This window comes from Coregonus clupeaformis, chromosome 28 (genome assembly GCF_020615455.1).
Source record: "Coregonus clupeaformis isolate EN_2021a chromosome 28, ASM2061545v1, whole genome shotgun sequence".
NCBI lineage: Eukaryota > Metazoa > Chordata > Actinopteri > Salmoniformes > Salmonidae > Coregonus > Coregonus clupeaformis.
The window spans coordinates 687,810-759,738 of NC_059219.1; the positions used below are offsets into that span (position 1 = coordinate 687,810).

The following is a 71,929-nucleotide window of genomic DNA, read 5'->3' on the forward strand; positions in this document are numbered from 1 at the left end:
CATAATTAGCATCGTTATCTCGACACTACACTACAATACTTGTTACAGTGTAATTACACTGTAATAAGGACCCTTTAAAATGAAGTGTTACCCAGTTATCTGTAGACAATCCCTATCCTCTATTATCTTGAATTATTTAGAATGTGCTGCTTGTCCAAAAATATGTCAATGCCCATTATTTGTTCCCAGCCCAGGGCGACCCACACAGATGTTGTATTGTTGTGTGTAATTCATTGTAAATTCATTACATTGCAGATTAAATGTATGTTGCCTGAAGGGCACATGATGCAGATGACAGATCCATCACATTACCAACAGGGATGAAAACAAGATGTTGTTGGGTATTTTTTACTGAACACAGCTTTATTGATAACAAAAACACTTGCATGTTAGACACTAGACACTGTTTCAGTGGGGAAGCATTTCCATGTAAAACAATGGTTCAGTGAACGGTACAAATACAACTGGACTCTGTGCCATAGATTCCTTCAGCTCTAGGCCATATGCTGCAGGGCCAAGGAAAGCTGTCAGACAGAGCCCCTGTCCCTGGCTGTCATAATGTCCACTATAGGCTCAGTGCTGATGGGTGTGTTATTGCATATCTACAAAGGAATCATGCACCATCAATCATACAGCCAGCTGCCCTATCATCAGCAAACAGCGATCACACACACGCACTTCGCCACAAGCAAATTAAACATATGAACTAGCATGTGGTGAAATAAAGCAATCCTAAAAAAATTGACCCTCTCACACATTGTGGAATACAGTATAGAGTTCAGTGTTACATAGTAAAGACTTATCCCCTGGGGCTGAATAGGCCATTGTTGATAGGTCTCAGAGCTGAAAAATAAAACATCTGTTCTACCACCTAGTCTTAGTTTCTGTATACAAATACTATAATACTAATACTAATAATACTGTATTTCCCTGTGGAGAATGAGTGTTGTGTAAAGCATGGCTGCATACAGAAGCAGTATGTTTCAGCAGGATAATAAACTATGAGCTGTCTGCTTTTATTTGGCTCAAATCAATCTGGATGGTTCTCTCTAAGTGAAGTCTCTCTCCAGTCTCAGTAGTCTGTCCCAGTGTGTAACGTCTCCTGGTATCGTGTCCGTAGGTTCTTCACATATTAGTAATACTTGTTGTCAGGTGTGCAATACCTTACTGTCATAAACATAAATGCACTCAATTAAATACCTCGCTAAAACTAAAGGTTATGCTACTGTTCTCTAGAAACACCTACAATATTTCAGATTTTCTGACTAATGGGTTAGTGTATGTTGTTATGGTAACACAATACCATTTTCTGAATGACTTGCAAGCTTCCTGATGAGTCCTCAATGTAAAGTATATATAGTAGCCTACTGTATATATTTATTCATATATATTTATAGTGAAATTCTGTGTAAAGAGCACCCTGCATTGAGGATGTGGCAGACAGAAATACAATGTCAAATCTCAGTCTTATTGCTGGCTCTTTTCTCTTCTCCTGTCTTCTCTCCTCATCTCCTTTCATCTCTCCTCTTCTGTCCTCTCCTCTTCTCTTCTCTCCTCTCTTCTCTCCTCTCGTCTCCTTTCTTCTCTCCTCTCCTCTTCTGTCCTCTCCTCTCCTCTTCTGTCCTCTCCTCTCCTCTTCTGTCCTCTCCTCTTCTGTCCTCTCCTCTCCTCTTCTGTCCTCTCCTCTTCTCTTCTGTCCTCTCCCCTCCTCTTCTGTCCTCTCCTCTTCTGTCCTCTCCTCTCTCCTCTCGTCTCGTCTCTTCTCCTCTCCTCTTCTCTCGTCTCCTCTCTTCTCCTCTCTCCTCTCCTCTCGTCTCCTCTCGTCCCCTCTCCTCTCCTCTCGTCTCCTCTCTTCTCCTCTCTCCTTCTCTCTTCTCGTCTCCTCTCGTCTCCTCTCTTCTCCTCTCTCCTTCTCTCTTCTCGTCTCCTCCTCTCTCCTTCTCTCTTCTCGTCTCCTCTCGTCCCCTCTCTTATCCTCTCCTCTCGTCTCCTCTCTTCTCCTCTCTTCTCTCCTCTCCTCTCCTCTCATCTCTCATTTTGCCCTCCTGTAGCTCAGTTGGTAGAGCATGGCACTTGCAACGCCAGGGTTGTGGGTTCGTTTCCCACGGGGGGCCAGTATGAAAAATGTATGCACTCACTAACTGTAAGTCGCTCTGGATAAGAGCGTCTGCTAAATGACTAAAAATGTAAAATGTAATTTTCTCTCCTCTTCTCTCCTCTCCTCTCATCTCGTCTCGTCTCCTCTCTTCTCTCCTCCTCTCTCTCAGGGCGTGCCCATCAGCAGATAGAAGGTGAGGGCTACTATGAGCAGCAGACAGAAGGGAGAGGAGAACGTCTGGTAGGCTGTAGACGGCATGAAGATGTCCTCATACTTATAGATGCTGATCATGTGATCGGAGACTGGTGGAGCATCGTTGTCATGACGTGTGATGGAACCTGGAGGAGAGGAGGAAAGGAGAGAAGGAAAGGAGAAGAGTGGGGGAGGAGAGTAAGAGAAAAAGGGAAATAATTTACATGTACATGCTAATAAACACACATCAACTTTCTGCACACACACAACCACATACACACTCATTGACTGACCTTGTATAGCAGGTCCCCAGGCCAACAGGTAGTACCAAGAGAGATGCAGGTCCACCAGTGTCTCCTCTCTGGGGACGTAGAGCGGCCGTTTGAAGCGGCAGGTCACACGGTTGTTGTCAAACGCGCCCTCTTCATCTCTGGCAGGATTCCTCTTGATCTCCTTGGCCCACTGGCCCACGTTGTAAAAGTGATGGATACGAACACGCCCATTATCGTCATGGACACAGCCCATCACGTCATCTCCTCCCTGAGAGGGGTGGGGGTGAGGAGAACCAATCAGCATGAAGGATAGGTTGACCAATCAGCATTGTCTTACTTTTTAATGTGTCTGTCATGACAGACTTCATGTGTACCAGATGTAGTAAAAGCATTAGCTGACTCTGACCCAAAAATGTTTGTAGAGGTGCTATTGACTAACCAAGAGTAAACTGTATCAAAAGAAAGAAAGTCCCACACTCTATATAGGCTCCCAACTATTTAATGGGTAAATGTTATAACCTAAATGCTGAAACGTTGGTTATTAGGTTTACCCACTCAATTGTTGGAAGCATACAGTGCATTCGGAAAGTATTCAGACCCCTTGACTTTTTCCATATTTTGTTATGTTACAGCTTTATTCTAAAATTGATTAAATCAATGTTTTCCCTCATCAATCTACACACAATACCCCATAATGACAAAGCAAAAACAGGTTTTTATACATTTTTGCAAATGTATTAAAAATAAAAAACTGAAATACCTTATTTACATAAGTATTCAGACCCTTTGCTATGAGACTCAAAATTGAGCTCAGGTGCATCCTGTTTTCATTGATCATCCTTGAGATGTTTCTACAACTTGACTGGAGTCCACCTGTGGTAAATTCAGTTGATTAGACATGATTTGGAAAGGCACACACCTGTCTATATAAGGTCCCACATTTGACAGTGCATGTCAGAGCAAAAACCAAGCCATGAGGTCGAAGGAATTGTCCGTAGAGCTCCGAGACAGGATTGTGTTGAGGCAAAGATCTGGGGAAAGGTACCAACACATTTCTGCAGCATTGACGGTCCCCAAGAACACAGTGGCCTCCATTATTCTTAAATGGACAAAGTTTAGAACCACCAAGACTCTTCCCAGAGCTGGCCGCCCGGCCAAACTGAGCAATCGGAGGAGAAGGGCCTTGGTCAGCGAGGTGACCAAGAATCCAATGGTCACTCTGGCAGAGCTCCAGAGTTCCTCTGTGGAGATGGGAGAACCTTCCAGAAGGACAACCATCTCTGCAGCACTCCACTAATCAGGCCTTTATGGTAGAGTGGCCAGACGGAAGCCACTCCTCAATAAAAGGCACATGACAGCCCGCTTGGAGTTTGCCAAAAGGCACCTAATGTCTCTCAGACCATGAGAAACAAGATTCTCTGGTCTGATGAAACCGAGAATGAACTCTTTGGCCTGAATGCCAAGCGTCACATCTGGAGGAAACCTGGCACCATCCCTAAGGTGAAGCATGGTGATGGCAGCACCATGCTGTGGGGATGTTTTTCAGCGGCAGGGACTGGGTGACTAGGAAAGATGGATCGAAGGAAAGATGAAAGGAGCAAAGTACAGAGAGATCCTTGATGTAAACCTGCTCCAGAGTGCTCAGGAACTCAGACTGGGGAGAAGGTTCACCTTCCAACAGGACAACGACCCTAAGCACACAGCCAAGACCATTTACATTTACATTTAACATTTTAGTCATTTAGCAGACGCTCTTATCCAGAGCGACTTACAGTTAGTGCATACATTTAAAAAAAATCATACCCCCTGTGGGAATCGAACCCACAACCCTGGCGTTGCAAATGCCATGCTCTATCAACTGAGCTACATCCCTCACAGGAGTGGCTTTGGGACAAGTCTCTGAATGTCCTTGAGTGGCCCAGCCAGAGCCCGGACTTGAACCCGATCAAACATCTCTGGAGAGACCTGAAAATAGCTGTGCAGCGACGCTCCCCATCCAACCTGACAGAGCTTGAGAGGCTCTGCAGAGAAGAATGGGAGAAACTCCCCAAATGCAGGTGTGCCAAGCTTGTAGCGTCATACCCAAGAAGACTCAAGGCTGTAATCACTGCCAAAGGTGCTTCAACAAAGTACTGAGTAAAGGGTCTGAATACTTACACTACCAGTCAAAAGTTTGGACACACCTACTCATTCAAGGGTTCTTCTTTATTTTTACAATGTTTTACATTGTAGAATAATAGTGAAGACATCAAAACTATGAAATAACACATATGGAATCATGTAGTGACCAAAAAAGTGTTAAACAAATCAAAATATATTTTATATTTGAGATTCTTCAAATAGCCACCCTTTGCCTTGATGACAGCTTTAAACACTCTTGGCATTCTCTCAACCAGCTTCATGAGGTAGTCATTGGAATGCATTTCAATTAACAGGTGTGCCTTCTTAAAAGTTAATTTGTAGAATTTCTTTCCTTCTTAATGTGTTTGAGCCAATCAGTTGTGACAAGGTAGGGGGGTATACAGAAGATAGCCCTATTTGGTAAAATACGAAGTCCATATTATGGCAAGAACAGCTCAAATAAGCAAAGCGAAACGGCAGTCCATCATTACTTTAAAACATGAAGGTCAGTCAATACTGAACATTTCAAGAACTTTGAACATTTCTTCAAGCGCTGTCGCAAAAAACATCAAGCGCTATGATGAAACTGGCTCTCATGAGGACCGCCACAGGAAAGGAAGACCCAGAGTTACCTCTGCTGCAGAGGATAAGTTCATTGGAGTAACCAGCCTCAGAAATTGCAGCCCAAATAAGTTAAAGTAACAGACAAAGCTCAACATCAACTGTTCAGAGGAGACTGTGTGAATCAGGCCTTCATGGTCGAATTGCTGCAAAGAAACCACTACTAAAGGACACCAATAAGAAGAAGAGACCTGCTTGGGCTAAGAAACACGAGCAATGGACATCAGACCGGTGGACATTTGTCGTTTGGTCCAAATTTGAGATTTTTGTTTCAAACCGCCGTGTCTTTGTGAGACGCGGTGTGGGTGAACGGCTGATCTCTGCATGTGTAGTTCCCACCGTAAAGCATGGAGGAGGAGGTGTTATGGTTTGGGGGTGCTTTGCTGGTGACACTGTCTGTGATTTATTTAGAATTCAAGGCACACTTAACCAGCATGGCTACCACAGCATTCTGCAGCGATACGCCATCCCATCTGGTTTGGGCTTAGTGGGACAATCATATGTTTTTCAACCGAACAATGACCCAACACACCTCCAGGCTGTGTAAGGGCTATTTTACCAAGAAGGAGAGTGATGGAGTGCTGCATCATATGATCTGGCCTCCACAATCCCCCGACCTCAACCCAATTGAGATGTTTTGGGATGAGTCGGACGGCAAAGTGAAGGAAAAGCAGCCAACAAGTGCTCAGTATATGTGGGAACTCCTTCAAGACTGTTGGAAAAGCATTCCAGGTGAAGCTGGTTGAGAGAATGCTAAGAGCGTACAAAGCTGTCATCAAGGCAAAGGGTCGCTATTTGAAGAATCTCAAATATAAAATATATTTTGATTTGTTTAACACTTTTTTGGTTACTACATGATTCCAAATGTGTTCTTTCATAGTTTTGATGTCATCACTATTATTCTACAATGTAAAAAATAGTAAAAATTAAGAAAAACCCTTGAATGAGTAGGCGTGTCCAAACTTTTGATTGGTACTGTATGTAAATGTGATATTTCAGTTTTGTATTTCTTATGCATTTGCTAAAATATATAAAAACCTGTTTTTGCTTTGTCATTATGGGGTATTGTGTGTAGATTGATGAGGGGGGAAAAAAACAATTTAATCAATTTTAGAATAAATCTGTAACTTAACAAAATGTGGAAAAAGTAAAGGGGTCAGAATACTTTCCGAATGCACTGTATGTAGAGTGTAAGAACAGATCTCACGCATGCTCACACACACACATCAATGCCCGCACATACACAGATACGGTCACTCACCATCTTCTTGTCAGAGGAGAAGCCTACAGCCACCCAGCCGTCAGTGTCAGCACTCATCTCATACTCCACGTCTGTCCCGATCCGCCGGTAACTCATGAAATAGTCACACGTCTCTGCATCACACCCCGGCTTCCCATACCTACACACACACAAACACACACACACACAAACACACGCACACACACCCACACACACACACACACACACACACACACACACACACACACACACACACACACACACACACACAATTAAGAAATGTAACCTCTTCAGAGTGATGTACTCCCACATCTGCCAGAGTGGGACCACAGTACACAGAGAGAGCCATGGACACACACATGCTTGCAAGCATGCAAAACACACACACACACACACACACACACACACAAACACACACTGACCTTATGCAGCCCTTGGTGACTCCACAGTCTACGACTTTGATCCTGGCAAAAGGATCCACAGGAGGGGCGGTGGGGAAGGGGTAGCCTGGATAACACACACACACACACCACATGAGAAATGATTAGGCTACTGAGCTGCCTCCCCAACAATCATCTTCTATAAGTTCTACTATATGCATCACTTGGTGGGGTTCAGCCTAATGTGCATTCAGAGAAGCACAACTGCTCCTTCACGTTTCATAACAAAATTGAGATAGTTTGAAATATGTTATTTTTGTTCATTTATTACAATCTAATAATATACAACATTAACTGTGGTGAAGAACTGTCCAATGCTCGTCCATCTCCAGGCCGGCCAGTGAGAGCCAGAGCAGGATCTGCGGGGAGCTGGCCAGGGTCCTGATCCATGCATGAGTGGACTCGGGTGGAAGTAAGACACTGTATGGTCGGTCTATCATCCCGCGCATCATCACATAAATAGCCAATCAACCACGAATGACTTATCAACCACAGATATGTAGATGCTCCCTCTGATTTCCATCAAGAGAAGGCCTACACATAAACATAAACACAGCCTTGATTACCATGAAGGCCACAGTAAGCAAAATGCCTCGTTCAGAATTGGCCTATCCTGTATCTCTTTCTCACCATCATCCGATAGATGTCTAGACTCCAGGAACTCCGAGGCGAAGGTGCTGTATGAGTCCTTATGGGGCTCCTTGTGGCCCGGCTCTCCATGGTCTCCGTGGCTGGCCCGCAGTGCGCCTTCATCAGTGGGGCTCGGCGCGACCCCCCGCCAACTGCCCTGGACCAGGAGCACTGTCAGCTGCAGCAGGCTGGGCAGGAAAATCATGGCCAAAAAGGGAGTATAAAAACGTTCTAAACGAGACAGAACTGAGACGGAATCCTCATTGTTGATTGTATTTGAGCATTTCTTTACGGAGCCTATTCACTGGATCTCAATCGCATCACTACAGAATATTTTCAACGCGGTTGTTTGATGTGTCGTAGGCTATTTCTCGTATTGTGAACGGGCGCGAGGGGAGCGATCCAGGGCTGTCAACGAATGAGTCTCGGTTAAACCAATCTGGAATTAGCGGGATTTGTAATTGAACCGATCTGTTTTGCCAATGCGCTTAAGCCTTGTGGGAAACGGAGACATCCATAATAATCCAAGTGATCGGATTTAATCTTGAAATAATGTAATGATATCCCAGTTTAAGAATGAATGTGTCTGTTGTTAGTTTCGCCCGTCTCCTCTCCTCTCTCCTAATGGTCCATCACATCCATCGATAGAGCCAATCACTGCAGCGTCCAATAGGAAACCGCGACGTACACTCAGCGTTATCAATCTACAGTTTAAAATTCCATTCAGCACTGTTTATGCAAATACAGATGACAATTGAATAACAATATGGGGTAATGTATGGGATTTATACATTTATTATGCTGAATTTTCTGCTATGGAAGGTTGGATTCTTATTCCTTTCTGTGATGTGAAAATATTATAGAATCTACATTGCATTTTATTGTTGAGAGCATTGATAACTCCCAAGACCTAAGGCCTAACTGCTGAAAAAAGCATGACACACAATTTACCAGTGGTTACAACTGGCTTTACAAGGATTATGATTCTCAATTAATTGTCAATAATACAAAGATTAACATTTTAATTGTTTGTCTATAATGCTTGTTTATTTATTGGTTAGAGAGGAACATTGGAACCCAGAGCAGCTCACATCAGACATCTGAATTCATTACAGAATGCATGGTGCTCTCCTCACAAAGGGAAGAGCAAGAAGCCCTGGAAAGTGTTAGGGTTATCAGTATCATCGAAGAGCCCACTGCCTGAGGGGAGACTCATGTAGACCACATCTCCCTCCTCCAGCTCTAGAGACAATGCATTAGATATGTACAGTGCATTCGGAAAGAATTCAGACCCCTTCCCTTTTTCCACATTTTGTTATGTTACAATTCGCATCAATCTACACACAATACCCCATAATGACAAAGCGAAAACAAAATTTTCGATTTTTATGCAAATGTGAAGAAAAAAAAAAAAACGTATTTACATAAGTATTCAGACCCTTTGCTATGAGACTTGAAATTGGGCTCAGGTGCATCTTGTTTCCATCGATCATCCTTGAGATGTTTCTACAACTTAATTGGAGTCCACCTGTGGTAAATTGAATTGATTGGACATGATTTGGAAAGGCACACACCTGTTTATATAAGGTCCCACAGTTGACTGTGCATGTCGTTAGCACACTCCGCCAACCCTGATGTTCTAGCAGTGTCTGAATCCTGGCTTAGGAAGGCCACCAAAAATTCTGAAATTTCCATCCCCAACTATAACATTTTCCGTCTAGATAGAACTGCCAAAGGGGGTGGAGTTGCAATCTACTGTAGAGATAGCCTGCAGAGCTCCATCATACTATCCAGGTCTGTGCCCAAACAGTTTGAGCTTTTAGTTCTAAAAATCCACCTTTCCAGAAATAAATCTCTCACTGTTGCCGCTTGCTACAGACCCCCTCAGCCCCCAGCTGTGCCCTGGACACCATATGTGAACTGATTGCCCCCCATCTATCCTCAGAGTTCGTACTGCTTGGTGACCTAAATTGGGATATGCTTAATACCCCAGCCATCCTACAATCCAAGCTAGATGCCCTCAACCTCACGCAAATTATCAACGAACCTACCAGGTACAACCCTAAATCCGTAAACATGGGTACCCTCATAGATATCATCCTGACTAACTTACCCTCTAAATACACCTCCGCTGTCTTCAACCAGGATCTCAGCGATCACTGCCTTATTGCCTGCGTCCGTAATCGGGTCCGCGGTCAAACGACCACCCTCATCACTGTCAAACGCTCCCAAAACACTTCAGCGAGCAGGCCTTCCTAATTGACCTGGCCCAGGTATCCTGGATGGATATAGATCTCATTCCGTCAGTAGAGGATGCCTGGTTGTTCTTTAAAAGTAATTTCCTCTCAATCTTAAATAGACATGCCCCATTCAAAAATACAGAACTAAGAACAGATATAGCCCCTGGTTCTCCTCAGACTTGACTGCCCTTGACCAGCACAAAAACATCCTGTGGCGTACTGCATTAGCATCAAATAGCCCCCGTGATATGCAACTTTTCAGGGAAGTTAGGAACCAATATACACAAGCAGTTAGAAAAGCAAAGGCTAACTTTTTCAAACAGAAATTTGCATCCTGTAGCACTAACTCCAAAAAGTTTTGGGACACTGTAAAGTCCATGGAAAATAAGAGCACTTCCTCCCAGCTGCCCACTGCACTGAGGCTAGGAAACACTATCACCACCGATAAATCTACAATAATCGAGAATTTCAACAAGCATTTTGCTACGGCTGGCCATGCTTTCCACCTGGCTACCACTACCCCGGCCACCAGCTCTGCACCCTCCGCTGCAACTTGCCCATGCCCCCCCCGCTTCTCCTTCACACAAATCCAGACAGCTGATGTTCTAAAAGAGCTGCAAAATCTGGACCCCTACAAATCATCTGGACTAGACAATCTGGACCCTTTCTTTCTAAAACTAGCCGCCGAAATTGTCGCAACCCCTATTACTAGCCTGTTCAACCTCTCTTTCGTAACGTCTGAGATCCCCAGAGATTGGAAAGCTGCCGCGGTCATCCCCCTCTTCAAAGGGGGTGACACTCTAGATCCAAACTGTTACAGACCCATATCCATCCTGCCCTGCCTTTCAAAAGTTTTTGAAAGCCAAGTCAACAAACAGATCACCAACCATTTCGAATCCCACTGTACCTTCTCTGCTATGCAATCCGGTTTCCGAGCTGGTCATGGGTGCACTTCAGCCACGCTCAAGGTCCTAAATGATATTATAACCGCGATCGATAATAGACAGTACTGTGCAGCCGTTTTCATTGACCTGGCCAAGGCTTTCGACTCTGTCAACCACCGCATTCTTATTGGCAGACTAAATAGCCTTGGTTTCTCTAATGACTGCCTCGCCTGGTTCACCAACTACTTCTCAGATAGAGTTCAATGTGTCAAATCGGAGGGCCTGTTGTCTGGACCTATGGCAGTCTCTATGGGGTGCCACAGGGTTCAATTCTTGGGCCAACTCTTTTCTCTGTGTATATCAATGACGTCGCTCTTGCTGCTGGTGACTCTCAGATCCACCTCTACGCAGACGACACCATTTTGTATACATCTGGCCCTTCATTGGACACTGTGTTAACAAACCTCCAAACGAGCTTCAATTCCATACAACACTCCTTCAGTAGCCTCCAACTGCTCTTAAACACTAGTAAAACAAAATGCATGCTCTTCAACCGAACGCTGCTTGCACCCGCCCACCCGACTAGAATCACTACTCTAGACGGGTCTGACCTAGAGTACGTGGACAACTACAAATATCTAGGTGTCTGGTTAGACTGTAAACTCTCCTTCCAGACTCACATTAAGAATCTCCAATCCAAAGTTAAATCTAGAATCGGTTTCCTATTTCGCAACAAAGCCTCCTTCACTCATGCTGCCAAACATGCCCTTGTAAAACTGACTATCCTACCGATCCTTGACTTCGGCGATGTCATTTACAAAATAGCCTCCAACACTCTACTCAGCAAATTGGATGTTGTCTATCACAGTGCCATCCGTTTTGTCTCCAAAGCCCCATATAATACCCACCACTGTGACCTGTACGCTCTTGTTGGCTGGTCCTCACTACATATTCGTCGCCAAACCCACTGGCTCCAGGCCATCTATAAATCACTGCTAGGCAAATCCCGCCTTATCTTAGCTCATTGGTCACCATAGCAACACCCACCCGTAGTCTGCGCTCCAGCGGGTATATCTCACTGGTCATCCCCAAAGCCAACACCTCCTTTGGCCGCAATTCCTTCCAGTTCTCTGCTGCCAATGACTGGAACAAACTGCAAAAATCTCTGAAGCTGGAGACGCTTATCTCCCTCACTAACTTTAGGCATCAGTTGTCAGAGCACCTTACCGATCACTGCACCTGTACACAGCCCATCTGAAATTAGCCCGCCCAACTACCTCATCCCTATATTGTTATTTATTTTGCTCATCTGTACCCCAGTATCTCTATTTGCACATCATCTCTTGCACATCATTCCAGTGTTAATACTAAATTGTAATTATTTTGCACTATAGCCTATTTTATTGCCTTACCTCCATAACTTGCTAAATTTGCACACTGTATATTAATTGTATTTCTGTTGTATTTTTTTGATTTTTGTTTTTGTTTTACCCCATATGTAACTCTGTGTTGTTGTTTTTATCGCACTGCTATGCTTTATCTTGGCCAGGTCGCAGTTGTAAATGAGAACTTGTTCTCAACTGGTTTACCTGGTTAAATAAAGGTGAAATAAAAATAAATAAATAAAAAAAACTGTGCATGTCAGAGCAAAAACCAAGCCATGAGGTCGAAGGAAAAATAACACCAAAGGAACATCAGATTAAATAATCATGATCATGTTAATATAACATTAACTTAAATAAACTATCTATAGCCAAATAATTTTAAAAGCAACTTAATTCAGCATATTTCTTCCTCTGGACTTGGTCAACCACTTACATATTCATATACTGAAATTGTTGACCAAATCCAAATGACATTACCTGCATTGATATGGACCAAATTAACAAAATCATAGTTTTTAGTTATTCTTGTGATAAATTACCTGCATTCTCTCTTTTCAGTTCCTCCACCTGTCTGTCACTCTGGCCCCCATCACTGACAGGTCAGTGGTTTGAGCTGGAATTCAGATAGCAAATCAAACCTCAAAAGCCATTGATTCTCCACTTTACAGACCTTATCCAAATTAACTTACGTATTCATATGTACTCATCTACCATGGTGATTCTCAAGAAACCAGTTTTAAAATGTCTGTAGTAGATTGAGTTACAAAACCATGATTCATGTCCAAAAATCAACTATCATTCTGAGGACTAAGATGTCTAGTTTTTGGGAAAGTGTCTTATTTTAAATAAATTGTTCATTTTCGCCTGAATATTTTACGTTTTCACCCCAAATTGTCATTACGGAAATGCGTCCGGATTAAATTCTCGGGTCATTTTATAAAAAAATCTTTAGAAAACCTTAATTATTTGAATAAAATACAGAATATGTTTCTGTAGTTTGTCCATAAATCATAAAAATAGTATATTAGTTGAAGTTTATGTTAAACTATAATATTTATTACGTACAAGCACAGTGTCTGTGGACATGTGTCTCATTACCTAACACTTTTTCAAGTTCCTGTAAAAAATCAAATCAAATCAAATCAAATGTTATTTGTCACGTGCCGAATACAACAGGTGTAGACCTTACAGTGAAATGCTTACAAGCCCTTAACCAACAATGCAGTTTTGAGAAAAATAAGTGTTAAGTAAAAAATTTATAAGTAAAAAATAAAAAATAAAAAATAATTAAAGGGCAGCAGTAAAATAAAATAACAGTAGGGAGGCTATATACAGGGGGTACCGGTACAGAGTCAATGTACGGGGGCACAGGTTAGTCGAGGTAATTGAGGTAATTTGTACATGTAGGTAGAGTTAAAGTGACTATGCATAGATAATAAACAGAGAGTAGCAGCAGCATAAAAGAGGGGGTTGGGGGGGACAATGCAAATAGTCCGGGTAGCCATTTGATTAGCTGTTCAGGAGTCTTATGGCTTGGGGGTAGAAGCTGTTAAGAAGCCTTTTGGACCTAGACTTGGTGCTCCGGTATCGCTTGCCGTGCGGTAGCAGAGAGAACAGTCTATGACTAGGGTGTCTGGAGTCTTTGACAATTTTTAGGGCCTTCCTCTGCCTGGTATAGAGGTCCTGGATGGCAGGAAGCTTGGCCCCAGTGATGTACTGGGCCGTACGCACTACACTCTGTAGTGCCTTGCGGTTGGAGGCCGAGCAGTTGCCATACCAGGCAGTGATGCAACCAGTCAGGATGCTCTCGATGGTGCAGCTGTAGAACTTCTTGAAGATCTGAGGACATATGGCAAATCTATTCAGTCTCCTGAGGGGGAATAGGCTTTGTCGTGCCCTCTTCACGACTGTCTTGGTGTGTTTGGACCATGATAGTTTGTTGGTGATGTGGGCACCAAGGAACTTGAAGCTCTCAACCTGCTCCACTACAGGCCCGTCGATGAGAATGGGGGCGTGCTCGGTCCTCTTCTTTTTCTTGTAGTCCACAATCTCCTTTGTCCTGATCACCTTGAGGGAGAGGTTGTTATCCTGGCACCACACGGCCAAGTCTCTGACCTCCTCCCTATAGGCTGTCTCATCGTTGTCGGTGATCAGGCCTACCACTGTTGTGTCGTCGGCAAACTTAATGATGGTGTTGGAGTCGTGCCTGGCCATGCAGTCATGGGTGAACAGGGAGTACAGGAGGGAACTGAGCACACACCCCTGAGGGGCCCCCGTGTTGAGGATCAGCATGGCAGATGTGTTGTTACCTACCCTTACCACCTGGGGGGCGGCCCGTCAGGAAGTCCAGGATCCAATTGCAGAGGGAGGTGTTTAGTCCCAGGGTCCTTAGCTTAGTGATGAGCTTTGAGGGCACTATGGTGTTGAATCAGTTTTTAAATAAAGTTTTATTCACCCATGATGCATCATATAGAGGAGTAGTCCTTAGATGAGCACAAGTTAAGTTAATTTATTTGCTTATATGCCTTCAGAATGAGGTTCTTATTCTCAACCCCCCCCCCCTCTCTCTGACCCCTGCTCTCTCCCTTCGCTGTGACCCTGTTGAGTGTTATTCTCTCTGACCCCTGCTCTCTCCCCCTTCGCTGTGACCCTGTTGAGTGTTATTCTCTCTGACCCCTGCTCAGACAACACAAAAATTCCTTGATGCCCTTCCAGACTCCTTCTGCCTACCCAAGGACGTCAGAGGACAAAAATCAGTTAACCACTTAACTGAGGAACTCAATTTAACCTTGCGCAATACCCTAGATGCAGTTGCACCCCTAAAAACGAAAAACATTTGTCATAAGAAACTAGCTCCCTGGTATACAGAAAATACCCGAGCTTTGAAGCAAGCTTCCAGGAAATTGGAACGGAAATGGCGCCACACCAAACTGGAAGTCTTCCGACTAGCTTGGAAAGACAGTACCGTGCAGTACCGAAGAGCCCTCACTGCTGCTCGATCATCCTACTTTTCCAACTTAATCGAGGAAAATAAGAACAATCCAAAATTTCTTTTTGATACTGTTGCAAAGCTAACTAAAAAGCAGCATTCCCCAAGAGAGGATGGCTTTCACTTCAGCAGTAATAAATTCATGAACTTCTTTGAGGAAAAGATCATGACCATTAGAAAGCAAATTACGGACTCCTCTTTGAATCTGCGTATTCCTCCAGGGCTTAGCTGTCCTGGATCTGCACAGCTCTGCGAGGGCCTGGGATCGGGAGAGACACTTAAGTGTTTTAGTACTATATCTCTTGACACAATGATGAAAATAATCATGGCCTCTAAACCTTCAAGCTGCATACTGGATCCTATTCCTACTAAACTGCTGAAGGAGCTGCTTCCTGTGCTTGGCCCTCCTATGTTGAACATAATAAACAGCTCTCTATCCACCGGATGTGTACCAAACTCACTAAAAGTGGCAGTGATAAAGCCTCTCTTGAAAAAGCCAAACCTTGACCCGGAAAATATAAAAACTATCGGCCTATATCGAATCTTCCATTCCTCTCAAAAATTTTAGAAAAAGCTGTTGCGCAGCAACTCACTGCCTTTCTGAAGACAAACAATGTATACGAAATGCTTCAGTCTGGTTTTAGACCCCATCATAGCACTGAGACTGCACTTGTGAAGGTGGTAAATGACCTTTTAATGGCGTCAGACCGAGGCTCTGCATCTGTCCTCGTGCTACTAGACCTTAGTGCTGCCTTTGACACTATCGATCACCACATTCTTTTGGGAGAGACTGGAAACCCAAATTGGTCTACACGGACAAGTTCTGGCCTGGTTTAGATCTTACCTGTCGGAAAGATATCAGTTTGTCTCTGTGAATGGTCTGTCCTCCGACAAATCAACTGTACATTTCGGTGTTCCTCAAGGTTCCGTTTTAGGACCACTATTGTTTTCACTATATATTTTACCTCTTGGGGATGTTATTCGAAAACATAATGTTAACTTTCACTGCTATGCGGATGACACACAGCTGTACATTTCAATGAAACATGGTGAAGCCCCAAAATTGCCCTCGCTAGAAGCCTGTGTTTCAGACATAAGGAAGTGGATGGCTGAAAACTTTCTACTTTTAAACTTGGACAAAACAGAGATGCTTGTTCTAGGTCCCAAGAAACAAAGAGATCTTCTGTTAAATCTGACAATTCATCTTGATGGTTGTAAAGTCGTCTCAAATAAAACTGTGAAGGACCTCGGCGTTACTCTTGACCCTGATCTCTCTTTTGACGAACATATCAAGACTGTTTCAAGGACAGCTTTTTTCCATCTACGTAACATTGCAAAAATCAGAAATTTTCTGTCCAAAAATGATGCAGAAAAATTAATCCATGCATTTGTTACTTCTAGGTTAGACTACTGCAATGCTCTACTTTCCGGCTACCCGGATAAAGCACTAAATAAACTTCAGTTAGTGCTAAATACGGCTGCTAGAATCCTGACTAGAACCAAGAAATTTGATCATATTACTCCAGTGCTAGCTTCCCTACACTGGCTTCCTGTTAAGGCAAGGGCTGATTTCAAGGTTTTACTGTTAACCTATAAAGCGTTACATAGGCTTGCTCCTACCTATCTTTCCGAGTTGGTCCTGCCGTACATACCAATACGTACGCTACGGTCACAAGACGCAGGCCTCCTAATTGTCCCTAGAATTTCTAAGCAAACAGCGGGAGGCAGGGGCTTTCTCCTATAGATCTCCATTTTTATGGAACAGTTTGCCTACCCATGTGAGAGACGCAGACTCGGTCTCAACCTTTAAGTCTTTACTGAAGACTTATCTCTTCAGTAGGTCATATGATTGAGTGTAGTCTGGCCCAGGAGTGTGAAGGTGAACGGAAAGGCTCTGGAGCAACGAACAGCCCTTGCTGTCTCTGCCAGGCCGGTTCCCCTCTCTCCACTGGGGTTCTCTGCCTCTAACCCTGTTACAGGGGCTGAGTCACTGGCTTGCTGGTGCTCTTTCATGCCGTCCCTAGGAGGGGTGCGTCACTTGAGTGGGTTGAGTTACTGACGTGATCTTCCTGTCTGGGTTGGCGCCCCCCTTGGTTTGTGCTGTGGTGGAGACCTCTGTGGGCTATACTCGGCCTTGTCTCAGGATTGTAAGTTGGTGGTTGAGGATATCCCTCTGGTGGTGTGGGGGCTGTGCTTTGGCAGAGTGGGTGGGGTTATATCCTTCCTGTTTGGCCCTGTCCGGGGTTTCTTCGGATGGGGCCACAGTGTCTCCGGACCGCTCCTGTCTCAGCCTCCCAGTATTTATGCTGCAGTAGTTTATGTGTCGGGGGCTGGGGTTAGTTGGTTATACCTGGAGTACTTCTCCTGTCTTATCCAGTGTCCTGTGTGAATTTAAGTATGCTCTCTCTAATTCTCTCGTTCTCTCTTTCTCTCTGAGAACCTGAGCCCCTAGGACCATATGTCAGGACTACCGGGCATGCTGACACCTTGCTGTCCCCAGTCCGCCTGGCCTTGCTGCTATTCCAGTTTCAACTGTTCTGCCTGCGGTTACGAAACCCCCTACCTGTCCCAGACCTGCTGTTTTCAACTCTTAATGATCGGCTATGAAAAGCCAACTGAGAGACCTGAGCCCTAGGACCATACGTCGGGACTACCGGCCGTGGTGACTCCTTGCTGTCCCCAGTCCGCCTGGCCTTGCTGCTATTCCAGTTTCAACTGTTCTGCCTGCGGTTATGGAACCCCTACCTGTCCCAGACCTGCTGTTTTCAACTCTTAATGATCGGCTATGAAAAGCCAACTGAGATTTATTCCTGATTATTATTTGACCATGCTTGTCACTTATGAACATTTTTGAACATCTTGGCATGGTTCTGTTATAATCTCCACCCGGCACAGCCAGAAGAGGACTGGCCACCCCTCATAGCCTGGTTCCTCTCTAGGTTTCTTCCTAGGTTTTGGCCTTTCTAGGGAGTTTTTCCTAGCCACCGTGCTTCTACACCTGCATTACTAGCTGTTTGGGGTTTTAGGCTGGGTTTCTGTAAAGCACTTCGAGATATTAGCTGATGTAAGAAGGGCTATATAAAATAAAATTGATTGATTGATTGATTGCTCTCTCCCTTCGCTGTGACCCTGTTGAGTGTTATTCTCTCTGACCCCTGCTCTCTCCCCCTTCGCTGTGACCCTGTTGAGTGTTATTCTCTCTGACCCCTGCTCTCTCCCTCTTCGCTGTGACCCTGTTGAGTGTTATTCTCTCGGACCCCTGCTCTCTCCCTTCGCTGTGACCCTGTTGAGTGTTATTCTCTCTGACCCCTGCTCTCTCCCTTCGCTGTGACCCTGTTGAGTGTTATTCTCTCTGACCCCTGCTCTCTCCCCCTTCGCTGTGACCCTGTTGAGTGTTATTCTCTCTGACCCCTGCTCTCTCCCTTCGCTGTGACCCTGTTGAGTGTTATTCTCTCTGACCCCTGCTCTCTCCCTTCGCTGTGACCCTGTTGAGTGATGTCATTCTCCCTAACCCCTCTACTCTCTCCCTGAGCCCATGTCCTAGACAGACAGAACAGCAGAGCTACAGCACCCCTCATTATGAATGTCTCTTCAGAACTAATGTAGTCTACTGGGCTCAGTCCCCTTCTTTATATACACTGGTCTTGGTAAAGGAATAATGAGAATTGAACATATGTCTCTGATGGTGAACTGGCCTCATTGAAATGTGACTCTGTATGAGGCGGTTGGAGAACTGAACCTGTAATTGGGTTGAAGATCTCTCTCTATCTCTACGGTCTGTACATTTTCTATGTCCACTGATGTTACTGGAACTACACCAAGAACTCTACTAAGAGCCAGTCCCGTGGAGGTTTAAGGAGGTCTGTATAACATAGAACATGTACAGAACATGTACAGACTGTAGGGATAAAGAGAGATCTTCCACCTAATTACAGGTTCAGTTCTCCCAACCGCCTCATACAGAGTGACATTTCAATGTCAGCTCACCCAGTCTTTCACTTGATCAGAGTCCTTGGTGTTCTTTTCTTTTTTTTACATTTTCCGTCAGAGACAAATGTTCAATTCTCATTATTCCTTTACCAAGACCAGTCTTTGTGTGAACGAGTCTTGCTATGTGTGTGTGTGTTACCTGAGTTTGCGACAACAGCTGTCTGCACGGTGGCACACACCCAGAATACTCACTTTCTTCACTGGTTGTACTTATTCCTGCCTCTAGATGGCAGTATAGGTCCACTATTCTAATATCTGGCATACAGTCTCAGTACCGTGAAATTGGTTTAGCCATAGTTATCACAATGATTGTGTGCTAAAGTACAAAACTGTTATGTTAATGAAATAACCAACAGAAAACATAGACGTGAAAACAATTTAGTCTCATCCTGTTTTTATCAACTTTATGATAACATACTTTTTCTCGTTCCATACATCTCTAGCTGGGCCAAGAGTGACTCCACTGAGTGAGACTGGGGAAGACTGGGGTAAAATCATAACCCACCTGAAGGTGGTGCTAGTGTAACACGTGAACAGGTTCAAATTGTCTGTCTCTGCAGCTGCTAAACCCACCATGTGTGTGAGTGTGTGAGTGTGTGTTAGTGAGTGCGTGTGTGTGCGTGTGTCCTTGCTGCACTGTTGACCTTTCACCCCGCTTCTCTCTGTCTGCGCTCTGTAATGACCCTGATCAATCGCTCCACTCACTCCCGATCCTCCCAATTATCTTCTGTTTATCCACCTATTATTCCCTTCCCTTCTCTCTCTCTCTCTCTCTCTCTCTCTCTCTCTCTCTCTCTCTCTCTCTCTCTCTCTCTCTCTCTCTCTGCTTCTCTTCTTCCCCCCTCTCTCTCTCTCCTTCCCCCTCTCTTTCCTTCCCTCTCTTTCTCTCCCTCTGTTTCTCTCCTTCCCTCTCTCTCTCTCGCTTTCCCTCTCTCCCTCTCAATTATCACTCTACGTGGGGGAGCAGTGCATGGTGGGTAATGAGGGACTCCTGACTTATCTTAGTAACCTTAAAGGCCCGTTCATTACCACATAGACACCCTAGACACACACACACACACACATTCACACACAGGGAGAGAGAGAGAGGATGGATAGAGGGAGGGAATCTGCTAAATGTCAGCGGTGTGTCTCCTGGGTCTGAGAGACGAGTGAGTGACAGGAGAACAACGGCCGCCGGCCCCATTCAGAAACACTGCCACTGTGTGTGTGTGTCTGTGTGTGTGTGTGTCTGCGTCTATGTGTGTATATCTGTGTGTGTCTGTATCTGCGACTATGAGTGTATGTCTGTGTGTGGACTGTGTGTCTGCATCTGTGTCAGTGTACCTGTGTCTGTGTCTGCGTGTGTATATCTGTGTGTGTCCTGTGTGTATGTCTGTGTCTATCCCCCCCCACACACACGGTAAGATGTGGATGTTGAGAGGGATCAGCAGTGATGTGGATGGCTTAGTCAGAGCTGTCAATCAATACTGGTCTCCAGAGAATACTGGCCTATTGAACACAGACAGACTACTCACATCTACTCTCTCTCCATCTCTCTCTCTCTCTCTCTCTCTCTCTCTCTCTCTCTCTCTCTCTCTCTCTTTCTCTCTCTCTCTCTCTTCTCCTCTCCTATCCTCTTACCGTCTGGTCTTTCTTGCTTCACACACACACACACACACACATCCACGCACACACACACACACCTACACACACACAAACACATACACACACACACAAAGCGATTTAATTTTCTGTGGTCAGTGCTCTAACTGTATGGCTCTTCACCTGTGAGATGTCCTTTAGCAGCCGTCAAGAATCACTCCACTCAGAGAGGAGGGTAAGCACAGCTGGCACGGCTATTACACACACACACATTCCTTTAGTTAGGGATCAATAGGCTGTTGCTGTTAGCAGCTGTAGTATCTCTGTAGTCTCTATCTCTCGAGTATTGATGTGATGTGGCCGCAATGTGGTCACTCTGCACCCCAGATCCACCTGACCTCAAATGATCTGTGTTTCCCTGGGGACCCATTACCAAGACGCACACAGTGGCAGAAGTACAGAGGACTGAGCCCAGACACACACAGTGGCAGAAGTACAGAGGACTGAGCCCAGACACACACAGTGGCAGAAGTACAGAGGACTGAGCCCAGACACACACAGTGGCAGAAGTACAGAGGACTGAGCCCAGACACACACAGTGGCAGAAGTACAGAGGACTGAGCCCAGACACACACAGTGGCAGAAGTACAGAGGACTGAGCCCAGACACACACAGTGGCAGAAGTACAGAGGACTGAGCCCAGACACACACAGTGGCAGAAGTACAGAGGGCTGAACCCAGATGCACAACAAAACAAACGGTTAGATTTGATATCACAGAGTGAGGTGGAGCAGAGTCTAACACCATTTGGTTGGATTAAATTAATGGTAGAGTTAAGGTACTGTTGTATTGAATTAATTAAAGTTGCACTATGCAGAAATCGCTCTGCCATTTCCTGGTTGCTAAAACTCTAATAGTTCACCTAACTTCAGTTTATGTGAAAAATAAGCAAGTAGAGAATCATTGTACCATCTAAACCACTGTGAAATATATTTCCCATAACCAACAATATTGTTGTTTCAGCTGTTTGAAGCTGGTGTACAAAAATGAAAGTAAAAGAAGCTAAAAGAAAACTTAAGAATGGGAAGCATAGAAATACAGCACATAGAACAGATCTACCGCTTCTTAAACTTGCTTTCAAGTAGAATGATAGATCTGTAACTCACATTTCTATGTGAATTTGGTCGGGTCACCCAAAAAGTCACATATTGCCTCTTTAAGGTAATGTTGTATTGAATTAATTGTTGAGATAAAGTTCTGTTGTATTGAATTAATGGAAGAGTTAAGGTACTGTTGTATTGAATTAATGGAGGAGTTAGAGGAATGTTGTATTGCACATGTGCTCACTATGACAACGTTACTACTAGCATGAGCCATGCAAGAACCATCTATGATTGGTCTTGCTGTGTGTGGATGTGGCTGAGAGGGTAAACCATCTAGGATTGGTGTTGCTGTGTGTGGATGTGGCTGAGAGGGTAAACCATCTAGGATTGGTGTTGCTGTGTGTGGATGTGGCTGAGAGGGTAAACCATCTAGGATTGGTGTTGCTGTGTGTGGATGTGGCTGAGAGGGTAAACCATCTAGGATTGGTGTTGCTGTGTGTGGATGTGGCTGAGAGGGTAAACTGTTAACCACTGACCTTAACCCTTATTGACCAGGCCCTCACCTCTGACCATGTTTAATGACCAACCCCAGAGTGCAGTGTAGAGATTAATGACCGTGGGGAGCTGAAGGACCATGGAGGGTTGAAAGAGGAACCCTCTACCTGTGACCAACCCTCCCTCCCCCTGGACCGAGAGCAGACCTCATCCATACCGTCTTTCCCTATGCCTGGGACACATTCATACACATTCACACCAGTGGAGGCTGCTGAAGGGAGGACGGCTCATAATAATGGGTAGAACGGAGCAAATGGAATGGCATCAAACACATAGAAACCATACGTTTGATACCATTCCACTACTTCCGCTCCAGTCATTACCACGAGCCCATGCTTCCCAATTAAGGTGTCACCAACCTCTTGTGATTGACACATTTGGGACGTGAGGCGCCCCCGGGAATGAGAGGTGTGTGACTCCCAGTGTTGGGGAAGCTACTCTGAAAGTAGCGTTTACCTAGATACCAATTACTTTACACTGCAAGAAGTGAAGCTACACTAGAGGTACCCTTCAGAAAAATAAAGTTTACTGAACTAAAGTTACTCTGAAAAAGTAGTTCACTACATCCAAACTACTTTGTGAGAAATTATCATATGTAAATCTGGAATGTCATAGACTACAAATTGCAAGAACATATCACTTTGGGGTCATATGTTAACAGAATGTGTAATTTAGCCTATTAAACACAAAAACAATGTTTCAAGTGAGAATTAGGCAGGTCTGATGCCGATAAATAAAGGAAATGATTGCCTACTTCACCCATATTTTTGTTTCTTTTTGCAAAGTTCCAGTAGTTAGCTACATCGCTACATGACAAAAACGTAATTAACTGAATTTAGTTCAACTAGCACCAAGCTACTGCAAAATGTAGTTAAATTACTAGTTGAATTACATGTAGTTCACTACTCCCCAACACTGACACACTTAGTGAACAATTGGCTGGTCCTCCTCTATCCCACAGTCCCCTGTGAGCTCATTAGCCCCAATCAGCAACCCCTGCCCCCCACCCCACCCTACACACAAAATACACTCTCCATCAACAGTTTATGTGTGTGCGTGCGTGTGTGTGTTTGTGTTAGAGGACAATGAAGGTCAGAGAGACCCATGGGTACCTCCAGTCTCCCCCTGGAACTCCCCACAACCCTCTACAGTAGAGAGAGAGAGAGAAGAGGGGAGGGAAAAGAGCTGAAAAGGAGGAGAAAGGTGGGTGGAGAAATAATGTGTAAATTAGTATAGGCCTAATGACTCTGTGTATCTAAGAGTGACTTGGGACCAGAGAGACCAGAGAGACACCAGAGAGAGAGACCAAAGAGAGTCCAGAGAGAGACCAGAGAGAGACCAGAGAGACACCAGAGAGACCAGAGAGAGACCAGAGAGACCAGAGAGACCAGAGAGACCAGAGAGACCAGAGACCAGAGAGAGACCAAAGAGAGACCAGAAAGAGACCAGAGAGAGATCAGAGAGACCAGAGAGACACCAGAGAGACCAGAAAGAGACCAGAGAGAGACCAGAGACCAGAGAGAGACCAAAGAGAGACCAGAAAGAGACCAGAGAGAGATCAGAGAGACCAGAGAGACCAGAGAGAGCCCAGAGAGAGACCAGAGAGAGACCAAAGAGAGACCAGAGAGACCAGAGACAGACCAGAGAGAGACCAAAGAGAGACCAGAGAGAGAGGAGACAGACCAGTCAGTGAGAGTCTTTGTAAGAAGTCGTCAGGTGAGTCTTACTGGACTAAGAACAGCCTGAGACATAATAACCTGTGGCCCACAACATCATTATCTCTGTCTCTCCCTCTCTCTATATTCTTTCTTTTCTAGTCTGTCTGTCTGTCCGTCTGTCCTCCCTCCTGGTCCTTTTCCCTCCCTCCATTCTTCCCTCTCTCTGCATCTCTCTGCCATGTAGCAGTGATCATAGCTGAATGAACCTGTAGAGTCTTAATCAGAGCCTTGGCAGAAACATCCCTTACACCACCCCAATCATCTCCTACATACACACACACACACACACACACACTCACACACGCACATGCACACGCACAGCAAACACACACGCACACACTAAACAAACACGCATCCTTAATGTGACACCAATCATCTCCTCCTCATCTCAATGAGCGCCCCACCCTAAAATAACACACGAGACACCCTCCTCTCCACTCAATCAGCTTCAACAGTGTGTGTTTGTGTTGAGGAGGGGGTTGGGGGGGGGGATTAATTTCTCTATTTATCTCAGTGACCTGAATTAAAGCGTAACCTCCCTGGCCCCCCAGCCCCCCCCCACCCCCTCCTGTTATCTTTTCATCTCCCCCGCCCCCTCCCGTCAGGGCAGTGTGTGTATTGATAATGGCCATTAGCATATTTATGATCATTGCCAGCCTCTTATTGTTTGTGTGGAACATTAATCTTCATCTGATGCCTAGCGACTGACAGCTCAATCTAACAGGCCATCACCGGGCACACACACACCCTCATGTTGAGGAGGGGACATTGTCTACTGGAAAACACACGCACACACAGACCTCAACGCAGAGACATTGACAAACCAGACTAGAAGACGGGCATTGTCTTTCTGCAGCAAACACACACATGTGTACAAATACACACACACAGGAAGACAAGCATCTTTGTGCTACACACACACACACACAGTGATTGACGTTCACCCCAGTGTGTGTAATCAGGTGAGGTTGTTCTCTCCAGCTGAGACGAGGGCATGCTGGCATCACGGTTGGCGTGCTGATGGTTCCTCTGTACCAGGCTGGGCCCACTGCTCCCCCAATCAGCCTCAAACCAAGCCCACTCTGGGAGACAGCCTGTGAGTGGAGACCACCAGTATGACACCCAGAACACGTCAAGATTCAAGACTAGATAAATATGACCAGTTCTATTCACAGTAAAGATGACAACTCCTATTCTACAATACAGTATTAGATCTGTGTCTCACTGTCTCTCGAAGTCTAAGAGGGCTCAGCAGCAGTCCCTGTAGCCTACAGTAGACTGGGTAGAATTAGTCCTATAAATGTCTCTCCTTGCAGAGCCATAAACATAGAGTTTTATTAAGGCTATCTATAACACGCCACTATCAGACATTGTTGATAGCTTTATTAAAACCTCCCAGAGATGGTTATTTTATGTCACTGAACTAAATCACTTTTACACAAAGTTTGTGTGTGTGTGTGCTTGTCTGTGTGCATGCAGGTGCATATGCATGTGTGTGCGTGTATCTATCACTCCGAAGGCTCTGCAGAGTTAACAGTTACGAGGTACAGTATATGCTAATATATTTCAATACTTTATAGAAGCAGTAAAATCTGAAATCCATAATTTGTTAACGTGTTCCATGTAAAACAGTGCTAAAAGATGTCCCATGAATATCAATGCAGATTTGCTTTGATTAAACAATCTATCATTGCCACACTATAGGCCTACAGTGTGTTCTCTTCTCTGCATTAACCCTTTACACTGAAGATGACATTACTCATCCCATCAAGGGACATTTGGAGGACAGAATTACCAGAACTACCTACATCCTAGACCAGTGGTTCCCAACCTCTTTAGGTTACTGTACCACCAACTGAATGTTGCTCTGCCTGGAGTACCCCTGAAGTATCCCCTAATGTGCATTTTACCAGTAAGCATATGGTCTCATGAGTCTTCTCAAGTACCCCCTGTGGATAGGCCAAATACCCCCAGGGGTCCTAGTACCCCTGGTTGGGAACCACTGTCCTAGACAATAGACAAACTTAGTTGACTTTTCATAAGTGCACATTCCCTCTCTGAGTTGGAGCAATCCTTGTTACTTCTCTCCACTCTGGGTTGGAGGTGAGATGGTGGCGAGATGTATAGGTGTATGTGTTCTCTCGGGGCTCTAGCCCAGCGGTCTGTGACCAGGTGAAGGCTTGTAGTGATTCACATGTTTGTGATTCGCTCATCATCTCCATTTAGCCCATGATTAACACCCAATCAGAACACATGATTAACACCCAATCAGAACGCATGATTAACATCCAATCAGAGAGCGGGGTTAAAAATACAGAGTTCATCTTTAATGTTATAATAACGAGGGTACATGCTCTCAAACTGCCAACAAAACAGATTTACACAAATAAACACACACACACCTATACATCTCACCTCTGCTTCCCCCTCCCCCCAGCCACACATATGCATCTATAAAAACCCAGCACACATACGCACACAGACACCTATACATCTTTCAACCTCCGCCCCGATCTCTCCTGGTGTCTGTGTGTGTGGAATTAGAGCCTATTTAAAACCAACCCTGCGGTCTCATTAATTAATTAAGCCTGGGTGCAGGTAGCTCCTGGGCGGTGGTTATCACTGGAGCTCAGGACACACCGTGTCTCAATAACAGAATTACACTACCCCACCACAGGGCTCAGTGGAGGAGGGAGGGAGGTGGGAAGGGATGAGGGGGGACTGACTGACTTGACGGCTTTGAGGGGCAGACAGACAGTCAGAGAGACAGACAGATGGGGAGACAGAAGAACACAGTCCTCCTGTGTGTCCAGAAGCCCGATAGTCTCCTGCTTTAAATCACTGTGTTTATGAGCTGCTGATAGCCCAGGTGGAGGATGGGGGATCCGTTCACCACACTTCGTCTCCCACCCCCTCATCCCACCCTCTCCTCTCCCCGTGGCTCCAGTGTGTGTGTTCTCTCCCTGTGGCTCCAGTGTGTGTGTTCTCTCCCTGGTGGTTCCAGAGGGCCTCTTTATCCTCCCCTCCTAGCAGGGTCTCTAAATCACCGTGGTAACAGCCCTCCTCATCTCCTGCTAATTCCTCTGCTCACTGAAACATTGACTGAACACACACACTCGCGTTCACAAACACACCCCTCTCTGTGGCATTGCATTTGCAGTGGGTAGATGACAGTTGGATTTGGAGTGTGTTGGATACCTGGCCTGATACACAACAGTCTGGGACAAAAGAGAAAAAGAAAGAACTTGACAACAAAACAAGAAGAGTTGGTAAACTAGCTATGTGTCCTCTGACTGTTTTATTGAGACTTGAGGAATGTCAATAAGAGCTCTTCTAGAGGCCAGTAACAACACAGACTGGCCAGCAGACAGCATGACCTTCTATACAGCACACACACTCCTAATAACCAACACACAGCAACATCTCCTAATAACCAACACACAGCAACATCTCCTAATAACCCAGAGACAGACAGCAACAGCAATGTACAGGCCAAACATTCCCTCATTGTGAAAAGTAACTAAGGTCTGAGAGGACAGAGGAAGTGGCAAACATCCTGCTTATCGATCTGTGGCTGCCAACTGGCTAATGGCGCTCGGTGGCATGCGCAAACACACACAGTAGCATGAGTATAACACTACAGATCCATCCTAGTGGTTGTGTAGCTCTTGTTCATTAAGCCCTTGGTCACCCCCACACACACACACACACACACTTCTGGAACTGAGGGCCGGTGCTGGTATTGTTCCGACAAACCCCGGGGCAGAATGGGTAAACTCGTTACTCTTTCGTTAATTGGAGCTGAGATTCCATCCCTCCATTCCCTCAGCAACCTCTCCTGGGGGAACAATGACTAATTGTCTACAGTCCTCGCACCTCTACATTACCCCCCCTCCCCGTCTCTGTCCTCCAGTAACCCTATTTTATCCCTACATACCTAGCCCATCCACCTCTGCCTGGCTGGAGCTGCAGTAGGATGAAGTTGCACCAATGAGATGCTGATCTCAGGTCAGTTTTCCATTCTTTGGTTCGGATTTAGGCTAGGATTGAGAGAAGGTAAACTGATCCTAGATGTGTTTAAGGGCGACTTCTACAGAAAGCTGCTCCGCTACCACACTCCACCCCTAGCCCAACACGCTACAACCCCAGCCCAGCCTCGGTCTCTGCCTCAACAGAGGTGTCACTGGGTCAGCCTGAGGATGTACCCATGCAGCTGGTCTGAGAAGGCCTCCAGGGAGAACTTCTCCTGAACCCGCCTCCTGCCAGCATGGCCCATGTCTCTGCGGAGCTGGGGGTCTCTGAACAGCTTCTCCATGGCCAGGGAGAAGGCCTCGGCCGTGGGCTCACACAGGAAGCCCGTCTCCCCGTCACCTACACTCTCCAGAGGCCCTCCAGACCTCACAGCAATGACGGGACAGCAGCAGTACATGGCCTCCACTGGCACTATCCCAAAGTGCTCTCTGCTGGGCGTGTAGAGAACGCCTGCACTGCCCCGCAACAGCACCACCTTCTGGCTGTCTGAAGGAGAGCGCAGGAAGGTGACAGAGTCCTCTACTCCCAGCCGTGCCGCTAGCTCCTTCAGCTCAGCGTAGTGCTGGACATTCTCAGCGACGCGGCCGTCATACCCCCCTGCCACCACCAGGTGGAGTCTTGCCTGGTCCCCCGGGGCGAGGCGGGCCCTCAGGGAAGAGAGGCCCTCCAGGGCCAGACCCAGGCTCTTCTTCCTCTCATAGCGGTTCAGGGACAGGAAAAAGCAGGACACGCCCTCAGGGACCAAGCCCCCCAGACCCTGCTCCAGCTGCTCTTTAGGGGGCTGGTCGAAGCTGTGTGTGTTGAGGGAGGGGTAGAGGACGTCAGTCTGGACCCCATCCAGGGTACAGAAGGTCTCCCTGAAGACCCCTGCGGTGAAACAACTGTTCACCAGAACCTGGGACAAGAAACAAGAAGGATTAGTCAGTGATATCTCATCAACAAGGGCAGAGGAGGGAGATCGATTGAGAAAATCAAAACTAGCGCCCAATGAAATGAATGAAACTGTTGGTATTTTGGACTCTTAAGATCTAATCCTGCTTTCTCTGGTTCTATCCTCTCACCATATCAGCCATGCCAGTGGTGAGTTCCTCCAGTCTGTCTATGGGGGCGCGGTAGAGCTTTTTCAGAGCTGAGCCTCTCTGGGTCAGGAGCTGGTCTGGGAAATGACAGTAGAACAGAACCTTTTTCCTCTGACGAGACAACCTCAGGACTGGGATACACACCGACACCTGTAGGAGGAGAGAGAGTAGAGTTATATCTACTAGAATCACAACTACAGAAAAAGTGAAGGCAAAAAAGAGTAGTCTGAAGGTGAGTCAAAATCAAAAGGTAATGGACTGAGTTATGCTGAAGTGAAAAGAATAGAGAAACAAAATAGATGGTGTGTCACCAACCTGATCACAGAAGACCATGTCGTACTCTACTCCACTGAGGAAGACCAGGTAGAGAGCTACGTAGATCATCCTGAGGTAGGCACACAGGGCATGAAGGTACCCAAACACACTGGTGGGCAACCAGTCACCCACACAAACCTGGAGATGACAAACAGGGTCAGATAGGAAAGTAGTGTTTGTGTTATAACACTGTTATTGGATTACACTGTTACAGACACCCACCACGTTCAGGTCTGGGTCCAGTGTCTCTGAGAAGCAGTGTGTGGGGTCATGGTGGGCCGTCCAGATCTGAACACTGCAGCCGCGAGAGCGTAGAGCTACAGCTGCATCCACCACCAGCCTCTCTGCACCACCTATACCCAGGTCTGGGTGGAGAAACACCACCCCCACCATCCTGGAGGAGACAGATAACATGCTTAAAGAAGCCTGATGACACTGACAGGTTGACAGGTGCGTCATCAACATGGGGCTTCTTCAGAAGGGGCAGACAGTACTAATACATTCAATACAACGTTACAGAATGGAGGACATTATTGACATGGCAGAGAGGTGGATTGTTTAGTCTACAATGCCACAACCCATAGAACGTTGTCCCATTGAATTGGCTAAGCGCCAACATCAGCTGACTGTCATGTTGTTGACACAGATAATAGCTATTTCTAGCCGACAGCTATACTAAACAGAGTGAACATAGAGCTTATATCAACCTGAGAGTAGCTAGTATCACAGAGACCAGCTAGTATGCATTAGTTACTAATTCAGTGTGGACGTTGTCTGTCATAACTGTACCTTTCGCTCCTTGATAATGCAGTCTGTCCAACTTGTGTGTCCAGGAAACAGTGGTCAACTTGCTAACGCTTATATGGCACTGTGCCTGTTAATCGACATGATGGCTCAAATGTTCAATTTATTTCCAACGGCAAATCCCCTTGTGTTGAACCAAAATGGCGTCAGATGCCACCCTCTGCAGCACGTCGCTTCCTGTGAGACACGTCACCTCTCTCGGCACACACACTTTTTATTTGCCTTTCGTTCAAACTCTAAAATTACATTAAACAAATTATGAATTACAGTTTATTATTTTAAATAAATACTTTTGACCTTGATATTATATATTAATCTATAATTTGTAATAAATTGAATCCGTTAGATGTAAATTATGAACTATCTTGGTTCAGGCTTGACATAGGGCACCTAAAATGGTCCTTTATTCTGTAGTCGTGTCCTTTTTAGACAAGCGTCATCTTTCGGTGATCCCTTCTGAAGTTGTGGCGATTTGTGTACAGAACTGCTGCCCATTTGACGTGGACTTCAGTTAGAAGAAGATTTTAAGTTTTCTTCTCCAGCTGAAATCGCAAATACAACTTAAAATGGTAAGAATTCTGTTATTTTTGTCAAATAATGTATACTGTTGCACACCTCTAACTTGGCTTTAGCCAACTAGATAGCTAGGCAGCTAACGTTAGTTAGCTAGCTAGCTCTCATTCAATTTAGCTAGGCATAAGAGACATTCAATTAGCCTCTCTTAGCTAACTAACCTAGTACAATTGCAGGCATGATATTATAGTTAAGTCTTATATTAGTCTTATTTTACATTGCTATTTTATATTGTAATCATTCTTTACCGGCGAGGTGACTGTCAGGTTTAGAAACCATTTAAGGTAGCCAGCTAGCTAAAGTCAGGTTAGTTAGCATGATGATCCATTATCTATTTGTAGACTTGACTATTTTTCGAATCAGCGAATCTTTATTCTGTTATGTGTAAGACAAACAGTCATTGCAATGATATGATCATTTAGAAATGTCATTTCTGACTCGCTATTCCTGGCGCTTTAGGGTAGTCAGTCATCGCTGGTAAAGAGGGCCTCTAGTAGTAGCTAGAGTGATCTCCAATATATTTTGAGGAAGTTAGTTGATTGAGTGATTATCATTTCAGAGAACACCACATCCAATGTGGGTCAGATGATCCAATGGTTAGTTTTCTGTTTTCTAATGTAATCTTAGTATTTTGTGTGTGTTTAACTGTGTCCTCTCTTACTCAGCCTGGACCAGCATCAAGTGCAACTAATGTCGGTGCAGGGAGCCGATCCCCCAGCAAGACAGTGGCCCCCCGCGCAGCAGGATCCACAGTCCGACAGAGGTAATCATTTAATAATAGAGTGTTTCATAACAATCTCAAATCGCTTCAAAAGCAAAAAACACACAAACAATACATCATGGTACACACACGCACTTTGTTCCCTGGCAGCAAGAGCTACAGTCTAACAAAGGGAGACGCACACAAAACCCCACCCAACACAGCAGGATTTACAACAAACAAACACAAATAAGACTCCGGTCAGACTCAAGACATTACATACTGGTACCCTTAACCACCCTCAAGCATCAACATTACCGCTTAGCTCCAACCTATAACACATGAGTGCATTACTAAAATAAACTACAGATTAGCTAGACTAGAGGATGTGAAATGATGATTTGGGACCCTCCTCCCCTTCCCTGTCTCTCTGATTACATAATACTATAGGGAGAGTAATGGTGTTTAGATATCACTCTGTGAGTAGATACCACTAGATAGATGTTGGCGCTTTAGGCTTAATCAGTATGTAATCAGCCTCGCTGTCATCAACATCATTACATCAACATAACCCATTACTACCTTCTCCCTCATTCACTCATTACCTCATTTAGCCCCGTTAAATCTCAGCTGATGAGTACAGCAGTTATGAATCACTACATCAGGACGTTAACTACTGGAGCTAGTCTGAACGAAAACTGCCGTGGTAGAGAGAGATAGGTACTGTAGTGTGTTCTACCTCCAACAGCAGTGTTTCCCCTATATTCATTTAGCAGTGGTGGCCCACTGCTGTTAAATTGTTCCGATTGCTGAAAAAAATTGTAATATTTTTAAATGTGTATATCCAGGGGTCTTATTAGCTTTTAGAAATCTGCATTTTTCAAAACGCAGACCATCAAAAAATCTGCATTTTTAAACCATTTCACCTGTTTCATATTGAAAGTCAAGTTTCTTTTTTCTTCAATATTGTGATAAGGGGCATGCAACTATAGTTTTTCTTCACACAAAATACATTAGTGCAACACATCTGGCAGAAAATTGTTTTAATCAGATGTCAACAGAAGTGCAACGCTATTAGGCTGGAAGCAACACAAGTAAATTAGCTTACAATGAAAAAGCAAGGTATTTTTTGCAAAAACGATGCATGGCCATCATATTTTTTATGTTTATCATAGAAAGAATGTAGCCAGCTACATTTCCTAATGTTTTGCGTGAAGTTTAACTTGCTACTGGAGGAAAACTACAGAGAAAAGTATCCTACACATCAGTCAGAGTGCTGTCTTGTGATCCAACGACGAGAGCAAATATATTGTGTCAGAGTGGAGAAGTGCAACTGAAGCACGAAATTGGTCTTTTTACATTCATGATTAGGAGCGAACCCTGACTGAAGCGTAGCAGAATTAACAATAAGCATTTAAGATCTGCGTTTACAAAATGCAGCAAGATATTTTTTTTCCTGTGTTTTTATATTTTATTTTCTGCATGAAAAAACACTGGACAGTGTCTGCGTGATTTATGTCATTTCACACAGTGACGTTATCTTTGAAGTTATGGGTTCAGATATGGCATAGAACCGCACAGTCACTGCAGAGGCAGAATTTCCCAGAGCCTCAGTGTTATGAAATCTAACCATCTGAGACTCAGGCAAAAAACAGGAGTAAAAGCAGGTTAATTTTTTCAGTGTGCAGGCAACTCTGTAAAGGTGTGACAATTTCTATAGGGGGCCTACAGGTCATATTAATGTATCTTGTAACTAGCTTGTTGTCTCTTGTATATGATGTTATAGCTCACGTGTTGTCTCGTATGTGTGATGTCACAGGAAAGCAACGAGCAGCGGAACGCGCAGTGCAGGCAGGAGCACAGCGTCAGCGGGCGGCACAGGGGGCATGTGGCGCTTCTACACTGAGGACTCACCAGGACTCAAAGTGTGAGTGTATACGCACGCATACCCACACGACCATACCCACTCACTAGCATTCCTTCAAATGCACACACATACATCCATATAACGTTATATATATATATACACACACACACACACACAGAGTAGGTATTGTCAGTGTTTATGAGGAAGAGCATGAATGTTTAATGGCAGTAAATGAGACTTGGGGGACTGAGGCTAAATGCTGATCAGACCCCAGGGTGTGTATGTTCCTGGAACCCGCCCACTCCCCCCTGTCCCCCTCCTACCAGACACCCAGTCAGTTCAGCTCCATACTGTTCCTAAACACTGGTGAGCACTCCAGCTTTCTGACAATCTGACCGCTTTCTGACCACTGTTCTATGACTCCTGGTCACGGTTATAGACTGACCACTACTGACCAAGGTTAGAGGTCTTCTCTACTCCACACTGTTCATTGGCCAGCTGTAGTTACTGAGGGTGTTGCTCCTGTAGTCAAGGACAGACGGTTGTATGGTACGGTGGTGTGTATCGAGCGTGTGTATATCGAGTATGTGTATTCCTGTGTTGAACGCTGGTCTCAGAGCTTCATTAAGATCCGCTCAGAAAGGTCAAGTCAATTACAGCCTTCAGAGAGGAGGAGTGGGGTTGGTATGGTAACGCTCTCTTCCCCCCCCACCCTTCCACTTCAGGGACGGAGCCTCTCTTCTCATCAAATCCTCATCAATGAATGCAGAAACACCACTCATAGGACCACAGATCTACTGGCTCCCAGGCAGTGTTTCCCCTAGAATTGATCTTAGGCGGGGTGCAGAGGCACCCACATCTGCCAGAATGGAGATTTTCAATGAAGGCAACAGTTGAGGGCATGGGGTATCAGTGCTAGACAGTTAGGGGAGGCCTGCCCCACCTCAGTAATGCTAGGAGAAACACTGGTCCCAGTTCAATGGTAATAAGGCTGGTTAGAGCTCAAAGGAGCTCCATATAAACCACCTGTCTGACAGACCGACCACAGTCAAACTACTACAACACCAGGGTTTCTGTTAGCCGGTAATAGACGACTTTTGGCTTCTTTTTTTTGTTAAGCTGATAAATAAAATTGGCACCGGCCAATTGTCCAGGAGAAGAGAAAGTCCCATTGCAAATAATGCTTTTTAGCATATTAATTGATGGAAATACACTTGACTCGTCATACTTATCGGTCTATAGGTTAATTTGCATAATTTAGTGGAAATAAATTGGCGTGTGTGTACATTTATATTAATTATGTATCTTTATCACATGCATAGGCTTACAGTATACAGACAGCCTTTGAGCAGAAAATCTGTCGTAGTAAATGCATCCGCAACGGAAGACAGGCTTCATCAGCATGTCACACACCGCTTTACAATGAGCTGGAGGCAGTATGCATTTTGAAAAAATGTACTTAATTGTTTGAAACCTGAACGTTTTACAATATGTTATAAGGCATGTTTTACCTTGCTTCAAAGTAGCCTAGCCTAAATCTGACCATATCCGTGGAGGCAATTATTTTATATCAACTTTCTTTCATTGTCCAGTAGCCAAAGGCACAATGCTAGTCATATTAGCAACCCATGCTAGTTGTTGCATTTTAGCTCTCTCCTCTTTCAACATTTCTAACGGATATTTTAATCTCTGTCACATGAAACCTCTCGCATGTGCGGTGTGCTTTTGACAACAGTGTTTTCATGCTAATTGCATTATGGAACGAACATTCGCTTGTAGCCTACTGCCCTGTGTGCATTGCTGCGCTGTAGCCTAGGCCTACTGGTTGTATGAATTTGGGATCTATCGTCCCATAACTGTCCCAGAGTCTGTTGGAATAGGCCATTTCTTTTTCAACAAGCTGACCAATAGAATGGGTAAACTAATAGATTGACACAGGCTGGTGATTTTGCTGTTCGTTACTCATCTTGTTGGCTGAGGAAAAGTAAATGTTGACAGTTATTCTAACATCTTCAAAGTGTGCATAAAAATTCGGTAAGAAGGACCGCACATCGTTGCATCCTGGACTTGCATGTTCTGTTAATATGAATTACCATATTCTAAATGTGATTTCTGTCATCCTGAGCACCGTGAGTGGATGCCCTAATCGGGTTACTCACCCAATGCATATAGGTCCTGTAAATTTAAAATGCTTCAGGTCAAATGTCCGGAACCACATATTCCTAATGGAAACCCTGTACAACAATCAGCCCCAAGCTAATTCTCTCTCGTGCTCTCACTATATATACAAAAGTATGTGGACACCCCTTCAAATTAGTGAATTTTTCAATTTCAGCCACACCCGTTGCTGACAGGTGTATAAAATCGAGCACACAGCCATGCAATCTCCATAGGACAACATTGGCAGTAGAATGGCCTTACCGAAGAGCTCAGTGACTTTCAACGTAGCACTGTCATAGGATGCCACCTTTCCAACAAGTCAGTTCGTCTAATTTCTGTAAGTGCTGTTATTGTGAAGTGAAAATGTCTAGGAGCAACGACGGCTCAGCCGTGAAGTTGGAGGCCACACAAGCTCACAGAACGGGACCACCGAGTGCTGAAGCGCGTAGCGCGTCAAAATGAGGTGGAATAATGGTCTGGGGCTGTTTCTTCATGGTTCGGGCTAGGCCCCTTAGTTGCAGTGAAGGGAAATGTTAATGCTACAGCATACAATGACGTTCTAGAAGATTCTGTGCTTCCAACTTTGTGGCAACAGTTTGGGGAAGGCACCTATACCTGTTTCAGCATGACAATGCCCCCGTGCACAAAGGGAGGTCCATACAGAATTGGTTTGTCGATCGGTGTGGAAGAACTTGACTGGCCTGCACAGAGCCCTGACCTCAACCCAATCGAACACCTTTGGGATGAATTGGAACGCCAACTGCGAGCCAGTCCTAATCGCCCAACATCAGTGCCCAACCTCCCTAATGTCTTTGTGGCTGAATGGAAGCAAGTCCCCGCAGCAATGTTCCAACATCTAGTGGAAAGCCTTCCCAGAAGAGTGGAGGCTGTTATAGCAGCAAAGGGGGGACCAACTCTTAATTTTCATGATATTGGAATGAGATGTTCGACGAACAGGTGTCCACATAGCTTTTGGTCATGTAGTGTATTGCTCCAGAAATGCATACTGTAGGGCCCTCAAACTCAACTATGGACCTCGAAGCCAGTTCCACTGCATTTTTACATTGTTCCCCTCTAATCAGGGACTGATTTAGACCTGGGACACCAGGTGGGTGCAATTATCAGGTAGAACAGAAAACCAGCAGGCTCCGGACCTCATAGGGGAAGAGTTGAGTACCCCTGCTGTAGGGGATTTGGCCAGTTTGGCATTGTGCCACTGTTTTCCGTGTGTATAGTAACCTGTGTGTGTCGTCTCTCCTTAGTGGTCCAGTACCAGTGCTGGTGATGAGTTTGCTGTTCATCGCGTCGGTCTTCATGCTGCACATCTGGGGGAAGTACACCCGCTCCTAAACCCCGCCCCCTGACCCTTCACCATCAACCCCTGACCCTGCGCCGAGGCTTCTTAACACATCGGACCTGGACCAAACAACCAACCAACCTGAAACCCCAACAACACTACTCGCCTGGCCCGGCGGGCGGTAGAGACCCAATCTGTCTGGTGTGCGCATAGAGCAGGGCAACTGTCCAGTGTCCAACTCCAGACCACCAGTGTGTTGACCCTGAGCACAGATCATCTAGGGCTGAATCCTAACATGAGAGACTCGTACTTATCTCAAACTGGCTGGTTTAGGTCCTATTGATGACAATTGGTGATTTATCTCCAGTTAGGATTGGGCACCTAGTCCCCTCACCAGGACTTCAGTAAGAATCTCTTTTTTTCAGCCTGAATTAGAACCTGTAGATTTAGTTTTGTTAACATCATTTGTACAACATTGTATTGTGATACTGTACAATAAAAGGACTCAAACAGAATTAGTTGTGTGTGTGTCCAAATGAGCATTTACACTGTAAAACTGCTTCATGCAAATTCATGATCCTTGAGTGCCTCTCAGGATACCCTGTCTGCTGCCAATCGGGGTCTTTAGTGTTTGTGTGGGTTTCCCATTGCCCTATAATGGAACATGTCCCAGAGCTCATGTAGACTGCCTTTGGCAAAGTATAGCTCATTTAGGGTGGATCAACAAATGTCCATACTAGACAATTACAGAGCACCGTATACCTTTTGTCCAGATACTGTATGTACCAAGGGAAAGGTTTGATAGCCAACTTTCATATTAGGCTTCTATTCAAATGAGCTATTAATTCAAACATTTCCCATGGCACAATATGTGTGTGAGTGTAGGTTTCCTGCCAGGTACAGGCTGTATCCGGTATGGTCAGGGCAGCACCAGCCTTTTTCAAACCGCTCCTTGGGGACCCACAGACATTTCACAATTATGTTGTAGCCCTGAACTAGCACATCTCATTCAGTTAGTCAAGGGCTTGATGATTAGTTGACAAGTTGAATCCGGTGTGCTAGCTCTGGAATAGTTCAAGATATGGAAAGGGCTGGGGGTCCCTGAGGAGAAGTTTGAAAAAGCTTGCCTTACACCAGGTTCTCCCAAACTCGGTCCTGGGGTCCCCCCTGGGTGCATGTTTTTTTTTTCTTCCCTAGCACTACACAGCTGATTCAAATGACCAACTCATCAAGCTTTGATTTGAATCAGCTGTGTAGTGCTAGGGCAAAAAACAAAACGTGCACCCTAGGGGGCACCAGGACCAAGTTTGGGAAACGCTTCCACGACTGCATTGGAATAGCATCAACCTAAGGAGAGAGCAAAGGAATCACACACACATGAAAAGAGGATAAACTGTAGGTCACAATATAATAGCCATAAGCTATGACTTCTCTTATGGCTGTTGACGATAAATAATTTGATAAATACAGTACGGTCCCTTACCACTTACATTATTACAGTGGTGAAGAACCCTTCTTCGCTCCTCTGTACCTCTAGTTTTCTCCCCTTCCCCTACCTTGGCTCTTCTCTGTTCTGTGTACAGTCGTGGTCAAAGTTTTGAGAATGACACAAGTATTGGTCTTCACAAAGTTCGCTGCTTCAGTGTTATGAGATATTTTTGTCAGATGTTACTATGGTATACTGAAGTATAATTACAAGCATTCCATAAGTGTCAAAGGCTTTTATTGACAATTACATTAAGTTTATGCAAAGAGTCAATATTTGCAGTGTTGACCCTTCTTTTTCAAGACCTCTGCAATCCGCCCTGGCATGCTGTCAATTAACTTCTGGGCCACATCCTGACTGATGGCAGCCCATTCTTGCATAATCAATGCTTGGAGTTTGTCAGAATTTGTGGGTTTTTGTTTGTCCACCCGCCTCTTGAGGATCGACCACAAGATCTCAATGGGATTAAGGTCTGGGGAGTTTCCTGGCCATGGACCCAAAATGTCGATGTTTTGTTCCCCGAGCCACTTAGTTATCACTTTTGCCTTATGGCAAGGTGCTCCATCATGCTGGAAAAGGCATTGGTCGTCACCAAACTGTTCTTGGATGGTTGGGGGAAGTTGCTCTCGGAGGCTGTGTTGGTACCATTCTTTATTCATGGCTGTGTTCTTAGGCAAAATTGTGAGTGAGCCCACTCCCTTGGCTGAGAAGCAACCCACACATGAATGGTCTCAGGATGCTTTACTGTTGGCATGACACAGGACTGATGGTAGCGCTCACCTTGTGTTTTCCGGATGCCCCAAACAATCGCAAAGGGATTCATCAGAGAAAATGACTTTACCCCAGTCCTCAGCAGTCCAATCCCTGTACCTTTTGCAGAATATCAGTCTGTCCCTGATGTTTTTCCTGGAGAGAAGTGGCTTCTTTGCTGCCCTTCTTGACACCATCCTCCAAAAGTATTCGCCTCACTGTGCGTGCAGATGCACTCACACCTGCCTGCTGCCATTCCTGAGCAAGCTCTGCACTGGTGGTGCCCCGATCTCGCAGCTGAATCAACTTTAGGAGACGGTCCTGGCACTTGCTGGACTTTCTTGGTCGCCCTGACGCCTTCTTCACAACAATTGAACCTCTCTCCTTGAAGTTCTTGATGACCCGATAAATGGTTGATTTAGGTGCAATCTTACTAGCAGCAATATCTTTGCCTGTGAAGCCCTTTTTGTTAAAAGCAATGATGACGGCACGTGTTTCCTTGCAGGTAACCATGGTTAACAGAGGAAGAACAATGATTTCAAGCACCACCCTGCTTTTAAAGCAGTCTGTTATTCTAACTCAATCAGCATGATTACTCTCCACAGGAGGCTGGTGAGGGGAGGATGGCTCATAATAATGACTGGAATTAAATTAACAGAATGGTATCAAATACAAATGTGTTTGACGTGTCAATACCATTACATTAATTCCATTCCAGCCATTACTATGAGCCTGTCCTCCACAACTAAGGTGACTGTGATCTTCTCCCCTCCTCTCTCTTCTCTTTGGTTCCTCTCATCCTCTCCCCTCTCTTCTCTTTGGTTCCTCTCATCTTCTCCTCTCTCTTCTCTTTGGTTCCTCTCATCCTCTCCCCTCCTCTCTCTTCTCTTTGGTTCCTCTCATCCTCTCCCCTCTCTTCTCTTTGGTTCCTCTCATCCTCTCCCCTCCTCTCTCTTCTCTTTGGTTCCTCTCATCCTCTCCCCTCCTCTCTCTTCTCTTTGGTTCCTCTCATCCTCTCCCCTCTCTTCTCTTTGGTTCCTCTCATCCTCTCCCCTCCTCTCTCTTCTCTTTGGTTCCTCTCATCCTCTCCCCTCCTCTCTCTTCTATTTGGTTCCTCTCATCCTCTCCCCTCTCTTCTCTTTGGTTCCTCTGATCCTCTCCCCTCCTCTCTCTTCTCTTTGGTTCCTCTCATCCTTTCCCCTCCTCTCTCTTCTCTTTGGTTCCTCTCATCCTCTCCCCTCTCTTCTCTTTGGTTCCTCTCATCCTCTCCCCTCCTCTCTCTTCTCTTTGGTTCCTCTCATCCTCTCCCCTCCCCTCTCTTCTCTTTGGTTCCTCTCATCCTCTCCCCTCCTCTCTCTTCTATTTGGTTCCTCTCATCCTCTCCCCTCCTCTCTCTTATATTTGGTTCTTCTCATCCTCTCATCCTCTCCTCTAAATCCACTACAGTCATTTAGAGAGGGTGAAAATGGTGGCTTCCAGTGGAGGCTGCTGAGGGGACAATGGTTCATAATAATGGCTGGAACGGATCAAATGGAATAGCATCAAACACCTGCAAACCATGTGTTTGATGTATTTGATACCATTCCACCTATTCTGCATCAGCCATTACCACGAGCCCGTCCTCCCCAATTAAGGTGACACCAACAACCTGTGGTGACTTCATACACACTGTATATATTCACACTGAATAGGATGTTGTCTATCAACTCAAAGCTGTGAGATCTGTTGCTCTTTGCTCTGCCACTCGACACACTAATACTAACTGAGCACAAAGACCATGAGGACCACTCACTCCTAGAACAAAGACCACGCAACTCTCCAGGCGCACCAAGACCATGCACCCACACAAAAAAGGCAGCTCACTCACTCACACAAAGACAACTTACCAGTAGAGGATCGTATAGTATTGGTTCACAGGAGGTTGGTGGCACCTTAATTGGGGAGGACGGGCTCGTGGTAATGGCTGGAGCGGAATCTGTGGAATGGTATCAAACACATGGTTTCCAGGTGTTTAATGCCATTCCATTTGCTCCGTTCCAGACATTATTATGAGCCGTCCTCCCCTCAGCATCCTCCACTGTATTTGTTGTGTGTAAGACAGATGGCACATTGGACTTGTGTGAGTGAGTATTGATGAATGTAGTCCTACCAGAGGAAGCTGGTGGGAAGAGCTATAGGAGGACGGGCTCATTGTAATGGTTGGAATGGGAATTAATTATTTCCGGATGTTTGATGTGTTTGATTCCAGCCATTACAATAAGCCCATCCTCCTATAGCTCATCCCACCATCCTCCGAGTCCTACCTAGTAAGAGTGATATCTGTCATGTCTGTGCCTGTGAGTCTGGTGTTTGTCTTCTCTTGATAGCCAGGTGGCCAGTTGGTCTCTGAGTCTTTAGCCAACTCCTTAGTTATTCCCATTATCAGCCAGGCTAGGTCAGTCTCTGCCTGCTGCAGTGACATTATCAGCCTGAAGGGGCACTCCAGACTGCTGTGTGAACCTCACTCACTCAGTCACTGTGGAAGGAGACAGAGCGAGCCGTCTCTCCGCGAGGAACTCTACTACTGTAGAAGTCTTGCCACTGGGTCATTTCAAAGAAATTACATAGAACCAACATGTAATAGACGTTGAATTGAGTCTATTTAGAGTTAATCATCCCTTATTGCATTCCTGCTATTAACTTCTCATAAACCAGCTTCTCAGTAGTCTGAAGGACTTTTGCCAGTTTATTCTGTCTGTCATTGCACCCTCCCTGTAAATGCCACTAGTAGCTGACTGCATTTGACTAGAGCTTTTGATACATAAAAAACTAGATGAAATTACACTGTATGGATGTTTCTCTGTGTTGACCTCTGTTTAGTAACAGTTCTGAGGACAGCATTCCCTAGATGGCCATGCTAGAAAGGACAAACATGGCTGTAATAGTGTAGAGTGGTGCTACAAACCTGTTTATCATTAATTACTTTTGTTGTGAGTGTGGTTTAACTGTGCACATGTTTCACTTCCTTCTCTTGAGTGTTTTCATATTTGGAATTATTGGCACGTGTGAGAATTCTGCACTTGACGATCGATTGATCAATCAATCGTCAGGGGCAGAATTGTCACACGTGCCAATAATTCCAAATATGAAAATAGTTGGCATGTACACACTAGTTGTCCAACCTGCAGGTCCTCTTGTAGCTGCCTCTGAGCTGAAGATGACACTGATGTGTGTGCGTGTGTGTCTGCCTGCCTGAATGCTGGTTCCTTGTGTTTAGTGTAGCATTTGGATGCTGTTCATTAATTAATCCTGTCGACCGACTCCAGTTTCCCATGAGCTCCCAGTGTTCATGGCAAATCCCGGCACCGGCCTTACACACACACACACACACACCCCACACTGGCCCAACACACTGTGGCCCAACACGGCACCATGCCAGAACTATTCAACAGAGCGATTAAATATGGAACACACACCGACGCTCCCACAGCGTTACAACACCCAAACACGACCGTCAACATGTGGAACTCAGAACTCTCTGTGTGTCTGTATAGACCTCTTTCATTGTGGATCCAAATAAAGTGTGTGTGTGTGTGCACATGTTTGTGTGCATAGTAGGACTGAGAGCCAGTGTTTACTTTTGGTTGGTTGAACCCAACTCTATACCTAAAGGTAGTTGTAGTCAAGTATATAGGAATACTTTATACCTAAAGGTATTTGTAGTCAAGTATTCAGGAAGACTCTATACCTAAAGGTTTTTTAGTCAAGTATTCAGGAAGACTCTATACTTAAAGGTATTTGTAGTCAAGTATTCAGGAAGACTCTATAACTAAAGGTATTTTTAGTCAAGTATTCAGGAAGACTCTATAACTAAAGGTATTTTTAGTCAAGTATTCAGGTAGACTCTATACCAAAATGTATTTGTAGTCAAGTATTCAGGAAGACTCTATACCTAAAGGTATTTGTAGTCAAGTATTCAGGAAGACTCTATACCTAAAGGTATTTGTAGTCAAGCATTCAGTTAGACTCCAATGTACATTTCTGTATAATTGTTTTACTCTTTAGCTTAGATTATTAAATGGTCTGAAGATGATTGAGTTAAAAACATTTTGAGAGAAAGAGAGAGAGAGGAAAGAGAGAGAGAGGAAAGAGAGAGAGAGGAAAGAGAGAGACAGAGAGGAGAGAGAGAGAGAGAGAGGAAAGAGAGAGACAGAGGGGAGAGAGAGAGAGAGAGAGGAAAGAGAGAGAAAGAGAGAGACAGAGAGGAGAGAGAGAGAGGGCAGGTTTCCTCTTCCTCTCTTGTTCTTTTTCTCTAGTAATCTTCCTGTGCAGAAACCAAAGTCTGTGATAGGGGACACACAACACACAAGATGGAGGAAAGTTGTAAATAGGTCAGATGGGTTGTCTATCCTGTGTGACACACACTCCCTCTGTGGTCTCCACATGGGGAATAAATGCTGTCGAAGACGCATCCCTGCCCAGAGCTGTTCCACAGGGCATACAAGCAGACCCAGCCCTGGGGATTCCATGTCACTGTCCAACGCACCAATAGAATAACAGACACAGTGGAGGGGGAACTGTACCACTCATTCCATCAGACAGAAGCAGGAAACCCTGAGACAGTATTTCACCACTTGTGTGTGCCACTAACCCTCTGTGTGTGTGTGTGTGTGAGTGTGTGTGTGTGTGTGCGTGCGTGCGTGTATTAAGGGATCATATGGTTGGTAAAGCGTGGAATGGAGAGGCGGCTGGCTGGCTGCTATTGATTCAGCACTCTGATCAACAGACTCCTCAAGGACATGAGAGAGAGAGATATAGAGAGACAGATAGTTAAAGCATTGTAGAAGAGTGGGTTGTTCATTCAGGCGGTTGGTCAATCAGTCAGTCAGTCAGTCAGTCAGTCAGTCAGTAAGTAGTCAGTCAGTCAATCAGTCAGTCAATCAGTCAGTCAGTCAATCAGTCAGTCAGTCAATCAGTCAGTCATTCAGTAGTTAGTCAATCAGTCAGTCAGTCAATCAGTCAGTCAGTCATTCAGTAGTCAGTCAGTAGTCAGTCAGTCAGTCTGTAGTCAGTCAGTCTGTAGTCAGTCAATCAGTCAATCAGTCAGTCAGTCAATCAGTCAGTCAGTAGTCAGTCAATCAGTCAGTCTGTAGTCAGTAAATCAGTCAGTCAGTAGTCTCTTAGTAGTCTCTCTCAAACAGGTGTCAGGTCTCCTCTCCTAGTGTGTGTAGTGTAAGGTAAGGTATTGTATCCAGAGAGGATATGTGTCTGGTATGTGGCCTGTTTGAGTTGTTTACTGTAAAATAATATGGCTGGCCCTGGCCCTGGCCCTGGCCCTGGGGTCACAGTCATGTAGATATGGTCAGTGTGGGTGCAGAGTGTGTGTGTGTGTGTGAGAACCCCACGTCCTGATCCGGTCCCCTCCTGTTCTCAGGGAGCAGTGTGAGATGCAGACTCAGCTTTGGCCCGCTCTGCTCTCAGAGTGTGTTTGTGTTATTCCTGTCTGCAGGAGGGTCCAGAAAACACCAGCAGTATGAGGAGCATCCAGCTGGCAAAAAACACACACATACACACACTCAGCTTTCTGAGAGCACACACACTTAGCTTTCTGAGAATGATACCAGACCAGATCAGCACACTGTTTATGGCTTTTATTTCTGCTTTATATACAGTAGAAGTCAGAAGTTTACAAACACCTTAGCCAAATACATTTAAACTAGGTTTTTCACAATTCTGACATTTAAAAATTCTCTGTCTTAGGTCAGTTAGGATCACCACTTTATTTTAAGAATGTGAAATGTCAGAATAATAGTAGAGAGAATGATTTATTTCAGCTTTTATTTCATTCCTCACATTCCTAGTGGGTCAGAAGTTTACATACACTCAAATAGTATTTGGTAGCATTGCCTTTAAATTGTTTAACTTGGGTCAAACGTTTCGGGTAACCTTCCACAAGTTTCCCACAATAAGTTGGGTGAATTTTGGCCCATTCCTCCAGACAGAGCTGGTGTAACTGAGTCAGGTTTGTAGGCCTCCTTGCTCACACACGCTTTTTCAGTCCTGCCCACACATTTTCTATAGGACTGAGGTCAGGGCTTTGTGATTGCCACTCCAATACCTTGACTTTGTTGTCCTTAAGCCATTTTGCCACAACTTTGGAAGGATGCTTGGGGTCATTGTCCATTTGGAAGACCATTTGCGACCAAGCTTTAACTTCCTGACTGATGTCTTGAGATGTTGCTTCAATATATCCACATAATTTTCCTTCCTCATGATGCCATCTATTTAGTGAAGTGCACCAGTCCCTCCTGCAGCAAAGCACCCCCACAGCATGATGCTGCCACCCCCGTGCTTCACGGTTTGGTATGGTTTTCTTCAGCTTGCAAGCAACCCCCTTTTTCCTCCAAACATAACGATGGTCATTATGGCCAAACAGTTCTATTTTTGTTTCAAAGTACAATCTTTGTCCCCATGTGTAGTTGCAAACCATAGTCTGGCTTTTTTATGGCGGTTTTGGAGCAGTGGCTTCTTCCTTGCTGAGCGGCCTTTCAGGTTATGTCGATATAGGACTCGTTTTACTGTGGATATAGATACTTTTGTACCGGTTTCCTCCAGCATCTTCACAAGGTCCTTTGCTGTTGTTCTGGGATTGATTTGCACTTTTCGCACCAAAGTACGTATCTCTAGGAGACAGAACGCGTCTCCTTCCTGAGCGGTATGACGGCTGCGTGGTCCCATGGTGTTTATACTTGCATGCTATTGTTTGTACAGATGAAGGTGGTACCTTCAGGCGTTTGGAAATTGCTCCCAAGGATGAACCAGACTTGTGGAGGTCTACAATTTTTTTCTGAGGTCTTGGCTGATTTCTTTTGATTTTCCCATGATGTCAAACAAAGAGGCACTGAGTTTGAAGGTAGGCCTTGAAATACATCCACAGGTACACCTCCAATTGACTGAATTATAAGTGAAATAATCTGTCTGTAAACAATATAGTTGGAAAAATTACTTGTGTCATGCACAAAGTAGATGTCCTAACCGACTTGCCAAAACGATAGTTTGTTAACAAGAAATTTGTGGAGTGGTTGAAAAATGAGTTTTAATGACTACAACCTAAGTGTATGTAAACTTCCGACTTCAACTGTAACTGCTTTAATATTAGACAACACAAGACTGCCACCTGAACCACACCAGTGATTGCCAATGACTATTTGTCTTGTTATTCCTTCCTGTCTTCTCATGGGTTGATTTGTTGTCTCATGGCAGACTCAAGGCTGGATTTAATCTGTAGCGCCGAAGATCAGCGTTGTAGCACGGTTTTAATTTAAAGGGAATTTTTGATTGAGCCGACATATGCAGCTTTTTCCGTGAATGCAGTCTCTGTGAACGCGGAGCCGTTGCCTTTAAATTTCAATACAACAAATACAACGCTGATTTTCAGTGCTACCAGTGGTGTAGTGGAGGGTAAACGCAAATCAATGCAGCTTACCTACTTTTTTTTTGCACGGCAGTCTACCCACCTTTTGCAGAAAAAGGCATTGAAAGTATAGGGAGTATTACTTTTTTCACCGCGACTGCCGTTCAGAGTTTACACACCTATTTTTTACCACTACATCATTGGGCGCTACAGATTGAATCCAAGCCTCAGTCAGGTTTTAGCTGCTCATGCTAAACATGTACAGTATTTGAATTTGTCTGTGTGTCAGTACTTTGGTAAGAGTCCTCCAATAAGTTCACACTTTGTATTGCCAATGGATTTTCCTATATTAATTTTAAATCTATTTATAGTCAGTTATTGTTGTGTCCTAAGTGATTGTTTTGTCCCTCCCAGCAGTAATATGGTAACATGTCCCTCCCAGCAGTAATATGGTAACATGTCCCTCCCAGCAGTAATATGGTAACATGTCCCTCCCAGCAGTAATATGGTAACATGTCCCTCCCAGCAGTAGTATGGTAACATGTCCCTCCCAGCAGTAATATGGTAACATGTCTCTCCCAGCAGTAATATGGTAACATGTCCCTCCCAGCAGTAGTATGGTAACATGTCCCTACCAGCAGTAGTATGGTAACATGTCCCTCCCAGCAGTAGTATGGTAACATGTCCCTCCCAGCAGTAATATGGTAACATGTCTCCCGCAGCAGTAATATGGTAACATGTCCCTCCCAGCAGTAGTATGGTAACATGTCCCTCCCAGCAGTAGTATGGTAACATGTCCCTCCCAGCAGTAGTATGGTAACATGTCCCTCCCAGCAGTAGTATGGTAACATGTCCCTCCCAGCAGTAATATGGTAACATGTCCCTCCCAGCAGTAGTATGGTAACATGTCCCTCCCAGCAGTAGTATGGTAACATGTCCCTCCCAGCAGTAATATGGTAACAGGTCCCCCCCAGCAGTAATATGGTAACATGTCCCTCCCAGCAGTAATATGGTAACATGTCCCTCCCAGCAGTAATATGGTAACAGGTCCCCCCAGCAGTACCGTATTGGTCCGAATATAAGACGGCCTTTTTCCCCTCGAAATAGGTCCAAAAAGTCGGGTCGTCTTATATTCGGGGTCTAGTATTCAGAGCGCAGTTTCTCTTCTTCGGCGCTCCCTTTAAATGTCAATACACATTCGCGGGCACAGATGGCGCCAAAAATTCCCGGACGGAGGGAAGAGGCGTCCCTAACAACCAGCCCTGTTACCGGTGTTTAAAGATGGAAAGACAGGCTGACCATTTAGAGACAAGTGGCTCAAAAGTGGGCCAGGTCAATAAACAACAGCGGAGGAGCTATGATGCCAATTTCAAAATAATGGTTGTCAATAAGGCAGAGTCATCTAACAACTGCCAAGCTGCCAAGACATTCGGGGTCACTGAGTGTAATGTAAGAAGATGGCGAGCAGAAAAACAACGCCTAAAAGATGCTAACAGTCAGCGAAAATCCTTCCGTGGTCCTCAAAGTGGTCGTTTCATTGAGGTTGACCGGAGGGTTTTTGAATATGTCAGGGAAAAAAGAAGTGAGGGAATGCCCATTACCAGAGCTGTCATCCAGGTTAAGGCCCTGGAAATCGCCAGAGAGCTCAACATCACTGGATTTAAAGCCAGCCTCGGCTGGTGTCGTAGGATGATGCGGCGTAATGGACTGTCACTTAGACGGAGAACGAGTTTGGCCCAACGCCTGCCGTCAGACTTCGGAGAGAAGTCTACTGTGTGAATGGATCCTGCATGCATGGGATGCTATTCCCTCACAGAGCATCATCGATGGCTTTAAAAAATGTTGCATCTCAAATGCATTGACGGCAGCGAGGACGACGTGCTTTGGGAGGAGCCGTGGAAGCGGAGCAGCTGGGGAGCGATGACAGCGAGAGCGAACACAGCGGGCAGAGGACGTGTGTGAGGGATAGAGAGACATCGGAGGAGAAGTTTGGCGAATTTTGTTAAGTTTAGTTAAATGTGTGGCCTGTATTTTCTCTGTTATTTAAAAATGTTGCTTTATTATTGCTTGATATTAATTTTGAATCATACTGTACATAGTTTGCCTTTGTGTTTAATTCACTGTGTTTTTAATATTGTTATTTTAAAATAAAATGAAGTTCTTTGTTCGGCAAATCTAGTCTGCAAATCTGTTTTTCTAAATGTTTGTGTTGAAAAACGGGGGGTCGTCTTATAATCAGGGTCGTCTTATATTCGGACCAATACGGTAATATGGTAACATGTCCCTCCCAGCAGTAATATGGTAACATGTCCCTCCCAGCAGCAGTATGGTAACATGTCCCTCCCAGCAGTAATATGGTAACATGTCCCTCCCAGCAGTAGTATGGTAACATGTCTCCCGCAGCAGTAATATGGTAACATGTCCCTCCCAGCAGTAGTATGGTAACATGTCCCTCCCAGCAGTAATATGGTAACATGTCCCTCCCAGCAGTAGTATGGTAACATGTCCCTCCCAGTAGTAGTATGGTAACATGTCCCTCCCAGCAGTAATATGGTAACATGTCCCCCCAGCAGTAATATGGTAACATGTCCCTCCCAGCAGAAATATGGTAACAGGTCCCCCCAGCAGTAATATGGTAACATGTCCCTCCCAGCAGTAATATGGTAACATGTCCCTCCCAGCAGCAGTATGGTAACATGTCCCTCCCCAGCAGTAATATGGTAACATGTCCCTCCCAGCAGTAATATGGTAACATGTCCCTCCCAGCAGTAATATGGTAACATGTCCCTCCCAGCAGTAATATGGTAACATGTCCCTCCCAGCAGTAGTATGGTAACATGTCCCTCCCAGCAGTGGTATGGTAACATGTCCCTCCCAGCAGTAATATGGTAACATGTCCCTCCCAGCAGTGGTATGGTAACATGTCCCTCCCAGCAGTAATATGGTAACATGTCCCTCCCCAGCAGTAATATGGTAACATGTCCCTCCCAGCAGCAGTATGGTAACATGTCCCTCCCAGCAGTAATATGGTAACATGTCCTCCCAGCAGTAGTATGGTAACATGTCCCTCCCAGCAGTAATATGGTAACATGTCCCTCCCAGCAGTAATATGGTAACATGTCCCTCCCAGCAGTAATATGGTAACATGTCTCCCGCAGCAGTAATATGGTAACATGTCCCTCCCAGCAGTAGTATGGTAACATGTCCCTCCCAGCAGTAATATGGTAACATGTCTCCCGCAGCAGTAATATGGTAACATGTCCCTCCCAGCAGTAATATGGTAACATGTCCCTCCCAGCAGTAATATGGTAACATGTCCCCCCCAGCAATAATATGGTAACATGTCCCTCCCAGCAGTAGTATGGTAACATGTCCCTCCCAGCAGTAATATGGTAACATGTCTCCCGCAGCAGTAATATGGTAACATGTCCGTCCCAGCAGTAATATGGTAACATGTATCCAGCAGCAGTAGTATGGTAACATGTCCCTCCCAGCAGTAGTATGGTAACATGTCCCTCCCAGCAGTAATATGGTAACATGTCCCTCCCAGCAGTAATATGGTAACATGTCCCTCCCAGCAGCAGTATGGTAACATGTCCCTCCCAGCAGTAATATGGTAACATGTCCCTCCCAGCAGTAGTATGGTAACATGTCTCCCGTAGCAGTAATATGGTAACATGTCCCTCCCAGCAGTAGTATGGTAACATGTCCCTCCCAGCAGTAATATGGTAACATGTCCCTCCCAGCAGTAGTATGGTAACATGTCCCTCCCAGTAGTAGTATGGTAACATGTCCCTCCCAGCAGTAATATGGTAACATGTCCCCCCAGCAGTAATATGGTAACATGTCCCTCCCAGCAGAAATATGGTAACAGGTCCCCCCAGCAGTAATATGGTAACATGTCCCTCCCAGCAGTAATATGGTAACATGTCCCTCCCAGCAGCAGTATGGTAACATGTCCCTCCCAGCAGTAATATGGTAACATGTCCCTCCCAGCAGTAATATGGTAACATGTCCCTCCCAGCAGTAATATGGTAACATGTCCCTCCCAGCAGTAATATGGTAACATGTCCCTCCCAGCAGTAGTATGGTAACATGTCCCTCCCAGCAGTGGTATGGTAACATGTCCCTCCCAGCAGTAATATGGTAACATGTCCCTCCCAGCAGTGGTATGGTAACATGTCCCTCCCAGCAGTAATATGGTAACATGTCCCTCCCAGCAGTAATATGGTAACATGTCCCTCCCAGCAGCAGTATGGTAACATGTCCCTCCCAGCAGTAATATGGTAACATGTCCCTCCCAGCAGTAGTATGGTAACATGTCCCTCCCAGCAGTAATATGGTAACATGTCCCTCCCAGCAGTAATATGGTAACATGTCCCTCCCAGCAGTAATATGGTAACATGTCTCCCGCAGCAGTAATATGGTAACATGTCCCTCCCAGCAGTAGTATGGTAACATGTCCCTCCCAGCAGTAATATGGTAACATGTCTCCCGCAGCAGTAATATGGTAACATGTCCCTCCCAGCAGTAATATGGTAACATGTCCCTCCCAGCAGTAATATGGTAACATGTCCCCCCAGCAATAATATGGTAACATGTCCCTCCCAGCAGTAGTATGGTAACATGTCCCTCCCAGCAGTAATATGGTAACATGTCTCCGCAGCAGTAATATGGTAACATGTCCGTCCCAGCAGTAATATGGTAACATGTATCCAGCAGCAGTAGTATGGTAACATGTCCCTCCCCAGCAGTAGTATGGTAACATGTCCCTCCCAGCAGTAATATGGTAACATGTCCCTCCCAGCAGTAATATGGTAACATGTCCCTCCCAGCAGTAGTATGGTAACATGTCCCTCCCAGCAGTGGTATGGTAACATGTCCCTCCCAGCAATAGTATGGTAACATGTCCCTCCCAGCAATAGTATGGTAACATGTCCCTCCCAGCAGTAATATGGTAACATGTCCCTCCCAGCAGTAATATGGTAACATGTCCCTCCCAGCAGTAGTATGGTAACATGTCCCTCCCAGCAGCAGTATGGTAACATGTCCCTCCCAGCAGTAGTATGGTAACATGTCCCTCCCAGCAGTAGTATGGTAACATGTCCCTCCCAGCAGTAATATGGTAACATGTCCCTCCCAGCAGTAGTATGGTAACATGTCCCTCCCCAGCAGTAGTATGGTAACATGTCCCTCCCAGCAGTAATATGGTAACAGGTCCCCCAGCAGTAATATGGTAACATGTCCCTCCCAGCAGTAATATGGTAACATGTCCCTCCCAGCAGTAATATGGTAACAGGTCCCCCCAGCAGTACCGTATTGGTCCGAATATAAGACGGCCTTTTTTCCCCTCGAAATAGGTCCAAAAAAGTCGGGTCGTCTTATATTCGGGGTCCAGTATTCAGAGCGCAGTTTCTCTTCTTCGGCGCTCCCTTTAAATGTCAATACACATTCGCGGGCACAGATGGCGCCAAAATTCGTTCCGGACGGAGGGAAGAGGCGTCCTTAACAACCAGCCCGTTACCGGTGTTTAAAGATGGAAAGACAGGCTGACCATTTAGAGACAAGTGGCTCAAAAGTGGGCCAGGTCAATAAACAACAGCGGAGGAGCTATGATGCCAATTTCAAAATAATGGTTGTCAATAAGGCAGAGTCATCTAACAACTGCCAAGCTGCCAAGACATTCGGGGTCACTGAGTGTAATGTAAGAAGATGGCGAGCAGAAAAACAACGTCTAAAAAGATGCTAACAGTCAGCGAAAAATCCTTCCGTGGTCCTCAAAGTGGTCGTTTCATTGAGGTTGACCGGAGGGTTTTTGAATATGTCAGGGAAAAAAGAAGTGAGGGAATGCCCATTACCAGAGCTGTCATCCAGGTTAAGGCCCTGGAAATCGCCAGAGAGCTCAACATCACTGGATTTAAAGCCAGCCTCGGCTGGTGTCGTAGGATGATGCGGCGTAATGGACTGTCACTTAGACGGAGAACGAGTTTGGCCCAACGCCTGCCGTCAGACTTCGGAGAGAAGTCTACTGTGTGAATGGATCCTGCATGCATGGGATGCTATTCCCTCACAGAGCATCATCGATGGCTTTAAAAAATGTTGCATCTCAAATGCATTGGACGGCAGCGAGGACGACGTGCTTTGGGAGGAGCCGGTGGAAGCGGAGCAGCTGGGGAGCGATGACAGCGAGAGAGCGAACACAGCGGGGCAGAGGACGTGTGTGAGGGATAGAGAGACATCGGAGGAGAAGTTTGGCGAATTTTTGTTAAGTTTAGTTAAATGTGTGGCCTGTATTTTCTCTGTTATTTAAAAATGTTGCTTTATTATTGCTTGATATTAATTTTGAATCATACTGTACATAGTTTGCCTTTGTGTTTAATTCACTGTGTTTTTAATATTGTTATTTTAAAATAAAATGAAGTTCTTTGTTCGGCAAATCTAGTCTGCAAATCTGTTTTTCTAAATGTTTGTGTTGAAAAACGGGGTCGGTCTTATAATCAGGGTCGTCTTATATTCGGACCAATACGGTAATATGGTAACATGTCCCTCCCAGCAGTAATATGGTAACATGTCCCTCCCAGCAGCAGTATGGTAACATGTCCCTCCCAGCAGTAATATGGTAACATGTCCCTCCCAGCAGTAGTATGGTAACATGTCTCCCGCAGCAGTAATATGGTAACATGTCCCTCCCAGCAGTAGTATGGTAACATGTCCCTCCCAGCAGTAATATGGTAACATGTCCCTCCCAGCAGTAGTATGGTAACATGTCCCTCCCAGTAGTAGTATGGTAACATGTCCCTCCCAGCAGTAATATGGTAACATGTCCCCCCAGCAGTAATATGGTAACATGTCCCTCCCAGCAGAAATATGGTAACAGGTCCCCCCCCAGCAGTAATATGGTAACATGTCCCTCAGCAGTAATATGGTAACATGTCCCTCCCAGCAGCAGTATGGTAACATGTCCCTCCCAGCAGTAATATGGTAACATGTCCCTCCCAGCAGTAATATGGTAACATGTCCCCCCCAGCAGTAATATGGTAACATGTCCCTCCCAGCAGTAATATGGTAACATGTCCCTCCCAGCAGTAGTATGGTAACATGTCCCTCCCAGCAGTGGTATGGTAACATGTCCCTCCCAGCAGTAATATGGTAACATGTCCCTCCCAGCAGTGGTATGGTAACATGTCCCTCCCAGCAGTAATATGGTAACATGTCCCTCCCAGCAGTAATATGGTAACATGTCCCTCCCAGCAGCAGTATGGTAACATGTCCCTCCCAGCAGTAATATGGTAACATGTCCCTCCCAGCAGTAGTATGGTAACATGTCCCTCCCAGCAGTAATATGGTAACATGTCCCTCCCAGCAGTAATATGGTAACATGTCCCTCCCAGCAGTAATATGGTAACATGTCTCCCGCAGCAGTAATATGGTAACATGTCCCTCCCAGCAGTAGTATGGTAACATGTCCCTCCCAGCAGTAATATGGTAACATGTCTCCCGCAGCAGTAATATGGTAACATGTCCCTCCCAGCAGTAATATGGTAACATGTCCCTCCCAGCAGTAATATGGTAACATGTCCCCCCAGCAATAATATGGTAACATGTCCCTCCCAGCAGTAGTATGGTAACATGTCCCTCCCAGCAGTAATATGGTAACATGTCTCCCGCAGCAGTAATATGTGGTAACATGTCCGTCCCAGCAGTAATATGGTAACATGTATCCAGCAGCAGTAGTATGGTAACATGTCCCTCCCAGCAGTAGTATGGTAACATGTCCCTCCCAGCAGTAATATGGTAACATGTCCCTCCCAGCAGTAATATGGTAACATGTCCCTCCCAGCAGCAGTATGGTAACATGTCCCTCCCAGCAGTAATATGGTAACATGTCCCTCCCAGCAGTAGTATGGTAACATGTCTCCCGTAGCAGTAATATGGTAACATGTCCCTCCCAGCAGTAGTATGGTAACATGTCCCTCCCAGCAGTAATATGGTAACATGTCCCTCCCAGCAGTAGTATGGTAACATGTCCCTCCCAGTAGTAGTATGGTAACATGTCCCTCCCAGCAGTAATATGGTAACATGTCCCCCCCAGCAGTAATATGGTAACATGTCCCTCCCAGCAGAAATATGGTAACAGGTCCCCCCAGCAGTAATATGGTAACATGTCCCTCCCAGCAGTAATATGGTAACATGTCCCTCCCAGCAGCAGTATGGTAACATGTCCCTCCCAGCAGTAATATGGTAACATGTCCCTCCCAGCAGTAATATGGTAACATGTCCCTCCCAGCAGTAATATGGTAACATGTCCCTCCCAGCAGTAATATGGTAACATGTCCCTCCCAGCAGTAGTATGGTAACATGTCCCTCCCAGCAGTAATATGGTAACATGTCCCTCCCAGCAGTAATATGGTAACATGTCCCTCCCAGCAGTGGTATGGTAACATGTCCCTCCCAGCAGTAATATGGTAACATGTCCCTCCCAGCAGTAATATGGTAACATGTCCCTCCCAGCAGCAGTATGGTAACATGTCCCTCCCAGCAGTAATATGGTAACATGTCCCTCCCAGCAGTAGTATGGTAACATGTCCCTCCCAGCAGTAATATGGTAACATGTCCCTCCCAGCAGTAATATGGTAACATGTCCCTCCCAGCAGTAATATGGTAACATGTCTCCCGCAGCAGTAATATGGTAACATGTCCCTCCCAGCAGCAGTATGGTAACATGTCCCTCCCAGCAGTAATATGGTAACATGTCTCCCGCAGCAGTAATATGGTAACATGTCCCTCCCAGCAGTAATATGGTAACATGTCCCTCCCAGCAGTAATATGGTAACATGTCCCCCCAGCAATAATATGGTAACATGTCCCTCCCAGCAGTAGTATGGTAACATGTCCCTCCCAGCAGTAATATGGTAACATGTCTCCCGCAGCAGTAATATGGTAACATGTCCGTCCCAGCAGTAATATGGTAACATGTATCCAGCAGCAGTAGTATGGTAACATGTCCCTCCCAGCAGTAGTATGGTAACATGTCCCTCCCAGCAGTAATATGGTAACATGTCCCTCCCAGCAGTAATATGGTAACATGTCCCTCCCAGCAGTAGTATGGTAACATGTCCCTCCCAGCAGTGGTATGGTAACATGTCCCTCCCAGCAATAGTATGGTAACATGTCCCTCCCAGCAATAGTATGGTAACATGTCCCTCCCAGCAGTAATATGGTAACATGTCCCTCCCAGCAGTAATATGGTAACATGTCCCTCCCAGCAGTAGTATGGTAACATGTCCCTCCCAGCAGCAGTATGGTAACATGTCCCTCCCAGCAGTAGTATGGTAACATGTCCCTCCCAGCAGTAGTATGGTAACATGTCCCTCCCAGCAGTAATATGGTAACATGTCCCTCCCAGCAGTAGTATGGTAACATGTCCCTCCCAGCAGTAGTATGGTAACATGTCCCTCCCAGCAGTAATATGGTAACAGGTCCCCCCCAGCAGTAATATGGTAACATGTCCCTCCCAGCAGTAATATGGTAACATGTCCCTCCCAGCAGTAATATGGTAACAGGTCCCCCCCAGCAGTACCGTATTGGTCCGAATATAAGACGGCCTTTTTTCCCCTCGAAATAGGTCCAAAAAAGTCGGGTCGTCTTATATTCGGGGTCTAGTATTCAGAGCGCAGTTTCTCTTCTTCGGCGCTCCCTTTAAATGTCAATACACATTCGCGGGCACAGATGGCGCCAAAAATTCGTTCCGGACGGAGGGAAGAGGCGTCCTTAACAACCAGCCCGTTACCGGTGTTTAAAGATGGAAAGACAGGCTGACCATTTAGAGACAAGTGGCTCAAAAGTGGGCCAGGTCAATAAACAACAGCGGAGGAGCTATGATGCCAATTTCAAAATAATGGTTGTCAATAAGGCAGAGTCATCTAACAACTGCCAAGCTGCCAAGACATTCGGGGTCACTGAGTGTAATGTAAGAAGATGGCGAGCAGAAAAACAACGTCTAAAAGATGCTAACAGTCAGCGAAAATCCTTCCGTGGTCCTCAAAGTGGTCGTTTCATTGAGGTTGACCGGAGGGTTTTTGAATATGTCAGGGAAAAAAAGAAGTGAGGGAATGCCCATTACCAGAGCTGTCATCCAGGTTAAGGCCCTGGAAATCGCCAGAGAGCTCAACATCACTGGATTTAAAGCCAGCCTCGGCTGGTGTCGTAGGATGATGCGGCGTAATGGACTGTCACTTAGACGGAGAACGAGTTTGGCCCAACGCCTGCCGTCAGACTTCGGAGAGAAGTCTACTGTGTGAATGGATCCTGCATGCATGGGATGCTATTCCCTCACAGAGCATCATCGATGGCTTTAAAAAAATGTTGCATCTCAAATGCATTGGACGGCAAGCGAGGACGACGTGCTTTGGGAGGAGCCGGTGGAAGCGGAGCAGCTGGGGAGCGATGACAGCGAGAGCGAACACAGCGGGGCAGAGGACGTGTGTGAGGGATAGAGAGACATCGGAGGAGAAGTTTGGCGAATTTTTGTTAAGTTTAGTTAAATGTGTGGCCTGTATTTTCTCTGTTATTTAAAAATGTTGCTTTATTATTGCTTGATATTAATTTTGAATCATACTGTACATAGTTTGCCTTTTGTGTTTAATTCACTGTGTTTTTAATATTGTTATTTTAAAATAAAATGAAGTTCTTTGTTCGGCAAATCTAGTCTGCAAATCTGTTTTTCTAAATGTTTGTGTTGAAAAACGGGGGGTCGTCTTATAATCAGGGTCGTCTTATATTCGGACCAATACGGTAATATGGTAACATGTCCCTCCCAGCAGTAATATGGTAACATGTCCCTCCCAGCAGCAGTATGGTAACATGTCCCTCCCAGCAGTAATATGGTAACATGTCCCTCCCAGCAGTAGTATGGTAACATGTCTCCCGCAGCAGTAATATGGTAACATGTCCCTCCCAGCAGTAGTATGGTAACATGTCCCTCCCAGCAGTAATATGGTAACATGTCCCTCCCAGCAGTAGTATGGTAACATGTCCCTCCCAGTAGTAGTATGGTAACATGTCCCTCCCAGCAGTAATATGGTAACATGTCCCCCCCAGCAGTAATATGGTAACATGTCCCTCCCAGCAGAAATATGGTAACAGGTCCCCCCCAGCAGTAATATGGTAACATGTCCCTCCCAGCAGTAATATGGTAACATGTCCCTCCCAGCAGCAGTATGGTAACATGTCCCTCCCAGCAGTAATATGGTAACATGTCCCTCCCAGCAGTAATATGGTAACATGTCCCTCCCAGCAGTAATATGGTAACATGTCCCTCCCAGCAGTAATATGGTAACATGTCCCTCCCAGCAGTAGTATGGTAACATGTCCCTCCCAGCAGTGGTATGGTAACATGTCCCTCCCAGCAGTAATATGGTAACATGTCCCTCCCAGCAGTGGTATGGTAACATGTCCCTCCCAGCAGTAATATGGTAACATGTCCCTCCCAGCAGTAATATGGTAAAATGTCCCTCCCAGCAGCAGTATGGTAACATGTCCCTCCCAGCAGTAATATGGTAACATGTCCCTCCCAGCAGTAGTATGGTAACATGTCCCTCCCAGCAGTAATATGGTAACATGTCCCTCCCAGCAGTAATATGGTAACATGTCCCTCCCAGCAGTAATATGGTAACATGTCTCCCGCAGCAGTAATATGGTAACATGTCCCTCCCCAGCAGTAGTATGGTAACATGTCCCTCCCAGCAGTAATATGGTAACATGTCTCCCGCAGCAGTAATATGGTAACATGTCCCTCCCAGCAGTAATATGGTAACATGTCCCTCCCAGCAGTAATATGGTAACATGTCCCCCCAGCAATAATATGGTAACATGTCCCTCCCAGCAGTAGTATGGTAACATGTCCCTCCCAGCAGTAATATGGTAACATGTCTCCCGCAGCAGTAATATGGTAACATGTCCGTCCCAGCAGTAATATGGTAACATGTATCCAGCAGCAGTAGTATGGTAACATGTCCCTCCCAGCAGTAGTATGGTAACATGTCCCTCCCAGCAGTAATATGGTAACATGTCCCTCCCAGCAGTAATATGGTAACATGTCCCTCCCAGCAGCAGTATGGTAACATGTCCCTCCCAGCAGTAATATGGTAACATGTCCCTCCCAGCAGTAGTATGGTAACATGTCTCCCGCAGCAGTAATATGGTAACATGTCCCTCCCAGCAGTAGTATGGTAACATGTCCCTCCCAGCAGTAATATGGTAACATGTCCCTCCCAGCAGTAGTATGGTAACATGTCCCTCCCCAGTAGTAGTATGGTAACATGTCCCTCCCAGCAGTAATATGGTAACATGTCCCCCCCAGCAGTAATATGGTAACATGTCCCTCCCAGCAGAAATATGGTAACAGGTCCCCCAGCAGTAATATGGTAACATGTCCCTCCCAGCAGTAATATGGTAACATGTCCCTCCCAGCAGCAGTATGGTAACATGTCCCTCCCAGCAGTAATATGGTAACATGTCCCTCCCAGCAGTAATATGGTAACATGTCCCTCCCAGCAGTAATATGGTAACATGTCCCTCCCAGCAGTAATATGGTAACATGTCCCTCCCAGCAGTAGTATGGTAACATGTCCCTCCCAGCAGTGGTATGGTAACATGTCCCTCCCAGCAGTAATATGGTAACATGTCCCTCCCAGCAGTGGTATGGTAACATGTCCCTCCCAGCAGTAATATGGTAACATGTCCCTCCCAGCAGTAATATGGTAACATGTCCCTCCCAGCAGCAGTATGGTAACATGTCCCTCCCAGCAGTAATATGGTAACATGTCCCTCCCAGCAGTAGTATGGTAACATGTCCCTCCCAGCAGTAATATGGTAACATGTCCCTCCCAGCAGTAATATGGTAACATGTCCCTCCCAGCAGTAATATGGTAACATGTCTCCCGCAGCAGTAATATGGTAACATGTCCCTCCCAGCAGTAGTATGGTAACATGTCCCTCCCAGCAGTAATATGGTAACATGTCTCCCGCAGCAGTAATATGGTAACATGTCCCTCCCAGCAGTAATATGGTAACATGTCCCTCCCAGCAGTAATATGGTAACATGTCCCCCAGCAATAATATGGTAACATGTCCCTCCCAGCAGTAGTATGGTAACATGTCCCTCCCAGCAGTAATATGGTAACATGTCTCCCGCAGCAGTAATATGGTAACATGTCCGTCCCAGCAGTAATATGGTAACATGTATCCAGCAGCAGTAGTATGGTAACATGTCCCTCCCAGCAGTAGTATGGTAACATGTCCCTCCCAGCAGTAATATGGTAACATGTCCCTCCCAGCAGTAATATGGTAACATGTCCCTCCCAGCAGTAGTATGGTAACATGTCCCTCCCAGCAGTGGTATGGTAACATGTCCCTCCCAGCAATAGTATGGTAACATGTCCCTCCCAGCAATAGTATGGTAACATGTCCCTCCCAGCAGTAATATGGTAACATGTCCCTCCCAGCAGTAATATGGTAACATGTCCCTCCCAGCAGTAGTATGGTAACATGTCCCTCCCAGCAGCAGTATGGTAACATGTCCCTCCCAGCAGTAGTATGGTAACATGTCCCTCCCAGCAGTAATATGGTAACATGTCTCCCGCAGCAGTAATATGGTAACATGTCCCTCCCAGCAGTAGTATGGTAACATGTCCCTCCCAGCAGTAATATGGTAACATGTCCCTCCCAGCAGTAATATGGTAACATGTCCCCCGCAGCAGTAATATGGTAACATGTCCCTCCCAGCAGTAATATGGTAACATGTCCCCCGCAGCAGTAATATGGTAACATGTCCCTCCCAGCAGTAGTATGGTAACATGTCCCTCCCAGCAGTAATATGGTAACATGTCTCTCCCAGCAGTAATATGGTAACATGTCCCTCCCAGCAGTAGTATGGTAACATGTCCCTCCCAGCAGTAGTATGGTAACATGTCCCTCCCAGCAGTAGTAATATGTCCCTCCCGGTGATGCCCCGTGTGACTGGGGCTGGCATGCACACCAACTGGACTGTGATGTCACAGGCGTGTGTCCCTCTCTCCCCCTCCCTCTCTCTCCCCCTTCTCCCAGCCGGCAGGCGGATCAGACCGTACCCTCAGGGACAACCGGCCCTGGGTCCCAAATTAGATCCCCCTGGCAGGGCGGTGGGAGGAGGGGGGAGGAGGGGGAGGAGGGTGACATCGTTCTCTGCTGAGTGGCTCAGGTGTCAGTCTTGTGCTTTCTAATATTAAAGCAGTTGGCCGGGCCTGTGTGTGTGTGTGTGTATGAGAGAGGGATATATTTAGGGACTGTATTTTCCACTCCTTGTGAGTGGAGTGATGATGAGGCAAGGAGAGGAAGTCAAGTGGAGTCCCTCAGAGTGAGAGACAACAGTTACGCTTTACACAGAGAACACCGAGGAGGGGGAGGGGGAGGTTAAGTGGGTCCCTCTCGTGCTGCTATGATGTCAGAGGCAGTGGGCAGGCACGTAGCGCACATACACTGAGTGGACAAAACATTAAGGACCCCTGCTCTGTCCATGACATAGACTGACCAGGTGAATCCAGGTGAAAGCTATGATCCCTTATTGATGTAATTTGTTAAATCCACCTCAATCAGTGTAGATGAAGGGGAGTAGACAGGTTAAAGAAGGATTATTAAGCCTTGAGACAATTAAGACATGGATTGTGTATATGTGTCATTCAGAGGGTGAATGGGCAAGACAAAATATTTAATTGCCTTTGACCAGGGTATGGTAGTAGGTGCCAGGCCTACCGGTTTGTGTCAAAAACTGCAACGCTGCTGGGTTTTTCGTGTGTATCAAGAATGGTCCACCACCCAAAGGACATCCAGCCAACTTGACACAACTGTGGGAAATATTGGAGTCAACATGGGCCAGCATCACTGTGGAACACTTTCGACACCTTGTAGAGTCCATGTCCTGACAAATTGAGGCTGTTCTGAGGGCAAAAGGGGTGCAACTCTCTCTCTCTCTCTCTCTCTCTCTCTCTCTCTCTCTCTCTCTCTCTCTCTCTCTCTCTCTCTCTCTCTCTCTCTCTCTCTCTCTCTCTCTCTCTCTCTCTCTCTCTCTCTCTCTCTCTCTCTCTCTCTCTCTCTCTCTCTCTCTCTCTCTCTCTCTCTCTCTCTCTCTCTCTCTCTCTCTCTCTCTCTCTCTCTCTCTCTCTCTCTCTCTCTCTCTCTCTCTCTCTCTCTCTCTCTCTCTCTCTCTCTCTCTCTCTCTCTCTCTCTCTCTCTCTCTCTCTCTCTCTCTCTCTCTCTCTCTCTCTCTCTCTCTCTCTCTCTCTCTCTCTCTCTCTCTCTCTCTCTCTCTCTCTCTCTCTCTCTCTCTCTCTCTCTCTCTCTCCTCTCTCTCTCTCTCTCTCTCTCTCTCTCTCTCTCTCTCTCTCTCTCTCTCTCTCTCTCTCTCTCTCTCTCTCTCTCTCTCTCTCTCTCTCTCTCTCTCTCTCTCTCTCTCTCTCTCTCTCTCTCTCTCTCTCTCTCTCTCTCTCTCTCTCTCTCTCTCTCTCTCTCTCTCAAAATAGGAGCGCTGATCTAGGACCAGGTCCCCCCTGTCCATGATATCTTATTTATTGTGATCTAAAAGGCAAAACTGATCCTAAATCAACACTCCTACTCTGAGACGTTTCATACATATGGCTTCTGACGTGCACTCTATAGCCAACCAAAAGGATTCTACCTTGAACCAAAAAGGGTTCTCCTATGGGGACAGCCGAAGAACCCTTTTGGAACCCTTTTTTCTAAGAGGGTAGTGATCCAACCTGTGTTTCAGCCTGCAGCAGCAGAGTTTAGCTGTGTGTGACCCACAGATAACAGTGATGCAGACATTACCATACCACACACATCCTCCAGTGGTTTTTCACAACCTCCTCTCCCAGACAAATAGCTAGCAGTAGATTTGCCTATATTGAGCTGATTTGTGTGTGTGTGTCTGCTTTGATATACAGTTGAAGTCGGAAGTTTACATACACTTAGGTTGGAGTCATTAAAGCTCGTTTTTCAACCACTCCCCAAATGTCTTGTTAACAAACTATAGTTTTGGCAAGTCGGTTAGGACATCTACTTTGTGCATGACAAAAGTAATTTTTCCAACAATTGTTTGCAGACAGATTATTTCCCTTATAATTCACTGTATCAAAATTCCAATGGGTCAGAAGTTTACATACATTAAGTTGACTGTGCCTTTAAACAGCTTGGAAAATTCCAGAAAATGATGTAATGGTGTTAGAAGCTTCTGATAGGCTAATTGACATCATTTGAGTCAATTGGAGGTGTACCTGTGGATGTATTTCAAGGCCTACCTTCAAACTCAGTGCCTCTTTGCTTGACATTATGGGAAAATCAAAAGAAATCAGCCAAGACTTCAAAAAAAAAGGTTGTATACCTCCACAAGTCTGGTTCATCCTTGGGAGCAATTTCCAAATGCCTGAAGGTATCACGTTCATCTGTACAAACAATAGTACGCAAGTATAAACACCATGGGACCACGCAGCCGTCATACCGCTCAGGAAGGAGACGCGTTCTGTCTCCTAGAGATGAACGTACTTTGGTGCGAAAAGTGCAAATAAATCCCAGAACAGCAGCAAAGGACCTTGTGAAGATGCTGGAGGAAACCGGTACAAAAGTATCTATATCCACAGTAAAACGAGTCCTATATCGACATAACCTGAAAGGCCGCTCAGCAAGGAATAAGCCACTGCTCCAAAACCGCCCAAAAAAGCCAGACTACGGTTTGCAACTGCACATGGGGACAAAGATCGTACTTTTTGAAGAAATGTCCTCTGGTCTGATGAAACAAAAATAGAACTGTTTGGCCATAATGACCATCGTTATGTTTGGAGGAAAAAGGGACGGCTTGCAAGCCAAAGAACACCATTCCAACCGTGAAGCACGGGGGTGGCAGCATCATGCTGTGGGGGTGCTTTGCTGCAGGAGGGACTGGTGCACTTCACTAAATAGATGGCATCATGAGGAAGGAAAATTATGTGGATATATTGAAGCAACATCTCAAGACATCAGTCAGGAAGTTAAAGCTTGGTCGCAAATGGGTCTTCCAAATGGACAACGACCCCAAGCATACTTCCAAAGTTGTGGCAAAATGGCTTAAGGACAACAAAGTCAAGGTATTGGAGTGGCCATCACAAAGCCCTGACCTCAATCCTATAGAAAATGTGTGGGCAGAACTGAAAAAGCGTGTGCGAGCAAGGAGGCCTACAAACCTGACTCAGTTACACCAGCTCTGTCAGGAGGAATGGGCCAAAATTCACCCAACTTATTGTGGGAAGCTTGTGGAAGGCTACCCGAAACGTTTGACCCAAGTTAAACAATTTAAAGGCAACGCTACCAAATACTAATTGAGTGTATGTAAACTTCTGACCCACTGGGAATGTGATGAAATAAATAAAAGCTTAAATAAATCATTTTCTCTACTATTATTCTGACATTTCACATTCTTAAAATAAAGTGATGATCCTAACTGACCTAAAACAGGGAATTTTTACTAGGATTAAATGTCAGGAATTGTGAAAAACAGAGTTTAAATGTATTTGGCTAAGGTGTATGTAAACTTCCGACTTCAACTGTACATTTCGAAGTAAGTATTCCGTTATTTTTTATTTGAAAAGACAAGCAGTTGAATATTGGAATGTATTTGGAAATATACTTGGAAAGTATTGGCATGTATTTGAAAATACTCAAACACACTGACTGAAATACAATCCCATGCATTTAACCCTGGTATTTGAAAAAAAGTATTCGAAATAGGTATTAGAAATGGTAGGCTATTTATAGGAAATTATTTGAAAATACTAAATACAACTGTAAGTAGTTGATTTGAGACACATTATTTGAAAATACTAAAATACACAGCAATTAGTATTTAAAATAACAAATCAAATACATGCCAATACTTATACACATGTACTCAGGTCTGGTTCGCACACGTGCCCACGTGCCTGTGTGCAGGTGTGTGCGTGGGTGTGGTCTGGTAATGACATCTTGGTCCTCCAAGAATCTTTGTCCAATGGCCTAAAGCCTTGTGCTCTCTGCTCAAATAGAGTGAGGGAAAAAAGTATTTGATCCCCTGCTGATTTTGTATGTTTGCCCACTGACAAAGAAATGATCAGTCTATAATTTTAATGGTAGGTTTATTTGAACAGTGAGAGACAGAAGAACAACAACAAAATCCTGAAAAACGCATGTCAAAAATGTTATAAATTGATTTGCATTTTAATGAAGGAAATAAGTATTTGACCCCCTCTCAATCAGAAAGATTTCTGGCTCCCAGGTGTCTTTTATACAGGTAACGAGCTGAGATTAGGAGCACACTCTTAAAGGGAGTGCTCCTAATCTCAGTTTGTTACCTGTATAAAAGACACCTGTCCACAGAAGCAATCAATCAATCAGATTCCAAACTCTCCACCATGGCCAAGACCAAAGAGCTCTCCAAGGATGTCAGGGACAAGATTGTAGACCTACACAAGGCTGGAATGGGCTACAAGATGTGGGGATGTACGTCTTGTACATCGCCAAGCAGCTTGGTGAGAAGGTGACAACAGTTGGTGCGATTATTCGCAAATGATAGAAACACAAAATAACTGTCAATCTCCCTCGGCCTGGGGCTCCATGCAAGATCTCACCTCGTGGAGTTGCAATGATCATGAGAACGGTGAGGAATCAGCCCAGAACTACACGGGAGGATCTTGTCAATGATCTCAAGGCAGCTGGGACCATAGTCACCAAGAAAACAATTGGTAACACACTACGCTGTGAAAGACTGAAATCCTGCAGCGCCCGCAAGGTCCCCCTGCTCAAGAAAGCACATATACAGGCCCGTCTGAAGTTTGCCAATGAACATCTGAATGATTCAGAGGAGAACTGGGTGAAAGTGTTGTGGTCAGATGAGACCAAAATCGAGCTCTTTGGCATCAACTCAACTCGCTTGGTAGCTTAGTGGTTAAGAGCGTTGTGCCAGTAACCAAAAGGTCGCTGGTTCTAATCCCCGAGCCGACTAGGTGAAAAATCTGTCGATGTGCCCTTGAGCAAGGCACTTAACCCTAATTGCTCCTGTAAGTCGCTCTGGATAAGAGCGTCTGCTAAATGACAAAAAAATATATATATATATATATTCCAGCATGACAATTACCCAAAACACACGGCCAAGGCCACAAAGGAGTTGCTCAAGAAGAAGCACATTAAGGTCCTGGAGTGGCCTAGCCAGTCTCCAGACCTTAATCCCATAGAAAATCTGTGGAGGGAGATGAAGGTTCGAGTTGCCAAACGTCAGCCTTGAAAACCTTAATGACTTGGAGAAGATCTGCAAAGAGGAATGGGACAGAATCCCTCCTGAGATGTGTGCAAACCTGGTGGCCAACTACAAGAAACGTCTGACCTCTGTGTTTGCCAACAAGGGTTTTGGCACCAAGTGCTAAGTCATGTTTTGCAGAGGGGTCAAATACTTATTTCCCTCATTAAAATGCAAATCAATTCATAACATTTTTGACATGATTTTTTCTGGATTTTGTTGTTGTTATTCTGTCTCTCACTGTTCAAATAAACCTACCATTAAAATTATAGACTGATCATGTCTTTGTCAGTGGGCAAACGTACAAAATCAGCAGGGGATCAAATACTTTTTTCCCTCACTGTAGCTCTTAGGACCCATACACGTTCTCACCCATGTAAGGCATCCTGCCGTACCCCAAACACCAACACTGACAAGGAACTAACTGACAGTCAAGTCTGATCATTAGTTTGGGAGTGAAGTGGGGTGAGGAAAGGTGAGCAGGGTGGAGGAGAAGCCTCGCCTGTTTTCTCGTCATCTGTTTTCTCTCGCTGCTCCCTACAAACTCAGACATGAATAAATGAATGAATAAATAAAGGAGTAAAACAAACAAGTGAGAGAGTGACTGCAGGGGGAGAAAAGTGCTGACTTGCAGATTTCTCTCTCTGAGATTTGTCACAGTGAATGATTGATGAATGGGGAGAGAGAGAGAGAGAGAGAGAGAGAGAGAGAGAGAGAGAGAGAGAGAGAGAGAGAGAGAGAGAGAGAGAGAGAGAGAGAGAGAGAGAGAGAGAGAGAGAGAGAGAGAGAGAGAGAGAGAGAGAGAGAGAGAGAGAGAGAGAGAGAGAGAGAGAGAGAGAGAGAGAGAGAGAGAGAGACTGAACAGTTTGCTGTGATTCTGTGAGTAGTGGACACACATACAGTACACACACTTGTCTCTGTGTATGTATTATTGAGAGGCTATGAAACAGAGGGAAACAGAGGAACTCTTCTGTTTAGCTGGCAGCTCATTATAAATGAATGACCCTGTTGCATATTCATAAGTTAGTTGCTGTGCTTCTCTGTGATTTGCTGTCCAACAGAAATAACTTTGTTTTGACTAAACAGGAACACAGAGCATAGGATCGTCTTTTAAATGTTTGATTTTTAAACAGCGTGTTTACTTTGATGAACCAGGAAGTTTGTGTGTGTGTAGGTTTGAGTTAAGTTGCCTGTGGTTAAGAACACACACACACACACGCACTCATGCATTTGTGTGTGTGTGTGTGTAGGGGATTGGTAGTTTGGGGTAGATGTCACTTCTCATAACATCACAACACGACTGAGACTCTATTATTCATGAGATCAATGCTGAGATTCAACCAGCACTGATATAACCTGTCCTCCTCTGGCACTGTCCTTCTATCCCTCCATCCATCCACCTCTCCTCCTCTCTCCCTCTTTCTCTCTTGATTTTCTCTCCCCTTGTCTTTCCTTTCCTCCATCTCTAGCAGTGAAGTGCTTTTCCACTACTGTTAGACAGGGTTAGACAGGGTTGCTCCAGGCTGGTTGGATGTTCATTGTCATGTTCTACAGCATATTATTACTGTCATTTTTGGGAGACTGATGAACGTGTTGACATTTTATGAGACCAACCTGCTGGATATTATTTTTATTATCAACTACAAAAACCTTACACTGAGACAGAGAGCACGTAACTCACTCTTTTGTTTTCAATTTTGTTTGAAATTCTAATGGGACTCAGTATCTGTTTTCCACAGAACGTACTCTTTGTTTCTCAGTGTAAGGTCTTTGTAGTTGATAATAGTTGGATGAGATCCATCAGGTTGGCCTGGGGACGCGGTTAGGAGGACAGCCACTGTGTCTTGTGGCAGTTCAACATCACTGACATGAGTTTTATTGATGGCATTGTTTTATAATGTACCAGTAACATTAATTCAGTGTGGAACATACCCAGCAAACCGGGAACATTCCCAGAACATTAGCTAAGATTCCCATTACGTTTTAGTTTTATCTAACATTAGGATGATAATATTCCAAAAACAGTCAAAGAATTTCATAACAATTTTTATTTTTACTGAAATATCATTGGAATGTGGTGCTCAACATCTGTAACAACCACTACAGAACATTCCCCAAAAGTTCTCATTAGGTTTCCAGGTAGTGTAATAATACAATGTACCAGTAATGTTTTCCCAGCAAACCAAAATTGGTTCTGTGAAAGCTCCTAGAACATTCGTTAGGTTGCAGCAAATGTTCTCATAACACAAAAACTGTCCAGTGGTGCTGATGATTATACAAGGTTTGTATAAAACATTCACCTGATGTTGCAAGAACGTTCCCAGAACACATTTTGTCTGTTCTTTAAGGTTCCCAGAATGTTTCATTAGGTTGTGGGAACAATCTGGTGGGACCAATGTGGGGACATCACAAAAAACTGTCAAGTTGTGCGGATGATTAAACAATGATTTTCACATAGGTTGCAGAGAACATTCCCACAATGTTGCACAATTTCCAAATAAGTCAGTTTTTATGACATTCATAGCAAAAACAATGGAGGTTCAACATAATATTTCATTGATGTTCATGCAATATACATTTTACCTTGTCTTGGAAGTCCTCAGAATACTTGAAGAACATTTAGATTTAAGTTTGACCTAATATTATCACAACATTCTCAGCATGAACATTTGTAGCTCCTTAATTACTGCAGTGGGCTAAATCAGGGTCACACAGAGTGATTATTGGTAGTCTTAAACAAATATACTTTGAAACAAAAAAATTTGAGTTTGCATCCCAATATTGCACTTGATATACATCACAGGAGATTGAAATATAACAACAAAAATTTGACATAGTAACACCAGATTTTCGTCGGGATTTCATAAATAGTTTTTATTAATAACATTCCAGCCTTTTGGTCATTGACTGCAGGAAAGGGCTACAGCAGATTGGAGTACATCCCCATTACGTTCCTCTCCAGATTTAATGGCAATTAGCAGGTGATATAGAGACACATGGCATTTTAGTTAAACACAACTATATTTTTTACACTTGGTAATGTGCACCTTGTTTCATTCATAGGATATTTGAACAGTATTTAATCATACAAACTCAACCATGATTTTTTTGTACTTCATATGTTCACAGTCTGCACATGAGGGGTTTGAACCTGTAATCTTTGGTTCCCAAGACAAGGTCTTTTAATCTCTGTGTCACCAGGGAAGCTCTCTTACAGCTTATTTTTTTTCGGTATATAGCCATAGCAGTACGGTCAATCAGGAATTCCATGCTTCCCTTTTAGCCTTCTGAGACATAAGTAACCCAGAAAAATACTGGTAACTGGGTTATTCACCATCACCTCAACCAGTGGAGGCTGGTGGGAGGAGCTATAGGAGGACAGGCTAATTGTAATGGATGGAATGGAGTAAATGGAACGGTATCATACACATCAAAGATATGGAAACCGCATGTTTGACTCCGTTCCATTAATTCCATTCCAGCCATTACAATGAGCCCGTCCTCCTATAGCTCCTCCCACCAGCCTCCACTGACGTCAACCATCCTCTTTATATGCTGCGTACTTCTGGGCCCATATTTACAAGGTATCCAAGAGTGCTGATCTAGGATCACTTTTGCTTTTCAGATCATGAAAAATAATATAACACGGGGGGACCATATCAAGCGACTCAAATTAGGAATTATATCGGGTGCGCTTTTTAAAGTTGAACAGTCAATTTTTACACCTTTTATTTTTCACAGTTAGTCTAAAGCATTTCTGACTGGATTTATAAATCTGGACGAAATAAAGACATCCTCTCTTTTAGTAGATTATATCTGTCCCCTAATTTCACTGTTTTTTCAAAAGAAACATGGTTAAAGAATATGTGGGATTCAATCAGCAGTTCTCAGCTCTGCAGCCAGATCAGTAACCCTCTGCGCAACCAAGGGACAGCTGGAGTATTGGGTTTTTTCTTCTTCTAATATAACCAATCAGGACACAGAACACAAGTCAATCCTCTCCATATGCTGTGTACTTGTAACACTATGTTTGATCATTTTCTTTCTTCATCACATGTTCAAAGAGCTTATTTTAAATAACTTATATTCTTGTGTATTCATATGCTTCTTAAATACAGGCTCAGAACCTTCAAACTAAATAAGAAAACATTTGTACCTTTTCTCAATTTCAATCAAAACACATACAATTGCATGCAATACCCATTCTGAAAAATTATGATACATAATAAATATACAAAAACAAATTCTGGTTCAATGCAATAATCTTTTATTGTTTAAAGGTCCAAAATCAGCAGTTTTTAGCTCAATATCAAATAATTTCTGGGTAACAATTAAGTACCTTACTGTGCTTGTTTTCAGTTAAAATGGTCACACAAAAAAGAAGCGCAATGGCAAAGAGAAAATGATAAAACACAATGTTACAAGTGCACAGCATATGAAGAGGATTGGAACATTTTAATAACTCAGAAATAGTGTTCGGTGTCCTGATTGACCATATTAGACTGAAAAAACCCTGCAAGATCTGGCTGCAGATCTGAAGATTTCAGGTTCAATCCCACATATTCTTTAACCATATGTATTTTAAATAAACTGTCAAATTGAGGCTCAGATATACTGTAAGTTGCTCTGGGAACCAGTTTTTGTGTTTTGGGAACCTGTCTTTTGTGATATCCCCACAATGTTCCCACCAGAAACACAACCTGAAACATTCCGGAAACCTTTAAAGAACAGATCAAATGTGTTCTAGGAACGTTCTTGTAACATCAGGTGAATGTTTTATACAAACATTCTATAATCAATAGCATGACTGAACAGTTTTTGTGTTATTAGAACTGTTGTAGTGACCTAACAAAATGTTCTGGGAACTTTCATAGAGGCAAGTAGCTGGGGTGTAGTGTGAGCGGTGACGACTGTGTTGGGAATGTTGAAATGGGAGCGTTGGGATTCCGGGGATAGCAGACGGCTTGGGAGAGAGGGAGAGAAAGCGAGATGGAAAGAGATGGAGGGAACGGGTGAAAACACATTCCGTTTCTCTGTCACCTCTCCGGGGCAGCCCTGCTGGGGAGAGAGGGGGTAGGGTGCTTGGGGGAGAGGGGTAGGGGGAGAAGGGGTAGGGGGTTTGGGGAGAGGGGTACTGACCTCCTGGGGGTTTGAGCTGGCATGGTGCTGCGTCTGGAGATCTGTCTGAATCCCATCTCAGCATGATGAGAAAACCAGCCAGCTTTACACACACTTACACATCAACACACACACACCAGCTATCAGATCACTGCTTTACACACACTCACACACAGCCAAACAATCTGCACACTCCAGCTTTTAGCAAACTACTTGTACACTTGACTGATCAGATGGCAGACAGAAACATGCTGTCAGACATAGCCTCTACTTGCCTGTTCATCTCTCAGACACACAGGTCAGCCCTGGAGCTAACAACAACTCTGTCTTCTTCTTCCACCTCTTCCTCATCCTCCTCGACCCCCTCCCCCCCTGGTGTTCCTATGCTCCGTGTTCCTCATTGTGGAAAATCGTTGCAGCGTGCGGAGCATCGTAGCGACAGAGCTGGGATTATCCGTGCATGCTCCCGGAACCAGGATCCTGGCCTTGCGCTGTTCTCTCCCAGGAACATGAAATATGCATCTGCTACACGGATAAACACTGCACTGGAACACTGGAGTAAGGAACACAGCCCGAGAGTCACACCACACACACGCCCGCACACATACACACACAATAGTTGAGGGAGAGGACTCACCCTGTCTCAAACTCATAGCTGTTGCCACGTCTGTCTGTCTCTCCATTTGTCTGCCTGTCTGCCTGTCTGTCTGTCTGTCTGTCTGTCTGTCTGTCTGTCTCCCTGTTTGTCTGTCTCCCTGTTTGTCTGTCTCTCCATTTGTCTGTCTGTCCATCTCAATGTGTGTAAGTAGAGCTCCAGTCTTCCTGTGTGCCTGTGTGTGTCGAGTTGTTATGGAAAAACTCCATGAGATTCCCATTGCTACCCACAATGCCTCAGCCCTGAGAACTACAATTGAGACATCATCTCCGCGTGTCCGTCACCTGCCTGTGATGTCAGAA

General features: G+C 45.0%; 3 protein-coding genes across 3 annotated transcripts; 1 reads left to right on the top strand and 2 right to left on the bottom strand.

The window, feature by feature from the left end:
- Window positions 1-2,197: 2,197 nt before the first annotated feature.
- LOC121543256 (DOMON domain-containing protein FRRS1L) lies at window positions 2,198-8,211 on the bottom strand. The gene is made up of 5 exons (XM_041853014.2): window positions 7,615-8,211; window positions 6,967-7,051; window positions 6,566-6,704; window positions 2,584-2,830; window positions 2,198-2,436 (listed from the first exon to the last, which is right to left on the bottom strand). The coding sequence occupies exons 1-5, from the start codon at window positions 7,817-7,819 to the stop codon at window positions 2,264-2,266; spliced, it is 849 nt and encodes a 282-aa protein (XP_041708948.2). The 5' UTR covers window positions 7,820-8,211; the 3' UTR covers window positions 2,198-2,263.
- An 18,156-nt stretch (window positions 8,212-26,367) lies between these two features.
- Window positions 26,368-30,392, bottom strand: LOC123482087 (alpha-1,3/1,6-mannosyltransferase ALG2-like). Its single transcript, XM_045208358.1, has 5 exons — window positions 30,278-30,392; window positions 29,711-29,882; window positions 29,489-29,626; window positions 29,156-29,323; window positions 26,368-28,989 (listed from the first exon to the last, which is right to left on the bottom strand). The coding sequence occupies exons 2-5, from the start codon at window positions 29,879-29,881 to the stop codon at window positions 28,243-28,245; spliced, it is 1,224 nt and encodes a 407-aa protein (XP_045064293.1). The 5' UTR covers window position 29,882; window positions 30,278-30,392; the 3' UTR covers window positions 26,368-28,242.
- Window positions 30,393-30,722: 330 nt separating this feature from the next.
- Window positions 30,723-37,404, top strand: LOC123482088 (protein transport protein Sec61 subunit beta-like). The gene is made up of 4 exons (XM_045208359.1): window positions 30,723-30,861; window positions 31,531-31,628; window positions 33,385-33,492; window positions 36,855-37,404. Exons 1-4 carry the CDS (start codon window positions 30,859-30,861, stop codon window positions 36,940-36,942), a joined length of 297 nt encoding a protein of 98 aa, XP_045064294.1. The 5' UTR covers window positions 30,723-30,858; the 3' UTR covers window positions 36,943-37,404.
- Window positions 37,405-71,929: the final 34,525 nt, after the last annotated feature.

Bases quoted from the DNA above. Each gene is read 5' to 3' on its own strand.
- LOC123482088 (XM_045208359.1), top strand. The intron at 31,629-33,384 runs GTAATCATTTAA...GTGATGTCACAG, and splicing joins GGATCCACAGTCCGACAGAG to GAAAGCAACGAGCAGCGGAA. The intron at 33,493-36,854 runs GTGAGTGTATAC...GTCTCTCCTTAG, and splicing joins GACTCACCAGGACTCAAAGT to TGGTCCAGTACCAGTGCTGG.
- LOC123482087 (XM_045208358.1), bottom strand. From the start codon at position 29,881: ATGGTGGGGGTGGTGTTTCTCCACCCAGACCTGGGTATAGGTGGTGCA. The intron at 29,627-29,710 runs GTGGGTGTCTGT...TGTCATCTCCAG, and splicing joins TGGACCCAGACCTGAACGTG to GTTTGTGTGGGTGACTGGTT. The intron at 28,990-29,155 runs GTGAGAGGATAG...TTCTTGTCCCAG, and splicing joins CCACTGGCATGGCTGATATG to GTTCTGGTGAACAGTTGTTT.
- LOC121543256 (XM_041853014.2), bottom strand. From the start codon at position 7,819: ATGATTTTCCTGCCCAGCCTGCTGCAGCTGACAGTGCTCCTGGTCCAG. The intron at 7,052-7,614 runs GTGAGAAAGAGA...TGTGTTATCCAG, and splicing joins TAGACATCTATCGGATGATG to GCTACCCCTTCCCCACCGCC. The intron at 2,831-6,565 runs GTGAGTGACCGT...CACCCCTCTCAG, and splicing joins TCTCCTCTGACAAGAAGATG to GGAGGAGATGACGTGATGGG.